This window comes from Dreissena polymorpha, chromosome 4 (genome assembly GCF_020536995.1).
Source record: "Dreissena polymorpha isolate Duluth1 chromosome 4, UMN_Dpol_1.0, whole genome shotgun sequence".
NCBI classification, from domain to species: domain Eukaryota; kingdom Metazoa; phylum Mollusca; class Bivalvia; order Myida; family Dreissenidae; genus Dreissena; species Dreissena polymorpha.
The window spans coordinates 4169739-4241827 of NC_068358.1; the positions used below are offsets into that span (position 1 = coordinate 4169739).

General features: G+C 33.6%; 4 protein-coding genes across 4 annotated transcripts; 2 read left to right on the top strand and 2 right to left on the bottom strand.

The window, feature by feature from the left end:
* The first annotated feature begins 8360 nt into the window (after positions 1 to 8360).
* On the top strand, positions 8361 to 11004 carry LOC127877159 (uncharacterized). The gene is made up of 4 exons (XM_052422817.1): positions 8361 to 9110; positions 9337 to 9428; positions 10235 to 10340; positions 10540 to 11004. The coding sequence occupies exons 1-4, from the start codon at positions 8984 to 8986 to the stop codon at positions 10674 to 10676; spliced, it is 462 nt and encodes a 153-aa protein (XP_052278777.1). The 5' UTR covers positions 8361 to 8983; the 3' UTR covers positions 10677 to 11004.
* An 8999-nt stretch (positions 11005 to 20003) lies between these two features.
* Positions 20004 to 25171, bottom strand: LOC127877153 (uncharacterized). Its single transcript, XM_052422809.1, has 3 exons — positions 24976 to 25171; positions 24612 to 24687; positions 20004 to 24152 (listed from the first exon to the last, which is right to left on the bottom strand). The coding sequence occupies exon 3, from the start codon at positions 24138 to 24140 to the stop codon at positions 20649 to 20651; it is 3492 nt and encodes a 1163-aa protein (XP_052278769.1). The 5' UTR covers positions 24141 to 24152; positions 24612 to 24687; positions 24976 to 25171; the 3' UTR covers positions 20004 to 20648.
* Positions 25172 to 28832: 3661 nt separating this feature from the next.
* Positions 28833 to 32382, top strand: LOC127877158 (uncharacterized). The gene is made up of 4 exons (XM_052422816.1): positions 28833 to 29038; positions 29244 to 29350; positions 30269 to 30380; positions 31328 to 32382. Exons 1-4 carry the CDS (start codon positions 28930 to 28932, stop codon positions 31468 to 31470), a joined length of 471 nt encoding a protein of 156 aa, XP_052278776.1. The 5' UTR covers positions 28833 to 28929; the 3' UTR covers positions 31471 to 32382.
* A 27910-nt stretch (positions 32383 to 60292) lies between these two features.
* Positions 60293 to 68678, bottom strand: LOC127877154 (galactoside alpha-(1,2)-fucosyltransferase 1-like). Its single transcript, XM_052422810.1, has 2 exons — positions 68144 to 68678; positions 60293 to 62427 (listed from the first exon to the last, which is right to left on the bottom strand). Exons 1-2 carry the CDS (start codon positions 68262 to 68264, stop codon positions 61439 to 61441), a joined length of 1110 nt encoding a protein of 369 aa, XP_052278770.1. The 5' UTR covers positions 68265 to 68678; the 3' UTR covers positions 60293 to 61438.
* Between the last annotated feature and the right edge of the window lie 3411 nt (positions 68679 to 72089).

Consider the following 72089-nt stretch of genomic DNA (forward strand, 5'->3'; position numbering starts at 1 on the left):
TAATTAATTTTTTAATCGCCATAAGCTTGAAAATAAACGTAAATAGATACAACAAAGACCAATTCGGAGACTTTAAAAAATTTTAATTCCCTTTTTTTTTTTTTTTTTTTTTTTTTTAAATGAAATTATTCTCGGTTTGATAAATACGCTATAGTATGGTTGAATACGTGTTATTTAGAAGAAAGATTATGGTATTGGTTTAGCGCGTATAATGCACGGGTTTTGTGTGCATGTTTTAGCGCGAAAGCGCACGAGTTTTTCGTTTTGGGGTATATATGATTTGCACATCTAGTGAGACGCCATTCGAGGGTTGTTTTTGACAGGCAAAGTTATGGAGCAAGAAAACGAAAGGGTGATAACCCCGCCTGCCCGCCCTTAATGAACATATGTATGGTTAAATAATTGGTTACATTGCTTTTATGTTTATAATTTTGCTATTATAAAGTCTATATTTAGTATATTTTCAGTTCGGTGTTTAGTCCATGTGAGATGGGATCTTAACACGAACCGATTTCTTTACTGGTAAAGAAGATGGGTGTATTTTCATTTAAGTCTGAAGCAGCTAAGTTTTCTTGATTATTTTGACTCATTTTTTACATAATATTGTGTTTAATGAGGTCTTTTAATTTATGGGTGTCATGTTTTTCGAGACTCTCAATTTCTGGAGATAGTACCTCCAGCATACTTATTGAAATATTGGTATGTTTAAATGTCAGTGTTATAATTTTTTGTTGTCGTTCGTAATGAACGTTTAATTTTAAAGACATTTTTATTTTACGATTACTTAATATTTTCATTTTGGTGTGACTGGTTAGATGTTGAAGTCGGTTTAATATAGCTGTTAAATTCGTCATATGCATTTATATATTTCTCGAAATATTTATGATTTATCAACATTCTTTATAGATGCTTTATGGATTTTATGGTTTGAGTGATTTGTTTGTTTCTTGTTGATGTCCGGGGTGTGTGCGGGATGCTTTTGATGTTTGTTTGTTATGTTAACTTGCGCAATGAAATTGATAATGTTTTAATTACTTTTTTTACTATAAAATACTTAATGTTACAGTATCTTAATAGCTGCTTATTTGTAGATTTCTCTAAATTAGAGGTTTTGGGAGGTGATGAAGGCACCTAGACACCGGTCTCGAGCCATGGGTCCTCATACGTCCCCCTGCCATTAAAAGAAAAAATAAGAAAACAAAAATGGCAGTAGGGTTGCGTATCCCGCTCGCGGTTTTACCTGAATCGTTTATTACTACTGATTATTGTATGGGGTGTACGTGAAGTCATGTACACTTCTCTTGATTGGTGGTGGTAGATGAATCTTGCAGATATTAGCAGCTTCTTTGAACAAATTAATGTTTCACATTTGTTTATTTATAATATTTAAGCAAGTTAGCGTGATTGATGGGCATTGGGGGCGTCCTGTGTGCACTGTGGGCATCGGCGGGGATCAGTTTATTCAAATAGTAACTCTTTTTTTTTAGATATATACTTGACGTCTAATTGTTATGAATACATTTGCACCTTTTCACATGACACACATGTGTATGCGAAGTATTCATAATGACATGCCCTACAGCATTTAAATAGTATCGTTTCAGTTCTTTATACACCTGAACAAAGATGTTACACCGTTTCCAGTCGTCTCGAGATTCCTCAACTGAGCGGTGCCGTTGAGGTCTATATCCATTGCGCATACAACATATACGGGCGTCAGAAGAATTGTTTTTTGCATTTATTTGTTGAAAGTCCTGTCAAATACAAGCACTCACTCCTATTTTGTCTTTGGTTTATTATTTGTTTGATAATGATAATGATGATGATATGGGCTATAAAGATGATGAGATTTTAATAGTATTTTGAGAATAGAGAATAATAAATTTACTCATAACTATGAGTAAATCAGAGTTTATTTACAGGTCCTACCGGCCTCTTCACGAGGTCTTTGAGGTTCGACCTGGGGACCTATAATTACCTCCCCTGCAATAGAAAATATATATGGAGACTCGCATTCTATGGAATATCAAAATCTCAATATCTCTTTCTCCGAAATTTTTTTCTGGTAAAAATCATCTTAAATTTAGCTGTATATTCGTATGTAATTAATTAAACAAGAGTTATAAAAAGGCATTGCAAAAAATATCGCGTTTTACTTGAATAAGTTACCTCCCTTAAGCCTATCGGAATATCAAAAATACGTATATAAACAAAACGCGTTCCTTGCATAAGTGATAATAAAGCGCGTGCCCGTGCCACTCGTCCTCCAAATACTTACTAAATATAGTACAACGTATCTACAATCATTGCGACTAACTCATACCTCAGTAAATAAGTAACCAGGATAAATATACGTTTAGGTAATTAAGATATAAAACATACATATAAAAATTTACATGTTCCCTGTCTGCCGAACCCGATCCATGGACTATAGCCACAAGAGGTTTCTATGTACCTATGTAGCCGGATTGCGCCCTCAGAGCGCCCAACACCGACACAGATCACGCTACTCTCCGGTCAAACACAATACTGCATAGGACTGCTGCCTTTGTCACCATATTATCAGAATCATTAACGTGCAAAATGGAAACTTTCAACTGTCCTTTCACTTCATACATAAGCCATTGCCGATCTTCAATGATCGCTTATTTCCGAGAGATGCATTTTATTTTTTTCAAACTTCGAATTTTGATATATGTTTAGCTTATTCATTTAGATTACATTATTTTCACTATAAATATTGACTTTGATCCAATTGTCATCTGAAAAATACGATTTCGCGATTTCTTCAAAGATCGAGCGAGCCTTTTTACCTGTTTACTTATATATATCTAATTTAAGGTTACACAGATGTAAAGTTTTTTGTGGCCGAGTGGGTAAGGCGATGAAATTGAAATCTTTTGGGATTTTCCCGCGCAGGTTCGATTCCTGCCGACATCGCATACTTTTTGCGACGCGTTTTATTTCTTTTCTAACGTAATTTGATTTAATATAGCACATAAGCTATGTTTATTGTTAAATATGTTGAAAATTGTATGCACATCCTTCAATTTTAAAATTAAAACAACGTTATGGCTAAATTGATTAATTTACTGCTGAAAATACGAATGATGCATGTTGCATTTTTATTTTTATTTCAAAAAGTAAACGGTAAATCTGTCTATTTTTTGGTATTTTTGCTGTATATAGTGTTTCTATAAAAACTTAATTTAAAATATAACTTAAATGATACTATTTTGAATTTTATGACACTTTGTTTTTAACCGACCCAATTTTTACTTGGCTGAAATCACTTACATTTCATGGCGCTATTCCATAGATTAAAATTTGTAAAAAATAAATGTCTGTAAAAGAATACTTATTTCATCTTGTTTAAACTTTAAACACCTTTACTGCATCTGTACACACCAACTGCATGCCCATATTTGGAAATTTGAATGAATTATGGAACTTTTATATACCCCAGGGGTGAAAATAAACTGGACAAAAGCCGAGCGTGAGGGTGGTTTTGAAAAAATCGGTTTATTTTTTTTAAGCATGGAAAGCTACCTACAAATTTGCATGTAGTTTAGTGAAATGATGCTGATTAGGAAAATAATTAATTAAATTATATTTGGATATGTGCCCATTAGAGGTGCGCAAGCTTAAAAAGGTAGAATTACCGAAATTCCCGTTCTTACACGTTGTAGCATGGATCGGGTATTGAACACGATACACGTGTGTATTAGCACCCTACTGTAGTCCCGGCGGGGTTATCAACTGCACCAATACACCGGTAAGCAACCAGGGGAATATCATATGAAAAAAGAACTATCATGCATGTTTGATTTGTTAAAGTGTGTCACAAAATTTCCCTAACTGCCGATGTCGGCTATAATTTCGGTATAAACATGCAAAGAAATTAACATATATATATAATGTTAATGCCGATATGTTATTGGACATTTTGTATGTCAAATGTTCATTATTTGTATTAAAATTAAGACGATTGTATTGAACCCGATACACGTGTGTATTAGCACCCTACTGTAGTCCCGGCGGGGTTATCAACTGCACCAATACACCGGTAAGCAACCAGGGGAATATCATATGAAAAAAGAACTATCATGCATGGTTGATGTGTTAAAGTGTGTCACTAAATTTCCCTAACTGCCGATGTCGGCTATAATTTCGGTATAAACATGCACAGAAATTAACATATATATAATGTTATTGCCGGTATGTTATTGGACATTTTGTATGTCAAATGTTCATTATTTGTATTAAAATTAAGACGATGCTTATTTGCCAGAAAGCGTTTATTTCAAATTCAAAACAAGCAATAATCATTCATAATACCAAAATATAAAACTAACAAAATGACAACACTCTCGCTTAACGCAACGTTCAGAAGCACGCGCACTTAACAAAATTATTGCAACTAATGCAAGCTGTAATTAATATGTGACTACTTGCTATACAACCAGTATCATGCGAAAATTGATCTTATTTAATTGTGGTTCCCTCTTTGAATTTATGTTGCCTGTCGACTTTTAGAATAATGTGTCAGTAAGAAATGTATTGCTTGCTCTACAACCAGCATCATGCGAAAATGGATCTTATTTAATTGTAAATCCCTCTTTGAACTTAAGTTGTCAGTCGACTTTTAGAATAATGTGTCAGTAATAAATGTTTTTCTTCAGTTTCACATGTTTTTTTAAGAAAATTTAGTGAAAGATGCAAATGTGTCTTATTTATTTTTTTCTGTGTCTTCAATGTATCTTATTTATATGTGACTGCGTGCTTATTTTTTTTTCAAGAAATGAAAGATGCAAATGTGTCTTATTTTAATTTTATCCATGTCTTAAATGTGGCTTATTTATATAAGATAAAATGATATACTGCCAGTGTCATGCAAAAAAGGATCTAATTTCTTAATATCCACATTCACGCTTTGTTCTTTATTAGCACCGTCTTTAATTAGGCTATCTATTTAAAGTACAGATTACTGTGAACTTAATAATTGTGCAACGGTGATGTTGATCCATTATCGTTGTTAATTTAAAATGTAGACAACAAGTTAGCAATTAATGAAATCAGTTATTTTGGAAGTAAATCTAATTTTTTCTGTACAGTAGCCAGGTGGATGTGTATTGAGCGGATAAGATAGGGATCACCACAACAAGTTTCTAATACACAGTATAGACTTCCCCTATTATTATTAATTACCTGATTGGAATAAATAAAGTGTTAAAGATCATTTCATGTTAAAAGCAGGATTTCTGACATAATTTCAATCGTTTTGCTTTTATACACAATTTCATGGAACAATGAATATATTGGCGCGATGGAACACAATTTATAAATCAAGCTGACAGTATAGTATCATTTTTTAATTATGTGTAATTTAATTCGCATCTCTCCCTTAACTCGTTCAATGACACGTGAACTTATATCAATTATAAAACATCACGTGCATCATTAAATATATGTTTTTAATTATGAAAACATATATGTTCTACATGGTTTTGTTTAGTTTTCTTTCTCAAGCAGAGAGACATTATAAAACATTGTTATATATAAAGCGCTTTACTTTTCTACATTACATAAAGATATATCGATTTTTTTGTTAAGTGTACGTGCTTGACATATTTATAAAAAGGCAGTGTTTATTTTTGTAATAAAATCGAAAATTGAAATTTAATTTGATGCAATCCACATTGTTTAGCGGCCAAGCGCAGTATTCCGCTCTCGGCGGCCGATGGTGTATTGCAATATATACAATGAAAAGCTGGGTTTCTGACATAATTTCAATCGTTTTGTTGACGCGGAAGTGCTTTTTGGTGGCCAAAAATACTATTGTTCACTTTATTTAAACCTAAATCAGTATTTTTTTACACTTGAAGGTTTGTACAGCGAGGATTTCGGTACCGGCGCGGGTTTATGTGCTTGTTAAGAATTACCGAAATCCCCGCTAAGAGGCAACATATTATCCTGATTTATGCTTTGATTAAACATTGATAACTAAATTGCAAAAGTGTATAGCATATTGTAAATAAGGTAGTACGATATCATTTGTTTCATCAGATTTGTTTGGAAAATACTTTCTGAAGACTTATTATTACTATGTCATGTTATATTTACATATACTTTTGTGTAACCAATGTTTTAAATGTACATTTTACCTTTTTTACATTCGTTTACACATTTTTCACATTAATAAACTATTTAATAATGGAAAAAATATTCTGATAAGAGTGTTTAAATGATTAACACTAATATGATTGTGTACAAATCAACATTAATGCAAAGCCAAAACCCAAACATAATGACATATAGACCCTTTAAGGCGTAATATGGGGGATTGGCGTAAACATGGGTGATTTCGGCTCTGGGCGTACGAATGTAGCAGTACCGAAATCCCCGCTAATTATTTTCCAAAAGAAGTAACCGAATGGGAGATAATACATGTCACTGGTTGCTAATGAAAAAAAACACTATAATAATTTTGTTGACACTTGAAGGTTTGTACAGCAGGATTTCGGTACCGGCGCGCGTTTAAGTTCTAGTGTAGAATTACCGAAATCCCCACTGAGAGGCAACTTAATGCTGTCAAGAGTGCTTAATAATTAAAATTAATATCATTTTTTTGCACCTTAACATTCATGTGAAGTCAAAAACCATTCATACCGATGACCTATTGACCCTTTAAGGCGTAAATATGGGGATTTCGGTACTAGGCGGGCGAATGTAGAATTACCGAAATCCCCTTTTCATCATCGCACATTAGTGTAACATAAATTTTAACACAATATATGTAGGGAAACTCATATGATTCGCGTAATGTGAAAATGATTATTATGCTATAATTCGACCACGAAACTTGACGTGACTTAATACCGGACATTATGGAATGGAGCTACGCTTGCCGTATTTGACATAAGACCCATTTTCGCAAATTATCTTATCAATGCTTATATGAATTTGATTGCTATAATCTAATGCGTATTCGACACGGAATTATTGTCAAGGTTTTTCATTTTGTCAATATTTATCATAGCAGGGGACATTGCTGACATCAATATGGATACTGTTTTCATTTTCTGTCGAGAAATGATATGACTTATTATCAAGATTATTTTATAGTACGGTAGCGTTCTCTTCACAAGTGAGATTTATTTGTACTGGTAAATTGCTCTTATACTCACCATTCGGACTCGACGATCGGCTCGAATAAAAATGTTAGTCGCTTAAAAGTACAAATTCATATTGAGCACGATTATTATTATTATTATTATTATTATTATTATTATTATTATTATTATAATTATTATTATTATTATAATTATTATTATTATATAGCTTTTAGAAACTTATACCTTAAAAAAAATCCCATTGGAAAAAAAAATCCCATGGGAAAAAAAATCCCATGGGAAAAAAATCCCATGGGACAAAAAAATCCCATGGGATTTTTTTATTATTTTAAAACACGATATAACGCGTTGAAATCGCGAGAAATGCTCATCATTTGTTAAAAGGTAGTGTTTCTGAAGGTTACATGAATAAATCTCTAAAAATCAGAAAAAAATCCCATGGGATTTTTTTTTCCCATAAAAAAATGGGATTTTTTTTCTATCAAAGTAAATTGAACGAAAGTAAGCACAAATGTTTTAACAATGCTTAAAATCGATAACTAAGCACAAACGAACGTGTTTTATGTTTTTGAAAAATCCCATGGGATTTTTTCTCCCATAAAAAAAGCTGGAGAAAAATCCCATGGGAGAAACCAAAATTCCCATGGGATAATGAAAAATCCCATGGGATATTACAAAAATCCCATGGGAACCCCAACTTTGCAAATAAAGTTCATAGTGAAGAAAACGCATTTAACAAGCAAAAATAACCAATTATTAATCACAAGTTAGACTTTTATCTTATACTTTATCACAAATAAGCAAACCTTCAAGAAAAAGGGTACTTAAGTTTGCGAAATTTCGGTTTCGCAAAGTTTTTCCGGTGGCCGTTTATATAGTAATTTTCGTCAATTTTTCTTAAAAAATGCCTACTTTCGCTTTCGTTGTGGCACGGAAAGCCTCTCGATTGGCTCATTTTGCTGGCACGGGAAGCCTATTCGTCGATTATATGTAGCCGATAGCGTTAGTCCAAATAATTACGTTAAAAGTCCCCTTTTGCCTTTGATATTTACATCCAATATTCTGACATTTAAGTTTTTACTATCAATACTTCTAACAAGTGTTAAACTCATTTGACTTAGAAAAATAACAATGTTAATCGACGAATAGGCTTCCCGTGCCAGAAAAGTGAGCCGATCGAGAGGCTTTCCGTGCCACAACGAAAGCGAAAGTAGGCATGTTTTAAGTAAAATTGACGACAATTACTATATAGCGCACATTGAACGTAAAGTTTTGATCATAAAGATGATATCAATTACATTAGATATTTGACATATTACGGAAAAGCTATGTTAAAAAGTCATCAAAGTGACATGTATGCACGATTGATCCACCACCATCTTCATCATTCCATCTTCGATAGAGTTTGTGATAAGTGTTTGGACCTGCGGAATACTGTGAACCTGTAGTTGGATATATGATTCAACTCATGGACCACCTCTTTTTATGCAAAAATGTGTTTACGGGTTTTAATTTTAGATTTTCTTATCTGTTTTGTGAATTACGATCATCCATTTTTCATGTTTATAACAGAGAGGCAGCCGAGAATGAACAGAGAGGCAGTATTTTGACAGAGAGGCCACCGATATGCATCTACACCGTGAAATCGTGTTTACGTTGTGAATTTAACATTGACAGATGTGACATATTTATTAAAAAATGTTTTAAGCTCGGGCGGATAAACAGAAATAGTTTAAACCAGCGTAGACTAGTATTCTAGCCGTATATGTATCTATATATACCAGTATTCCTTCGTATGTGATAGTGCGTTATAACGTACAGATAGATGACGTTGAAATTATACCTTAACAATGTTTTCATTATTGGTCGGTACTGTGTTTGCTTGCGTTTTGGGGATGTGTGAAGGTGGGGATGTGTTGGGCTGTACATGCACAGTAAAGTCTACTAACTTGGAATTAGGTTGTAAGTCAGATTTCAGTAAGTATTGATATTGTATTTGTTATGGTTTGTCATTATCATTATTTTGTATCTAAAACTACAGTATAAGTAAGCAATTTCGAATACGATGATCACTTGATTATGTTTGTATAGCCCACTGTTCAATGGTTTCTCATTACAGTTATGCCATGTATATTTGAAATGCAATGCTCTTTTCAAGCCATTTATAATTGATTTAAATGCAAAACTCTGCCGTCTATTTCAGTATTTAAGACCCAAGTCATAAGTGGAATCAAAAACGATTCAATCGGTTTATACTATGACATTAAGAAACCAAGCTATGGAAACATTTACAAGGTAATATTACTTATTTGTGTAATTATTTAAGAACGACTTCCCGGCAAACTTTGAGCTCTGATGTGTATGCATTAAATGATGGGGATGGGCACAAGAAATCTTCGTGAACTAATATACACACATGCGTTTCCATGACGTCAAATGACAAAACAATTCAATGTGTCATCGGCTTTAATCGTTATCATTTAGTGAAGAATCCAATGACGTCATATGTATTGCTATATTGCTATACAGTGTTAAGCTTGTATGCTTATAAATTCTGTTTAAATGCCAAATGAAACAACCGTACTTTTTAAATTAACTTTTATATTCAAATTATACATCTTATGTCGTTTTATTACGAAGCGTAATGCAAACAGTTTTTGCTTGTGAACACATTTCTATATCGCTGGTTTAAGCGTGTACTCCTTACTTAACTCTTTCTTGGAATTTTTGCAACTACTTGCACCACATTATGCTCCGCCTGGGGTTTTGGTTGCGAAAAGACCCACACTTATCTTCATTTTCGTGTAAAGAATACATGTCGCCGTCGTGATAATTTTTAATATTCTGAACTAGTGGTTTTTGCTTTTTTCAATAACCGCATTAATTATAAAGAAAACGTATACATATATGTTGCATGTGTTATAATAGAACTAATTAAATGTGCAATCTTTCGGTGAAACATTCATCATGTGTAAGTTATCAATTCTTAACAGATGAAATGATAAGCCGCATGCTTTTGGTTGTGGATCATGGACGTTCTATCAAATCAATTAGTAGCGCTTCCGATCGAACATCTCAAATTGTATTTTATTTTGTTTCAGTTTAACTTTAAGGCCGACGTATCAAAAGCTAACGAGGAAAAAATATACACGGCTGCAATCAACTCATGTGGCGTCCGTTTAACGAAAGGGACATACGTTCTATCAGGTAATTTCACGTCTTGCATTATGTTTGCCCTGACGGCAAGTTCACTCGACGTTGATATTTATATCAGAAACTTTATATCATTTTTGAGCTTACAATAACTGATGATGATTTTAACATCATGTAACTTTATTTTGTTGACGCTTGTGAATATAATGGTTAGTTTTATTGTTGCTGTTTAGCTGTTTTTTTATTATTGCAGGTAGTGTTGACTACAAACGAAACAAAAACATGGGAATCGGTGAGTGTTCCTCGTGGGTGGAGAGACTTCCAATAAGCAAAGAGTCCAATATATTGCTGAACAAGTTTAAACAAGAAACCGTTGTGTGTCCTGTGTAAATTGAAGCTTCAATAGACGCATACACGTCGTCATAATGCAGTGCATTTTAAATCGCTAAGCACTATTAAACAGCGGAAATACATGTACTAGTAAAACCGTTTGTTGTGACTACTATGTTACTGAAAATAAAACATGAACATCTACTACATAGTCAATGAAATAACATTATTTCTGTAGACACATATGCATAAGTGAACGTATTAAACACTCATATTCTCTCTCACTTTTTGTTCGGGATATGACAAAAATGAGCAGATCATGTTGTTGATTTGTGTATGAATTCCATTATCTTTGACATTGTTTTAAAAATGAATGTAAAATAAATTATTTGCTGCGTATAAACGTTAACTTATGAAGTGTCTTAAAATCGACTCGAATATGTTTCATTTATACAAAGACAATACCGGTTCCAACTATTCTATTAAACATATCATATTTAAATAATGGGTACCTTGTCTGTTAAGCTAATTATTGTTTTTAGAAACTTTTATAATATACTCAAAAGCATTACATTTGCTGAATTTAATGTTGCCTAGCAATATGAAATCTTTTTGTGATGTTTTATCCACGACAACTAGTCCAATTTGATCTTGGTTAAATGTGATGTTTGGTCAGCCCTCAAACCGGTTTTAATTCTCTATGCGTTACATTGACCGTTCTCAGACGGTGATCCAAGTTTTAATCAGTTTACGATCATACTTGGTATGCTTCCTTAAAAGAAGTCTATAAGAACAAGAGTTTCTCTCCTGTCAGTTTGTCTGGAATGAAATTGTTTGGTACGCAATCTAATTAATTCAGCGCACAAGTAGTACAACAACGCAAAATATCGCTATACGCATACATACATTATGATTAAATGCTGCACACTTCAGAAGTAAGAAAAATATTTTATTATAATTAGCGATTCCTGATAAAGAAAACATAGTGACACCCTTTTAAAAACAAAGATCGGCGTTGCATTCGGCTTGTCTTTGCAAAACATCTCCTTTCGTAAACTTATTTTGTACATATTAACAATCTACAAAATATGAGTGAATCCCTGATGTAAATATTGACAAGTTGTTTAAAATAGGAAACCAAAACATTTGAACCAAAAAGCATACTTTAACACACCCTTAAGTTTTAAGATGACTTAAAATCGTGCATCAATAGTCAATTTAATATATAGATGTCGATATGTGTGCTTGTTATTTGCAAAACATAGCTACTTTGTTACAGATTCAGCATATTTAAAATAATCGTGGTAGATGATTTTCTCCACCATTTTTATTATAAGTTCATTGACTATTTATCCACATCTTAAACAACATTCTTTATGTCGCCTATGATTATTTGAATTAACATAAAAAACATGATGTTCGCCGATGAAATACGTATACAATTGGCTTTTAATATAACACACGACGACTAAGAATATGGGTAATGTTACCTCTCGGACTTCTTTCTAAGTATCAATACATCAATATTGCAGACAGTGTTTTCAAGTTACGTAAAGGAAGAAGTGCAATATGTATACAATTTCGATGCGTAAGGGACTTCTTTGACTTCGTACTATGTGCAGACAAAATTTGGAAGAAAAATCAAATGGAGAAGTATAAAAAATAGAGCAAGCATAACAAACTCTTTATAAATTGAAATCCCTTATAAAATCAATCGAATATTAATATCACAATAATAACATTTCATTTTCCTAATTATTTAATTGGTTGATTGCCATTTGGTGCTCGCTAGCACAATCTTACTGCGCGTCATTGTTAGATAGATTTATCAATTTATCATAAGATCACTATCAATTACTATTGTGCAAGGTATATTTATTGATATTATTAACAGAAATTCTAAAATGAACAACTTTAAAAATTGTATTTGTCGAAACTCGTCAACAAAAATCTTCTGACGGACTATTGTTGGCAAATAAGGAAGTTATATACACATGCATATTACATGTACTTTATTTGACCTCTTAATTTAAACACCTGTTTGAATTTTTATCCTCAAAAAGTTGTCAACGGCACTTGTTAATCCTATTATGTAACACCCGCAGTAAGTTAACATTTTCTAAATTAAGAAAATCTGCAAATTTAGATCGGCATTCCATATTGCTGATGTATACAATATCTCAAGAAGCAAATTGAAGAATGAGAGGTTATTCCGCAAACGACACACTAGAGACATTTTGAACTTTATTAATTGATCCTTTAAAAATAAATTGTCCTTTGATTATTTTCTTTAAAATTCGTATATGTTAACGTCTTTTTTTCCATTAAAATAACACGTACACGTAAAATAACGTCCCATTTAAAAATCACTTATTTCATGAAAAAATGATGCAAATGATGCGCATGAGTGGTCCGATAAGCCATTCTTGTCGGATAAAGCAAAAGTTTATCCTATTGGTAGGTTTTGGTTTTTCAAAAATGCGACATTGTTTAAGCGCGCCGTGTCACATGATTCGAGAAACAATTTTCAGAAAATTAGTCTATATACTTAAATATGAATGTCATATATAAATATTGTATCAAAGCATTTTTACGTAGGGATTACATGATGCATTTTGAAGAAACGCATCTTAAATAATTCAGCATGAAATAATAACAAACTCAGCCATGTATTATTTAAAAGATTGATTCAACTTGTTGAAATAAAGATATTGATCTAATGTTACGATGTGTGTTTATTAACGAACGAATCTCATTTCTGTTTTAATTTTAAACTTATGAATTTAATATATAGTGCGTTATGCTTCGCATGGTCTGTGCCTACTTATATGTGGTAAGGAAGCGTAGTATCGTCTCGTGCAATTTGCACGATCAAATGCGTATTTCAAAATAAGGTAATTTATATAATATCAGTGGTGACTAAGAACAGATACAGGGCAACACAAATCTAAGAACAAATATAACAAATACACGGATTGTTTGTGTTGATAAAAGTGGACACGATCGCGACACATTTTCTGGTGTATTCATCATTTCCATAGTAAAAAATTGAAACAACAAGTATATGAATCGTACAGTTTTGACGTCTTATAACATAATGTTGTTATCAAAGTTGACTGTTGACAAAAATGAATGTGTACGTAATGCATTAAGTACATTTTTAACACGTAATGTTATGTATTGTAATACAAAAATAAACGTTACGTGAATGTTATAAGCTCATTATCATCCAAACGTTCCATTGTATATAAAGGACGTTCAAGAGAATCCGAAACAATAAGCTTAATATTGAGTACAAATAACACTTGCTAGACGCCTTGAAAACTTGCATATTATTTTGTGTTGCTTTTTCTCAATTTTGAACGTTATACACATCAAACGATCGCATACTTTGTTCTTGTTTTTGATAGATATCCAATCTGATTGTCAATACTTTTAAAACGTGTTAGTTTCAGTACAATATTATAACCAATATTGAAAATGGCCATATTCGTGTTTGTCGGATCAGAAAGAGTAAATGATGGTAGAAATCAATGTGAAAGTTACTCAACTGTTTCATGCAATCATGGCAAACTGTTGTTGGTATGGACAAACTAACATCATGATTGCTCTAGAGTATTCATTTTTGCACAAATACCCCACGACCTATATAAACGAAACTGGTATATTATGTTTTTAGTCAAAGGAAATATCATTTAACAAAATATACAACAGAACATAAACTGGAATTCATTTTATTTGCAACGTATTGTTGGTATTAGAACGTGCGGAAAAGTACTTAAATATCGAGAAACTAGGATGAACAAATATTAATCGCTACGACAGATTATATAACATTTTCAGTTCAGTGGGGAATGCAGATTAAGTCCATTATCTGTTCAAAAGTTATCATTTTCAAAGAGAGCGGTACCTCAATTTTGAACAATTGCAAACATATCTTTGTTTTACGAAACTATAGATATTATGTGCACATTCATCATATTGACCGCTATCAACATACATATCTACAACAACCAAGTATAAGTACTTTTAAATTATAGAAACAATATTCTTGCAGGACGAGAAATGAAACAAACACCGTGATATTCCCGATATGGCCCTTTATTTGCATAATGGATTTCGTCAAGAAATAATTGATTACATATTTATGATGAATAGCAGAAGTCAAGAATATACCACGCCGTTTTTTTTCACGAATTTAAACGCTTCGTTCAGTGGAATCAATTAGCCACACGTTAAGTTTCGCTATTGTTGTGCTTAATAACATACGTCGTATCATGAATCTTATGCATTTTACGCATATTAAGGCAAACCTGATGCTACATTGAAATAGTTGCACTTACGTATATGCGTGTTGCGGATAGAGAACAAACTACATTAGCATCATCACACGACTTTTGTGGAGCCGTTTGTAGAGAACAATGGGGAATACTCACAAAGAACTTGACCGAAAAATGTATTTTGATTTATAAACAAAAACGAAAACAAGTACATATTATAAAATGCGTTCTCCAACTTTAGCTTATACGGTGGTAAATCGACGTTAATAGCAATACAATCTTTATCATTGTGTTTTTTTCGTTATGATTATTGCAAATACGATCATAGCAAAACAGATTACTCGTAAATGAATTGAATTTTAAAAATAGCAACGTCTGGCAATAAATGTATTGTATAGAAAAAGCAACACGGGTGAATACATTACTTTTTTTCATATAGTTTTATTACTTGTTTGCTACCATCATCTGTAGTATTTACATCATTTTCATAGCTTGATTTCGTACACAAAACAGCAAATTTATATTTTGTACGTAATAAAAATAGGGTTCTCGTCGAACATGAAACCGTTTCCTAAAAGTTTGCTGTTTTCTCGTGATCAGTTTTGTTCGTTATTCATTTCAGTATGCAGCTCAGTAAATCTCGGAGCTTAAATGAACCCAAGCAGCTTCCCGTTTGTCGAACTATATTTATATCATAAGCAGTATAGGAAGTATACATAAACTGAGCAAAGTCGTATAAGCGTTTGTTAACACAGATTATCAAATTCATATTCTCGTAATAAAATATATCATTAAACTACAGTAAATCTGCTCAATTAGGAGAGAAACTTTGCTATAATGTGTGGTACTTAAAAGAACCAAATGCCAATCAGTGTAACACAAAATAGATGTACGAGACGCAATTCACTTATATATATCAAACAGACACAGAAATCTATGGTCGCCGCACGGAAAACAGACGTAAAACATAGTTATATATAGGTGTATTTCTCGTTATAAACATTGAACTACAGCCGATACTTTGTTATTTGCTTGACTGTTTCGACAATTCGTACTTCGGTAATATGTTTTTATGAAAATTATACATGCCTGGTGTTGAGAAAAGATAACTTATTTTTTTAATACGGATTTTAAGGAGTACATACATCTGTGAATTATAGTAAATGAAATTGCATCATAAAGATACACCAACGACCAGGCACCCCATGTCGTTTCGGTGAACAGACTAATTTACTGGTTGATAAGTACATTCATTTGATTAAATGACATGTCCACATAGATCTAGATGTAATTCTTTGTGTTTTTCTGCACGTTCTCAAATGCAAAAACGATTTTATTGTGAAAATCTAATTAACGAATATAAACATGTGCTAGCGTTTTTTTTGTCATTTGAATATGTTGCTTTTTTCGGTGGTAAAGATGTTCGCGTTTTTCAGTTACTACATTATGTTTTGAAAGAAATTGAAGAGTTAAAATACGCTATACGTTATAATAATATGAGTGTGAGGTATTCTAAACAACTAACCGGTCGAGTTGCATTTTGTGAAGTAGCATCGCTCTACGAATACCACACTAGCGTTATATTCTATTTATTATACATCTTTAACAACATGTTACGGTAACAAACGCACACGAACTTATTCTTTTTTTTTCAATAAACAATTTGTATTACACAGGAACATTGTTTCCCACTGCCGGCAAAGCGTTCGTTTTGACAAAAATAAACAAAAATAGAACGCACAATTATTAGAAGAGAAAATGGTTTCTCGCTGCTCGCTTATGAACATATTTCCTTAACGCGTTTCATAGAATATGGTATGAAATTACAATTTTTATTTGTGAGCTTTAGCTCACAAATAATGCAGACGCAATTTTGCAAATCAGTATGGGCTTAGCTACGCTAGGAACCGTAACCCGTGACTGCCTGTGTGGATAACTGCAGTAAAATTAAGCAGACGACGAATGCTAAAAGCGTCTGCGCTAACCACCGCAGCTGGCCCTGTTCTCACTGGTACAGCACATAGTGTGTATTTAACAGCTTGTAAGACAACGTTGGCCAGTCTAGTGATTATCATTGAAATCTGTACATACTGGCTGCTTTCAGTGAAAACGGGGCTTAATGCATGTCAAATAAGATTAGCCTGTGCACACTGATAAGCTGTATCAATGATTTGAAAAAAAAAACACATCTTGACCTGTGTTTTAAGACACACTCTTTATAAATTTGAATGGGTAGTTGTCATTTCAAACTTGCAATATAAAAAGCTATTACATAATTTTGAAAACTGAGTTGCGTCTAAGATTATACAACAGCGAACAAATTCAGTGCCTTCAGCGCTTTGATTAATAATTCTTTGGTATTAGTTCATCTTCGATTTTCCGTTGTATGGCTAAGCCCCAGCTTGATTTGTGTTTGAGATTAAGCTTCTAATAATCATATTTGCATTACATTCGTTCATCCAAGCATAGGGTTCCTTTATCAATCTTTTCCTGGATCAATCACTCATACATTGGTTGTGTCATAAATAGTCAAATCGATTTTGTTAAGATTCAAATAAAAAAACAAATAAGATGTTGTTTAATAAACATAACGGCAATTCCTCTAAATGTGTCAAAGATAGTACTGTATTGTGTTACAATACACACAATGTTTGGTGGAAAAAGAAATGAAACACATTCGCACACTCACAAATGATTCGAAACGATGAATGCTGTGAGGCACTTTTAAAACCATAGTAATGAATCGCTTCATTTGTTTGTATGCTATCCCATCATAAAAATATGATTTGCGAAGAGAAATATTAAATAAACGTTTAGTTTAATAATCCATCCTTTAATATCATTTTCGTTACAGATGAATTCATAAAACCTGTTTACCGGGGATTCGACATGTTCTACGCAATGTATATTGCATTCATCATTAATAATATGTTTGCGTTGGTAGATTCTGATCACACAGCGTGCCATGATATGGACATTTGATACAATAATGCATGAATGAAAGCATTATTATTCGCTGTTGTATTGGGAAGAGTAAGAACAGTGTGGATGTTGTACATGCAGGCCAACTTGATGATCGTCGGATTACACTAAATCTTCGAGTTGTTATATGTTTTCTATGGTTTTATTTTAAACGCTGTATCTCTATTTTGATCTACCTCATAAAAACATACGCTCACAAGACAACGATCTACATATACTGTGAAACCATTCATTTTCGACAGCACAAAATTTCGTCATTTTAATAAAAATGACGATTTCGTCAGCACTTAAATTCGCCGATTTCTGATTTTGAATTTTAAAAAAATGCGTCAGTCAATATCCGATTTGTGTGTAATACATAATCGCGATCAATCGCAGTTGCGAAAAATTGTGGTTCGAATGCGGGAACACACTTGAGAATCACTGCAGGAGGTGGGGCCTGTTTGTCACATGCCAATTAACTAGTCTTTTGTTATCAAGGGACAGTAATGGACCCTCTTAATGTATGCCATTCACACGTTCATTGTTATGATTAGCGGACAAGTGGGATCGAATAACCGTTAACGAGTGTTTGTAACATCAGAGCCAATTGCCAATTAGTCTTATTCTATTATTATAATTAAAAATAAATAAATTGATACATATAAAATAGTAATAAGTGTGGTTAAACGCAAACAATCAAACAACAAACAGCAATTAAAATATTCTTTATTAATTTGTGATAAATACGCATGTTGATCACACATCGTCATCTTTTCATTTGGTTTATTGTCTTTCATCGGCATTCGCTGCATGATGGCTAATATCAGGGACCTATACAAACAAGTTTGTATAGGTCCCTGCTAATATGCAACACCCCTGAAAAACACAATGCACCTAATGGGTAATAAAGTTATAAACAATAAGTGCTAATTCATTACCATTCTACATAAACGAAGTCAACGCATTCGATACAGCTGTACTGCACACGCGTTTTAAAGAAGTGTAACGTGTCAGTTAAGTACCTTGTGTAATCTACATCCCTTTGTGTCAAAACCGGATTAATCTTGATTACGAAACAACAGTGAATGTGTGCATGGATTATGTTGGAATTTAATGCCTGATGTCTACGGTTAAGTTTTAAAATATTGTTCAACTTAGTGTTTGTTTTTGTTCAAACATAGAGCATGATTGTTCGTTAGGATCTTAAATTCGCCGATCGGTCGACTGACGAAATTTATGAAAATTAATGCCTGACGATTAATAATGGTTTCACAGTAATTTTGAAGTAGCGGTAATTGGTGGCTGTTGTTGGGAATCAGTCATTTAATTACGATTTGAAAACATTTGAAAGCGACGTGATTTAGACCAGTTTTCAAGTGGAAAGTTACACGTTTTAACAAATTCCCGTATAATCGAAAAGGTTTGTTGCTGATTCGACACTCGATTTGACATTCACAAATCGAACAATCCAAATACGTACACAGAACGTTAGGTAGTTTTGTCCATTGAATTTTAGTCGGTTTTGTGTGAATATATTTATAATTATTCGTCTTTAGTAAATCTGCGTTTATTGGAATACATTTATTATGGTTGACCCCAGACAGACATGTCGTCACCTTAATGCAAGACAGTGATAAGTCCATATTTCAAAATTTTACAGGAGAGTAAAAAAACTGATTGTTATAAAAGATTGAGCTTTGATGTTAATACTGTTAACATTTTTATACAGTTTTAAAACTAAAAATATATAAGATAAAATGTATTTCAGTATATTGCTACCAAGTAATATTGTATTTGATGAATTTGCACATAACTTCATTTGACACTTAAATATTTTTAGTGCGATACTGTAACAAGTGCACTTATTACTATATTGCACTGGACTTTCTTTGTGCAATAACTGAATAAGGTAAGTTATTATGGTTTTCCCTTAAACAATTTACTGATTTTGTTGTAAAACCAAGAATAAAATGTTTAAGGATATTGAAAACAAAATTATGTTTACACCAATTTTGATGTAGGAAGCAAAATTATGAGTACTGGGGTTCTGCCATGCCTAGCATTATGAATATTTTTATGATGAAATGAATAGTTTTTCATTTTTAAAGAAACATCTTGCATATAAATGAAAAAAAACAACATGTATTGCTTGATAATTTATTAATCAACTTTGAACAATAATATTACACTGGTATTTCATTTAACATAATTATATTTGTAACAACAATCATAAATTCAATTTGTAAACTTCAGAACAAAATAATTTCATTGGAACAGGCACACATTGAGGAGTATGACAACATAACCATACACTGATACAGTATACTTCGGCTAATATTATTTAATGTGAGTTAAATAAAATTTGTCAAATGACAAAAAGTTTAACCGATGAGACAAACATATTTCACTACATGGCTTTTTCTTTTATATTGATGAATCATTACAATTTCATGGCTACACCTTGGCTAAAATTGACAGTATCATCATCTTGAATTTTACTGTCACACTCCCAGTATTAAAGTATTGATATATAAAAAGGCTTCTGATAAGCCCACATACACTTTTAATATAATAATAAACTGGAGAATTGTGTTGCACTTTTTAACTTGAAGTAGATAGGTCAAATTTTCTTTTTAAATTTTGTTGCAAAATATATATACCATGATATCTTACAAAACACTACAGGAAAAATATAAAGCATAACTTTGAGCATAATTGTAGCTGAGAGTACAAAGAACATGGAACTACCGGTACCTTCAACCAAAGAACAACAGTTACAACTAGGTTATCATTCACAGGGCAAATCTTTGTAGAATGCATGATATGCAGATGGTATTGTGTTGTTTTCACACAATTTCACTAAACTGTAATATTTAACATGAGGAATGGTCTGCTTGTTACAACCAGGCCTGAAAAGTTGTTTTAGGCAAGGCAATTGTTTTCCTTTGTTTCTGAGATTAGGCTGCATGTTCAGATACACACATGGTTTATTGAAGTCATATTGTATTTGTGCAGTGTCAGGATTCTCACTGTGGAAGGAAATGGTTTTTATTTTCATCCATTTTATTTTAAAACCTTGGGTGTCCTTATCTAAATTTCGTACCTTGGTACTGAGATGTTTAAAATCAAAAAAATTGTCAGAGCCCATCTCAGTAACAGAATATGGTTTCATGCGTCTCGCCATTTGCATGCAAGTACACCACTGTGAAGTGGTATATATTTTTATGTTTTTACATGATTTTTCAATACTGGAATGAACCGAGTCATTCTCATTTTGCGTGTGCCCTCTTTCCAAATACTTATGGGACATGCAATCAAATTTCAGAGTTTTCATGCTGTACCACAGCATTGTGAGGAAAAAACGATTGCGATTCTGACCCCCACAATTATCAGAAAATGTTTCAACTGATTTTATACTCTTAGAAGCCATTGTCTGCAGAAAGTTGTAAACACAAGAAGCTATCTCACAAGACCCACGTCCAGCAATACCCTCATGCCATACATAACAATATGCCTCCCCAGTTCCTAGTGAATAAAAAGACAGATTGTAATTGCACAACTTTCTTGAATAGTAAAGACAAGACTGGTTGCCCTTTGGAAGGAGCATTACTTGCTGTAAATCAAAACATGCAGCACATACATACTGGTCAGTTTGAGAGGCCTCTTTTGCCTTCTCTTTTTCAGCACGGGCAGCTACCTTGTTTTGAATATGTTTTTCATATTTTTCATGAATGGCTTTTTGTTCATCTGGGTTCATATTGTCATACTGAGAACAGAAATCACACCTGTCTTTCGCGGGTGAATTGAAAGCAATATTAAAAGAATTGTTGAAGATGTACCTGTACATAGATTCTTTTGCAGGGCAAACATTATTCTCATGGCATTGTTCGGAATAAAGACTATACATCTTTGAAAGATTTAAACCCCCTTCCAAATATTCCTTAGATGTTGATTGACGACAATAATGAGACTCTACCCGAGGAAATCTTTCAATGTGGTCTTTAATGTCTTGTATAATGACATCAGGAATTTTGTTTGGACGGTTTGCATGGGTACCCCTTCTATCAGGAAAGCTTGTGTGAATGTGTGGGGCAGCTCTATGCAAAGCTGTAGAAATGGTTGTTGTGGATACATCTAGTGTATCTTTATAAAATTGTTGGCATACATCAACATTGAGTCCATTGACCTGAAACAAGTAGTTTCTTGACATCTTTCTATCTTTTATAATTGTGTCCCTTACCCTGACACGCTTTACTTTGGACTCCTTCACTGTGCTGCATAGAAATTCTTTCTGTTTAGGATAAGACCCCAATTTCCAAAATTCATCAAAAATTGCTTCCCTTTGTTCAGGACTTATTTTACTATGACATTTTTTTCTACAGTTTTGGCCGCACCCATTTTTTACCTTTTTGGCCCTCTTGATTTTACCTGAAGATGAAACATAACTCTGGCCAGAGTTCTTTCGTCTCTTTGTAATATTACGTTTCCAATTAACCTCATTTCTTTGCCTCTTGCGAGTTCCTTTTCTTATCGTCTGATCGTCACTACGTAATGTCTGGTCTGTGCAGTCCGTACTGGTCGTCTGAGTGTCACTTGGTAAGGTCTGGTCAGTAAAGTCCGTCTGATTGACACTACGTAAAGTATGGTCAGTATGGTCTGTACTGATGGTCTGCAAGTTGCTACCTACAATCTGGTCAGTGCGGTCTGTACTGGTCAAGGTACTACTAAAATGACCCACCTCATCGTTCCCTAATGTATTGACCTCAATTTCATTATTCCCATGACCATCTACCTCACCACACCCTTGATTACTGACTACAACTTCACAATTCCCTCGACTAGCTGCCTCACTGTTCTCTAGACTACTGACCCCATCTTGACTTTTATTATGACTACCTTCCTCTCTATTCCCTACAGAACTGACCTCAACTTCATTATTCGCTTTAATACTTGCCTCGCCATTCCCTAAAATACCAACCTCAACTTCACTACTCTTTGCCCTATCTACCACACTATTCTCTTGACTACCGGTCCCTTCTCCACTATTCCCTAATCTGCTGACCTCACCTTCACTGTTCCCTAGACTATAAGCGACCCCAATTGCATTTGTCTTATTACTGCCAATCTCCACTTCACTATCCCCTTGTCTGCCTACATTAACTGCTTTGATATTTGGTCTACCTTTGCCTTTGAATTTCAGATTTATCAAAGGAACATCATCATCATCATTATCATCATCATCATCATCATCATTATCATTATCATCACTGTCCAACACATAATCTGGATCTTTTGAACCATCATAATCAAAACTATCATCCTGTTCATCATCCTCATCATCAGCAGCATTAGCATTATCATTATTTTTTTCCATGTTAGCATCATTGGTTTCAACAACCCTATCATCCTTGGCATCATCAGAAAAGCTAAATTCTTGGAAAATTTCAAGATTAATTTTGTTTAAAAACACATCACTCTCATTTAAGTTCTCTACGTCTGAATCCTGAATTATTGAAATTGAATCTAAGTCTGTTTCTTCAACACAATACATTTCTGATACATCAGAAACATCTGACATGTCTGATAAAAAGTGACTTGCGTCATGTGCCAAATAAAGTTTACAGGTGTATTCACCCTCACTTATGGCTGAAAAACCTGAAAACTCAGAGTCTGTGTCAGAATCTGATACACCGCACTGATTTAAAAGCTTAGCCACTTCAAATGGTGTTTCGGCCAGTTTGAGACTGGCAGCGAGATGCTGTAAAAACAACTTTACAGCAAGTATGTCTTTATGTATTGTCATTGTTGCAGCACCGGAACTTGAAAGCATTCCGACTTCATTGCGGCTGTGCGGATCGAACACAAAGTATGAATTAGCATCTTTAATAATGGCCATTGAATAAGCCGGCATACTTTGGCCAATTGTTATTAGACACCCACATTTGTGTTCATCCATCAAGATTTGTAGTGCATCTTCAAGGACGTACATAGGCCCTTCTGTCTGACGTGAATTCAATGAGCCATGTAATGGGGATGACAATTTACAAACATATTTGGAAATATCATCAGAACAAAAATATTCAATATCATGTTTCTCTGACAGAGACATGTAAAGTGCATCGCCTTCAAGCAAAATATGGTTAAGAGTGTCAGAAGTCCAATTGGATGGTGAAGTCAGCTTGTACAGGCACTGAATTGCCACAGCTGAGTTGGCACAACACTGTTTGCCACTTCCTCTGAACCGTTCATCACCTTGGTGGTATGAAGCTTGTACTGCCATCACGTCTGAGTCCTGAAAGTTGCATATTTGGGGCTTTACTCTGATCAGTAAATTAAAGAGTTTTCTGTTTTGTTTTGTTTAAAGTAAAAACAAGTATTTTTGCACTATTGGGAACATGCGTGTTAAGTCCCAAAGTCAGGAAAATATGTCATATAATTATCAAGATAAATAAACTTGAGTTAAGTAACAATTAGTGCTGCTCCTGTATTTTTTAATTTTAAAAGGCAGACATGGTTATAAAAAAACAATGCAAAGAAATTAATAAATTATTTAAAATATTAATATTTCATATTTTTCATCCACTAATGCATAAAGTTTTGTGAATTTAGTTTTAAAGATGCAAAAAAAAAGTTACATGGAAAAAAACACAACACTGTACTCGGTAAATAAATAAAGCTATTGAGTCCAAAAAGTCATAAATTATTAAATTAAAATGATAGTCCAATTAATACAAAATAAAAAAGATCTTACACAAAATTTCAGTACAATTGTGCATTCCGTGTATACACCCAGCGCATTTTGTCAGCAATCACAAGTTGATTTCAATCTAGAAAAGTGAGAATTTTCAATCTTGTAAATTTATGAGTCGCAATATGTAAATAATTTATTATAAATTTTAATATATTTTTTTTACTATTGATAAAAAAAATGTTTTATTTTAGCAAATTAATAGTACTTTCTAAAATAATAACATTTTATACAATAAGTCCATAGAACCTCTTTAATATAAGTAAATATTTAATGAAAAAAAAATTATCCTTCTATTTATTGATATAGAATCTGAATTACAACGAGATACAATACCATTATTACAATAATGGAAAAAAAGATTTACCTTATGATTGGGATATTGAACATCAAACATCATCATGAAAAATGATGCTTCACTCAGCTTCCATCAAGAGTTTTTTCAAGCTTGATGATTTCACAGGAATAATGTTGTCATAAATGTTGATTTAATATGATGTCATAGAAATTATGATGTCATAACTGTTAAAAACCAAGGGCGTATAAAATAGCGGTGGTGGCGGCACATGTACCCCTCTCTGATCCCATCAAAATGAGGTTTTCAACATGAATTTTATTTATTAACAAAAAAAAACGGATATCAAATACACTTGGTTGACTTAAGAGGAAATCCTTTACTTCAACCATGCTTAAAATAAGAAAAAATTATTGTGAGTATTAAGTTTTAACACCTCCTGTAATGAAACATCTTAGATCTGCCCCTGAATACTCAATATTGTCATCATTTGGCCTTGATATATAACACTTATCACTATATTACACCAAATAACTTTGCTGGAAATCAATACTATTTTGGTGCAATAAGTGAACATGTGCACTTGTTACTTTCTTGCACAATGGAAAGCAGTTTAAATGAAAATAACATTGGTGCAGTAAGTAGATAAGTGCACTTATTTACTTACTGCACCAAACAAAATTATGTGTGTAAATATTACAGTATGACATTTTCTAAAAAAGTACCATTTAAACTGGAATACCATTCTGATATTTATTTAGGACATGTATGGCATCATTTTAGATCATTTTATGCAAAAAAGTCATTTTTGAAAAAAATGTCACTTATCACTGTTTTGCACTAAGGTGACGATGTGCATGTTGTATTGCTGGTTTTAAATCGATTTCGTCTCGGTTCCATGTCAATATACTGAAAATCTTGACTGGACATTTTAAAGTTGTTTTGTTGTTGTAGAAAACGACTCCAGCTGGGTTTGTCCAAAAAGATAAACACATTCAAAAATACACAACACAATACGCAGGGCGATGTTTGCTAGGGTATTTTAAGACCTGTAAGTTATAATACTTGCAACTGATTGCCAGTCACTTCTCAGTCCAATCATTTATAGTACCGTACGACATGTGGGGAGAATTTGAATAAAGGTAATATCATGTTTTGGTTCATTAATATGACGCGTGCTGTTGTCAGATATTTGATTAAGAGAAACAGAATTGTTGGTGAAACGCCAAGCGCTATCTGATTGTCATAATTTCTGTGGGAGAAATTGTTCTTTCTTGTATAACATATGTATTATAAGACAATATGCTGATTTATTAACGTTGGTACGTGCCCATTTGATATGCTGTTTTTAATATGTTTTATACATCATGTCAGGTATTGTACTCAGCCGTCAATTTTCTGTGAAAAGAATTTATTCAATAATATGTTTATATATAGCCAAGTATTTTTAATTTAATGAATTGATTGGTAATTCAAACCAAATATCAAGTGAAAATCATAAGCAGATGTATATGCAGTGCTTAAAAATTACTTATAAATGTGAATAAACGTAATGGTCTTGATAAAATCGATAGTCCTGTGGGACTAATTGAAAATAATTGGATAACAAATGCACATGCTGCCCATAATGTTGTCTATATGCCCTTAAATGCCTATAAATAAACAACGTGGTTTCATGGATAAACTGAACATGTTTGTTTATCACAACTGTAATCTTACAAGTGTTTGTCTTTTTTTCAAACAACCGTTTATATATAATCTTGATATGTATGTTTTTTTATTAAGTAAATATTAAACCCCATATGACCCTCTATCCACAGACTCATTTCAGCAACCTAGCTTCAGTACTTTTTTAATTATCGCAGGATTAAGATTTTTTGGTCGAACAAACAGACGGAAGGACAAACGGACATGCAGACAGAGCTAAAATAATGTGCCTATTTCATATACACTGATTTCCACTTTATCTACAAAGTTTCATCAACCTAGCTTACGTTGTTTTTTATATATTTTTCGCAGAATCCAGATGCTAGTTTTAAATTATATATGTAGACAAATAATCTGTAACAATAGCATCCGCAATATTTGCCCCCGGGCAGTGTTTTTCGGACGCACCGGCGGCCGGCGATTTCGCCGGTTACTAACAATCTAGGCGCCGGCTACTTTTCCAAAAAATATCTTTACGTTACAGTTTTTTGACCCGTTTTTTAAACGCTCGTTTATGACGAAGATTGCCGTCACATGGGTATTTTTAGCTTACTACGGAAAGTTTACGGCTGGCTTATTTAACCTCCGACCAGTCATCATAACAAGAACGCACTGTACTAAAAGTGTTTGTTTGAATTAGATAAAATTATGCTGAGAAGCAGACGTCACAATGCCTCCACACAAAAAAAAGACTGAAAGTGATACAGTGCCCAGTCAACGAACCCTAGCCGATTTATGTAGGCCAATTCAAGGAAGAATGAACAATCCGTTAATAGGCCTATTATATATTAGATCGAAACTTATTCTTTCAATTTCATGTACAAAATCATGTATCAGCGAGTGCCCTATTTTGACGCCTCTAATTAGTCTGTTGAAGTTTTGTTCCTCTAAATAGGGATTTAGGTAATACATATTTTATTCAATAACACATTTACCTTTTATTTACACATTTTAAATGTAATTCCTTGTGTTACTAACCAAAATATAACTCAGCACCTTGCATACAACCGGTAGACTGTGTAAACAATGCTCTTCTGCATTTATAAACGGCTGCAACATGGGCTGCAAGGGTCTGTGGAATTGTGTTGTTTTTACCGGTGCAAACTCTATCAACTTTCTAAAGATTTTTGGAAGAGATACGTGTGTTTGACGTGTTTGATATATCACATGGTTTGTTTAATACTCTGCACAGCCGTGGATACGTTAACAGGTCTTTAACCACATTTAAACGATGTGGCAGTTCCTTATGTTCAAACAAATGCCACTACAGGGAAAATCCGTAGAAGATGAGGACCTGCAACTGCTGCGGAATAGCCTGAACAGCAATGTGCAATTGCATCCAGCCCTGCAATCTGGAGTGACTGAATATCAGCTTGCCTTCAAGTCCATGAGTTAGAGCTAGACTCTGATTTAGATTATTAAAATTTAAAAACAGTTGTAATTAAAATGTTTGTTTTTTGTTTAGTTTGAAAGACTTCAAATAAATATTTTATTTTCTATGAAAAATGTTGTATTACCTCAATCGTGAAAGCTTTCTTGAATGCGCCAAATAGTATCTTTTCACTCCTTCAATTTGAAAATGTTCTAGGGGAAGGTCCCCTCAACCCCCCTGACAGGAGGGGGTACCCCTCCCGAAGCTACCCAACTCGCCGCTCGCGGCTCGAGCACGCGAAAACGCGCTTGATCGCGCTTGATCGCCGGCTACCCAAATAATAAAGCTGGCTACTCCATTTTTATGGAGAACACTGAATACATGGGCATGCCATTTTATACATTTCCGCTCAGTACCATATCAGAGAGATAAATAATTCTTCTGCTGACAAGATAATCGATTTGTTCGCTGTGAACAGAAACTAAAATCAAACGATTTGTGTTCTTGAAATCACCAAAGTTAATCTAAGATGAACAAAATCGCACAAATCTTTAATAATTTATTAAAACAAAATAGGCATGCTTTAAATTTGCTAAAACAATGCACAAATTAAATATGTCTACCTGATTTTAATAATATTATGATCAATGTGACTATAATATTCAGATAATAAATATTTCGAGCAACAATTAATCGGATTGCGATACTGGTAAAAATAACAGACAAGCCACAGTCCTAATTATTCATAACAGGACATCGAAATAGACGTGATTATCAACAGGGTTACATGCGTGTTTACATCCGTGTAAACTGGGAGTGTTTACCTAACCAGTCAGATGCTGATCTTTCTTGAAAAGTTTGATGTATTTTCACTCGGAATGTTACGCATTCATTTGCAAACAACGTATCGTTAGGGGTACACGTTTAAGGAAATTTATTTCTTGACAATGAAAGCATTCGTGTTTAGTGTTCTGTTTGTAAGTGTTCTAGGTCGGTGCGAATGCTGTACGTGCGTGGTAAGGCCCATTTTGGTTCAGGGCTGTGCATCAGATTTTAGTAAGTATGCATGTTATTGCATAATTTTTCATCGACATGTGATGGTCATAATATTGTGTAGACAATCTTTTATACATTGACATACTAAAACACGTGTACGTATTGGTATTATTTATCGCTATTTCTGTAAAATATTTTTTAAAACGTTTCATATATTATACACCAATCATTTAGAGAATAAGTTCAATAGTATACTTTATTTCAGTAATCAAGACAAAAGTAAAAAGTGAACTTCGAGATCCGGCGGATCCCGAAGATTTTAACGGTTTCTACTATAAGATTAACAAACCAAGCTATTCAAATATATACAAGGTAATTCACTATAATATTAAGATATATGTACGCTAATTTAGGTAATTATTATGTTTATTAAATATACTTCTGTACTATTCATATGATTTATATCGTAAATAAACAAGTCACATCATCAACTTCGGTTGAAATAATACATACTAAAACATATTGTATCCTAATCATATCTGTCTGGCACGGAAAATGTACATTATATTTATGTTAAAAGAATATTTGTATCCGTCTTAAAATACAATCATAATCAATGACTGATAATCTATATCTACACATACTGAGTAAGAAATGTTAAAATTGAATAATATTCGTTATTCTAACAATCAATATTCAAATCATGGGCGGCTTTACAAGATGCAAGCTGAATTTGTTGTTGCGTTTACATCTCATTATATTTTTCTACGTGTACACGGACGTAGGTAAACCGCATTTTCAGAGGGGGTAATCACGTGATAGTCAAGATGGCGACGTCCACACCGAGACAGTTATTTTTCGCCGTTTTAAACCCTTTATTACTTCTGTTTATTTTTAAAATGACGCTCACTTTTCAGCCATATCAGTAAAAAGGTGATTAGCGTTTATTTCGTATTTAACTTCGCTTTATATCTCGACTTTACACCCCGCAAATTTTCTGAGTGGAGCCCTAATTAGGTCATCCCGCTAAGAAATTTCGCACCGAGTAAGTCGAGATATACAGCGAATATTACTATGAAATAAAAGCGAGTAACTTTCTTCCTAATATGGCCGGAAAGTGAGCGGAATAAAAAATAATAATACAAGTAATAAAACGACGAAAAATACCTGCCTCGGCATGAACGTCGCCATCTTGTCTGTCACGTGATTACCCCCTCTGATTTTAAACACTATGAAACACGTTATGTAGTGTTGATATCAGAACTATAAGCGCATGTCAATTTGTTGCAGTTCAATTATCTGTCTGACGTTTCATCGGCGAACAAAGCGAGAGTATACACAAGTGGGAGTACCGCAGCGTGCGGCGTCTATTTAGAAGAGGGAAAGACATACATCCTGTCAGGTACGACGTTGCACTAGGATAACGGTTTACATGCCCTATTCATCAAGTTATATAATAAGATGGAAGACGTTTAAATACATTTGTATACCAGTAGGGAATGATCGGTATAGCGCTGTTAATGCTTGTTAATGCTTTATACACGAACATCGCGTCAGCTTTTAATTATGATCGATGGTGTGTTTGTGTTCCATTATCTCAGATATCGTCATTTATGAATATATTGTTCTGATAATTGTTATTGTTATTTATGTATTGTTATAATAAGTATTATACTACTAATAATGATTATTTTTGTTACTATGTATTATAATAATAATTATTATTATTATAATTATTATAATTTTTATTACTATTATTATTATTATTTATTTTATTATTATTAGCTCGGCTGTTTTCGGAGAAAACCCGAGGTATTCTCATAGCCAGCTCGTCGTCCGCCGTCCGGCGTCTGCCGTCCGCCGTCTGCTGTCCACCGTCCGCGTCGTGCTAAAACCTTAACATTTGTCTCTTAAATCAAAGTGCTTCCACCTACAACTTTGAAACTTCAAATGTATATGCACCTTGATGAGTTCTACACGCACACCCCATTTTTTGGTTACTAGGTCAAAGGTTAAGGTCACTGTGACCTAAAAGAAAATAATATTTCTGACAAGCTTTTCATTTATTCAAAACTGCACCCGCAGCCGAGCGTTGGCACCCATTTTGCGGTGCTCTTGTTATTATTATTATTATTATTATTATTATTATTACTATTATTATTATTATTATTATTATTATTATTATTATTATTATTATTATTATTATTATAATTATTATTAGTATTGTTATTATTATTATTATTATTATTATTATTATTATTATTATTATTATTATCAGTATTATTATTATTATTATTTTCCGTGTTAGTTATGGCATTATTAGTATTATTATAATTGTTATTTGAACAGGGAGTGTAAATAAAGAAAAGCAGCGCATGGAAACCAACTCGTGTTCATCTTGGGTGGAGGAGACGAGTCAAATCAGTCCAGAATCGCAGCAACTGTTGATGCAGTTTCAACAAGAAACCGTTGAATGTCCGCAGGAAAATTAAGCGGAAACGAGGACATACATAAGGACATGCTTTGCTAACTTAATTGTACATTGCTGAACCGTGTAAAAGGCACAGTAAACGAAAGAAAACACCATTTTGTCTTTTCGTTAACCATTTTATGAATCGCGGTTTAATAACGGTATGACGGGTTGATTCATAATTTAACTAGAAATGGCGCGGCAGAGGCCGACGCGTATCCCCACGCCGCATAGATGTTATAATAAAAGGTAATTTTGGGTGGGCAAGGCCTATGTTTGATGGGGCCCCGGGGTGTGTAATGTAGACATGGATGGTCGAGATAGACCCTGTTGTCATAAGAGATGCTCAGTATTAAGTTGAATTCAATTGGTGAATAAATGAAGAAGTTCTGTTAAAACAAAAATTTTGGGTGGGCGTGGTCTATGTGGGCGGGGCGCCCATGGGTTGGTATTGGGGCTATGCATAGTTGAGATTGACCGTATGGTCATAAGAGAAGTTTAGTATCAATTAGAAGTGAATCGGTGAAGAAATGAAGAAGTTAATATAAAATGACGTAAAAAATGAATGAAAATCTCTGACCTGGCCCCATCCCAACCCCCATAACTTTTGATCCAGGGGTCAGATCAAAATTCAAAATAGTGCACTGTCGCACATATTCTCAAAGCTACCATGCGTTTAAGTTTCAAGGTTCTAGTGCTAATAGTGTAGGAGAAGATAGTGGCCAGGACGGACGGACAGACGGCGGAGATAACCACATAATCCCCCCGCTCCAATTTGGAGCGTGGGGATAATCAATGAATAATAAGAATCAAAGTACTGACAGTACTGGTGTGACGATGCTTTTGAAGAGGATGGATATAAAAGCATCAATTTAAGTTTATCTACATCACCACAATCGTGTATGTGGGTACGAACAAAAATTGGGAACGAAAATTTTGGGTACGAAAAAATTATGCAAAAAAGAAAATTTGGGTACAAAAAAATGGGGGTACAGGGAAGAAGTACCCGTGGACCTCTCGATAAATTTGAAAGAGGACGATAATCAAGCTGCCTTTACCTTTATCAATGGCCCTGTGGTGAGTAATGTAGACATGGATGGTCGAGATAGCCCGTGTTGTCATAAGAGATGTTCAGTATTAATTTGAAGTCAATTTTTGAATAAATGAAGAAGTTATGTTAAAACAAAATTTTGGGTTTGCGTAGTCTATGTGGGCGGGGCACCCCAGGTAGGGTTATGAGGCCACGCACAGTTGAGATTGATCGTATTGTAATAAGAGATGTTCATTATCAATCTGAAGTAAATCGGTGTAGAAATAAAGAAGTAAATGTAAAATAACATAAAAAATGAGTAAAAATCTTTGACCCGGCCGCACCCCAACCCCCATCGGCCACTATCTCCTCCTACACTATTAACACTAGAACGTTTAAATTTACACACATGGTAGCTATGAGCATATGTGCGACGGTGCACTATTTGGAATTTTGATATGACCTCTGGGTAAAAAATTATTATCATGTGCGTCGCACGTTGTTAGTAAAATTAATTATTTTTTACCCCTTTAACCCATTTTACCCATTTTTTTTTACCCATAACGTTTGACCTAGGGGTCAGATCAAAATTCCAAATAGTGCACCGTCGCACATATGCTCATAGCTACCATGTGTGTAAGTTTCACGGTTCTAGTGCTAATAGTGTAGGAGGAGTAAGTGTCCAGGACGGACGGACAAAACGCGGAGATCAAAACAATATCCCCACGCTTTTAAAAGTATCACCAGGCTTTTAAAAGTCACTCATGTATTAAAAAATACACATGTATAAAAAATACACACGTAAATCAGAATGAATAATTAGATGCGGTTATATATGTAATCATAGTGAATTTCTTGTTGCATTCTTTTCTTTGATCATGCATACTTCGTACTAAATTTCATCGTATTAGATTGGTAATGATATGTGATCAATTATAATATACAGGTATTTTTATCCACGACGCAGAAAACGGCATGTTTTAGCAGAGGGAAACTTATATAAATCTGCCAGCAGCTGGTGTTGCAAGTGGTGCGAATAAAACATTCGCAATCGGATTACTATTGCCTCTCTTTTGTGACATTTTACATGTACCACCGTTTGGGTCAGTAGTTCTCATACGCTGGCAGCTATAATAGATGTCACTGTAAACTGTTCATACAATGTTCAATATTATTTCTTAAAAACCTTGGTTCACTATTGAATATCACTGCGGTTGGTAATTGACATCAATATTGATGAAATACGATGTTTTATTATATGAACATGTAAGGTCATATTGATATATAAAGCTGCTTTGCATCAGTAAACATCCAAACCAATCGACATGTCATATGTTTGTCGCGTCTCGTTTTTCTATCTTTCAGAATTACACCAACATGATATTTAACGGGAAAAATAACGCGTCACAACAAAGTGTCTGCTAACACGTATACGTGAAATAAGTTGTATAACATAACGCATTTTTGAGTGGAAAGATTGATGCCTTGATTGATTGAAGTTGTGTCATGTTGTCGTTTTTGCGCCCTTGAAAACATGAAAGAAAACCATTTCAATGTCGTATCGGCGTGGACATTTGTCTATAATGTTTTCGTCTTGGCGTCCTTCATTCCCCAAAACACACCAGACAGATCAGGAAGAAATCACATTACGATATTTTCATTTGCAGACTTCAGGGGCATTCCTATATCACAATTAAATAAAAGCAAATGTTAAGGTACATGTATAAAGCGTGTATTTATTTAGCGGTCGGAACTTGACTGAAAAGTTTTGTGATGTAATGTATCATAATACACTGTGAAACACCTTGAAGCTTTTAAACTTTAACTGAACATCTACAGCTAGATAGATAGCATCCCTAAGTGAAGTTTCATCACTTTACATAAATAGTTGTAACGTAAGGAAAAGGTGACCTGTATATGCAAATGCGAACTATCAGTTTGATGACTTTTAAGCCGGAACATTCTTCTATAGGTAGGTGATTGTTTTAGACGTGGGTTTGAATCCCAATTGAGGCGTGTATCGAAAAAAACGTTAAACACTGTACTTTGTTTTTATTAACAATATCATATATATAACAGTGTTTTTATTTTAATATTTTTAAAATAGTAAATACGTTTTTTGAAATACATGTCTACAATTAGGTAACGGGCAAAACAAACACATCAATATGAATTCAGTAGCAAGCACTTTTCGTCAAACAAATCATGCATGCTAGAGGCCACGGTGAGATGTTTTCATTAAATGTTAGAAAACAGTATTAGTTAACCTATGCTTCATACATATACATTCGAAAAACAAAAGTAACCCAAAGGTTAACGTTTCAAACTATGTGTTGCCACTACCATTACATGAAAAGTTCCAAGAACGAATACATTTATAAAGTATATATGCTTTTTTAGAAAATGTTTTCTAGAATATATTAATTATATTAAAACAATAAACGTTATAGAATTTCCGATGAATCATATTTTGCTGTATTCTGAAGTCGAATACGAAGTTTTCAGAGCCGACACTGCTATTCATCGATATGCACTTGAAACCTAAATACAGTTTGCGGCAATCCCGTATGTAAAAATAATCTCAGTTACTCAAGCGCAAAATCAAACAAAGTTGAACACGTGCATGACATTTAATTCAAAGGTTATGAATCATGTCGAAATATGTTACCACTCCGAAGCAGCTTGCTGTTTACCTATTAGTGCATAAACATGTAATAATAAGTATAAAATGAATATTTTCTTTCGTCAATATGTGACAGCATGTTTTTGGATTTTGTTTAAACATTGGCTTTACTATGAATGGAAATGATAAGCCTATGGTCTTTATTAAAAGAAATTGTATGCACATGAATATACCATTACACACGGCCAATCTTTAAACATTATCAACTTCACAATCATTCATTTTTGGTCTCTAAAGTACTCAAGTTCTCCAATTTTATGTTGTTTTGTTCATCGATATTTTAAAAAGACTAACTTGGAAAAATTCCATAATCATGCCTGATGTTTGTGGCCAGACCAGTCTTCACCATGGCACTAGAGAGATACAGATTGTGCCCGAGAGCCATGTATAATCATGGACTAAACAATCATGGTCTAACCATGGTTGTGCATGAAACGAAGGCCAATACTTGCTCATTTTATGGCCATGGAATACCTTTGTGTACGTTGTTTGTAAAGTAAAAAGAGTTTTTAGATAAATCATGAATGCGGTGGCATGTATTTCATACGGTCACATGTCTATTTTAAACAGGAATTGAAGTGCTATCAATACATATAATACAAAAGATTAGTTCGTTACATTACAGTGTGTTAAATCACATTGTCAAAGAACACTCTTATTGCCGACTGTCTGGCAGTCTACTGTGCTGTTATAAAACTGCTTGAGCAGCAGTTCGGAATCCTTGCTTATCTGCGCCATATCTATCCATAATCCGCATGCTGTGACCACAAGCCTCCCTTCCTCTATGTTTATTGTTTTAAGGTGTTTTTTTGCGTTGTTAAAACATACATCGGACACAGTTTCAAGAATATTCTGAGTTTGTTTTTGCTTTACTCCAAATATGAATTTTTTTTGCGATGAATGTAAGATACCCTTAAGAAATACCTTTTAGTAAACATTATTATAAAAGCAGTTTGCATTTATATTTAAACTAATTAAAATGTATCTTCGTGTTTAAAAAAAATAGAGATTGTGACAAACTATTATCAGTATTGCTTATTTATTTATTCGTGAAGTAAATAATTATAAGTTTGTTATCAAATACAATTCATACTCAAACCAAATACGAATAGTCGTTTGCAAACGTCAAGTCACAAGTTCTTAAATTAGTTTCTTTAAAAGGTTTTTAATTAACGTTTTAATACATATAACGTTTTATACGTAAGTTTTATGTTTCTTACAATACACTCTTAACATATTTACACCTTTTGGCGCTACCGTGTAAAGGGTCTTTAAACCAAGTTTGCGAATCTTGTAAGGAAGATTCATGTTGCTGTGTTCATCTAGTATGTGGATGTAAAGTGGACCGCACACGAGTCGTCTTGACTGTAAACGGCAACGGAAATATCTGTCCTAAATCTGTAATGAAATTCATCTGTTACAACTACATTTCATATCTGATATCATATTGCACAGATCATCTAATGAAAATAATGGTACATAACAAGTAATGCTTTTTAATCTTACTTTTTGGATAATACACGGAGTAAATGTAAATTTGAATCTTACTAAAGTTACTACTGCATCCTTTTCGCACATTGGCAAGATGGCTTTAAAAGAAGAAATACGAATTTCAGACAAAGTATATTTTTTACTGCATATTTATCATGAACGTGACCATAATCTTCTTTTTTTTCACGACACATATTATTTCGAAATTGTAAACTAGTACACGGACAATATGAACTTGAACAAGTTTTGACCATAACCTTCTATGGTCATTTTAACAAGGGTGGAATATCGAAGATCATGAGACATCGCCACACATTTTCTAACCATCTCATAGTTGTAGAATCAAGGAAAGTAAATAGTGCCTACAAACAATGGTACTATTCATACAATAAGACATCGGGAACAAATACTGATTAAAAGTGGTCTCACCACATTTTTGCGGCCAAGGCAATTAATGCAAGGTCATACTTGCAATGAATTATTGACCAGGTCCATAAAGATTAATATGCAATATCCAAATTTAAGCGAATTACAATGAAGGAGAATATCATATCGTCCCATTGATGCAAAAAGGTACCATGTGCAATCTTATTTCAATATCACATGGTACCTTTTTGCACAAAGGGGGCAATTCTAATTCAATTTGATAACAATAGATTAACTCATTGGTTTAATATCTTTCTACAAGATATATAACACAGTTTCTCCTGCTGGTGAAAACGAATATGCAAAAAAAGACACTTAACATCCACTGCGCAATATATATATATATATATATATATATATATATATATATATATATATACATATAAATAATGTATTGATTACAGTCAGTTTCAATTCAAACTCTTTGTGTACTTATTTGTTTAATTAAATGGTCAGTTCAAAAGCTGTTTATTGCAACAAAATATTCATATGGATGCAAATAATCAACTTTTATATGTCTTTAAACAATACGAATGTTATCCTACATAATAGTTAATGACACATATGTAATGTTCGCGGCTAGGAACATCTAGTACGCCATAAATAGTATTTGCATTTCTTTGTATTGTGTTCAGCGAAACCGCTAGCTTGATGACTACTTTTTTGAAAATTGTATTCGCATTGTAGATGAATTACTTGTAAGTATTCCTCATTCACCATTCTTTATTGTTATGGCGCTGAAATGTTCAACGCCCATTCTATAATAACATGATACAATTCCATGTTATTTCAGGTTCGTTACCGCGTTTATCAAAATACATGCAAATACGCCATATTTGGAAGCATGAGAATTTGTTTTGCATGTTATCGTAATACGTCATCAATGAGAACTATATATTTGTAATTCCAATTTTCGGAACTGGACATACCGATTGTTAAACTGGTACTAGATTTGCACACTCTAAAATAAAGAAAAGGCAAGAAAATTCCCCTACAAGCTGGCTATTATTTACGTTATTGATAATGCACTTAACTTTTTTTAGATGTGTATTTATATTCTTTTCCTACTAGACATGCTTTACTGACATACACGTAACATGATGAGTTTTTTATTAAGTGCGTTGATTTTTCATTTCCTGTTTGAAACAAGCCTAATTCAATCGAGTAATTGTATAATACAAACACATGACATTTTTTAATGATTTTTTTTATTTATGGTTTTGAATTCATGTTGCATTTTATTATGTTGTTTTTTTTTCATAAAAAAGTGTCGATCCTATGTACTGCAAATGACATTAAGTCTCGTCTTTTTATCTACCATGTTAAACTGTATAATATGATCGTTTTTTCCATATACTCATTATAAGTATTATGAATGTGTGAATAATAAAGCACAGACATGTAGTACCACATGTATATGGGGGAACACACCTTCATATATTGGCAATAAACCTCATTCGTTTTCTTACTTCATTCAAATGTGTAAGCTCCCTTTAACAGGCCTAGTTTTTTTCTCCGCGGATCATATTACAAGCTTCATGTTTACAGCACGCAGCAGTTACATGTTATGAAACTGCAACTAAATCGCATGTTAAACCCCACTTAAAAATCCAATAATTTATGTCAAGGCCTCAATTTCATTGTGGAAAAGTATATCGTACTTAAGCATGGCCTACGTGCATGTTAGCGCTGAAAACATGACATTGCGCCCTTAGTTTTCGAACAAACAGTTGAATACCCATTGCATCTTAAAATTCTGATACAACGCCCGGGAATCGCGGTCTGATCAAATCAATATCTCAGCCAAGCCTGCTGGTTTAAACACTATTTATTTAGTTCATTGAAAGTACATATACGCAATACAATACAAGCATACATATTATTTTCGAACAACATACTATGCAGGTAGAATTTCAGTATTGCTTAACACAAAGGCTGTTAAATGCAATTGGACAGAATTGAGAAGGAAGCCTGAAGCATATACTATGTATAAGCCTGCTCTTCATTCATATATTTTGCATACCAGCAGGCTGAATACAGTTTCTTATTTGTCCATGACAGCAGGAAGATAATTATCGAATGTGTAGAATTTCCAACGACTAACCAAGACTGGCAAGCGAGTATTGACAGTTAAGGACAAACAGTTGCATGCCATGGTGGTCTGAAGTGTTATTATACAAGGATATGTAATACGTATTTCTTCCGATCATATTATTTTCCTGCCATTGTAAATGTTTTGCAATATGCATTGTATTATACATCAAGCCTTTTCGGAAAAATATTTGTATGATGAAGAATACATGTAAAGAACATTCATGAACAACAGGCTTTACATTGTAGTTAAGATCTTGTATCCTGTCACTTGTAAGCGCCTATCCGTCATAGTGTGTTTTTCAGTAGCTATGTGAATCACATTATATACATGTTAACTTGCAATCTCCACGCAGAGTTATCGTTCCTTGCTCTCACATACACCTCTGCGATGTATATATCGAACAAATAAGGGGACCTTATTTTGCTAGTTTTATACGGGAAAATAATAGTTTACCATTTTGCATTTTTTAATTCATGTTTAAAATGTGATCAAATCTGAATTCTGATAGTAATTTTTGTAGATGGTCTAACATTATCTGGATCTGGATGGTTACGACGAAGAAACCAATTCTGGCTTTAACTCGACGATGGTGGAATGCGCGATTGTTACACTATTGCTGTTTTAATGCGCTGTCGTTGAAAATGTCAATCGTTGAAGAATTCACAATGTCATCACTTAATTTGTTCCGATCAATCACAGTTTTAACAAAGAATGAATTGTTAAGAAGGACAGTTTTTGCTCGCATAGTATCAAAGCACTTGGAGTTATTGTTCACAAGGTTACACACTATGTTTTAATGGATATAGTCTCGTATTGTTTAGCCCGTATGGTACGTTTTGGCCTTAGTGGCTTAAGGTATCGTTCAATGGAAATGGCCGGTACGTGCCCTTTCACACCTTGTGCATTAGCGTCAACATTTGGGCGCGCCGTCTGTCTTGGAGTTGTGGGAGGTCCAACTTGTGTTGCATTTCTGTTACACAACCAGGCTGTCTAAAGCGGTAGTCTCTGGTGATGAACCTTGTGGCTGATCGCTGGACACCTTCTAGGCGGTCAATGTCTCTTTGGTGGAATGGGTCCTATACAACACTGGCATATTCTAGTTTTGAGCGGAAGGCATTTTTGCGGCATTCTAAAGGGCAGTGACTGAGGTTTCTTCTTAGGAATACAAGGGTGGAGTTAGCTCGCTTTGTTATGTTGGTGATATAAGTTTTCGATTCCATGTCTTCAGATAAGGTGATCCCAAGGTAGAGATTTTCTTGTACTCTTTTGAGGATTTCTTTGTTAATATTTTAGAAGTAGCTAGATTTGTGTTTTGAACTTAGAAGGTAACATTTCTTTCCGTTTAATTCCATCCCCCATTCGTTGGTCCATTTGTGAAGCTTATCTAGGACATTTTGCAGAATTTCACGATGATTAGTACTTAGTAGTAGAAAGCTCTTGAACATTATTCATACGGAACAGTTGGTTTGTGTTAAAAATCAAAATATTTCAGCATGAAGACTTTATAATTATAACTGTATTACCCATGCATACTTTTTCCACCCTTTAAACTTAACAATGACATCCATACACACCCGATTTTTTCCTCTGACAAAATAAATGTGAACCAATTGGACAAAAAGCAAAAAGTGCTCTCAGGCTAGTGAGACAAATATATGACAGTAAAGACTGTCTGTGAAGAACGGCATATTTTAGATGATCAAATATCCTCCTTGTTACAATATGATCGGGCTCCGGTTGTTGTTGATTCAGGTGCTACATGTACTTCACTTGAAAGTACCCCGGGTACTCTAAAGTATACTACATTTTACCCGGCTTAGGAAAATACAGTTAAAGGCAACTTGCCATACTCGGGGTTACTTTTTAGTATATTTTCCATACCCCGGGTCCTTTGTAGTATACATGTACTTAAGAGTACTTGGGGTATAAACATGTTGTTCCTGAGCCGAAAACTACCAAATGAGCATTAGTGGTTACTGTCCTTTCGCAACACTCCAGTTTCAGACGAGCTTTACTGAAATTATAAAGATGAGTTCAAACATTACTACCACCTGTGATTGTAGCGAACAGTCAACCTTTGACCCTTTCATTTATAGTCATCTGATCTACATGTAACAACAAATTCCACACTTCAATTATTTAATTATGTTGTACTTGTACTGATAGGTTTGATACTAGCAAATGTATATTTTTAATCAGAACTGTTCGCAGACTGATATCAAAAAACTATTTTTTTCTTATTCCTGGGATTATATTGGTGTTTCAGTATTTTAATATTTCAATTGTGGTAGTCAAACAAAATTGACATTATTAACAAAAAAAAACAACACATAAAAACAAGTCCCTTAAAAGTGTGGCATATTTCTGGGATATTAACAGAGAAAAACAAAACCATACTATCTTGTTAGATTGTAATACCAGTATTAAAAACCTGTGTTTTGGAGATTCCATTCAATAGGGATAAACACAATACTTGAAAATACCGGTACATGAACAATTATAAAAATTGAAGTTAGCTGAAATGATTGACAGATTCACAGATGTTTGTTATGTAAGAAAGATCCAGTTAATAAAATTATCTTAAGAAAAGTTTAACATTATACCACATATAATTTTTTTTAAGGTTTATAGTCTTAAAAATGCTAATTTTCCTCTAACATGCCCTTGTATTTCAAGATAGAATACTTTCCTTGCCAGAGGAAGGAGATCTGGTTTCAAATCCCAGCAGGGCTTCGGGGGAGATGCATTTGGGACAAATGACAAATAAAAAGAGGCAAAAACAATTATGGGTTTACAACTGACTTCTGGATATTTCTCACTGAACTAATGAAGTATGTGGCTTGGAACTGGATTACCATGTTGTTGAAGGGGACGATTTCCGGTTCCGGTATAAACAGTAGAAAACAAAATGTAAAAGTTAATTTCAAAATAGTGTATGCAATCAGTTTTGATCGAACTCTAATTTTGTCAAAGCAAATATGTTGGGTGGGGAATTTGTTTTCGTTCAAATAATGCTATGTTTTGAGCGGTTGTCAAGTACCGTTCATTCGTCACGCTCTGCTTACGCGGATCATCGTTACGCTTGAAGGGGTAACAAGTGTAAATCAACAGAGTACTTGTATTTGTGCATTTGTTCATTGGCATAAGCTGCGCATTTACCGTAAAATCAATTTTCACGCCTAAAAAGACGCTAATGCCAGCGAAATGAACGCAGGCAAGCGGACGCTGTCGTCTACCGCAAGTGAAACTTCTGCCAACAACAGCATGCTAGAAACGTCCGTGTTTGAAAAAAAGCGAACATAAACAGAGCAAATTAAAATTGAAACTAAATCAACCTGACCCCAACAAACAGAAAACTATGACTACTTTTGTTACTAACGCGCCAAAGGAAAATTGTGACATAAGTGGATTATCGATCGAGAAACGATAAGATGAAATATGCAATAAGTTATCACACGTACTAACAAAAGATGATTCAGCATGTATTAAAGATATTATAAAATAAACTGTAGAACAATTACAAGATAAGCTTCTGGGAAATGTAATCCGACGAATATAAATTTGAGAGTGATGTGTTTGAACACAAACGTGAAATTGACTTACTGAAACAGGAAAGTGCTACCAAAAACAAACAAATCGAGGTGCTCAAAACAGAAAATAAAACTCTACAACGCACGAAAAACGACGATACAATAAGCCACGACGAGTTCGCTAACAACACCGAACAATATAGTAGACGGAATAACCTCAGAATAGCCGGTGTTCCGGAGGATCAGGATCGTCAATCCTCGGTGTCTGAGACAAACAAAATCGTCTCGCTCGTCAACACGCATCAAGGAATCTCGATTGAGCATCATGATATTGACATAGCCCACAGGCTAGAAAAATTCAGTTCTAACAAAAATCGGCCTGTAATAGTGAGATTCGTAAGACGCCAGATAAAAATTGACATCCTTCGCAAAGCGGGGCTATTCAAAGGATCCAGCATCTTCGTGAACGAGGACCTCGAGAAACTAAATGCCGAGCTGCTAGCGTCCGTGCGCCTGAAGCAGCCCAGTGCAGTTGAAAAGACATGGTCCTTCGAAGGGAAAATTTTCGCTTTGTTTAAAGGAAACGAACATGCTACCCCAAAAAAATTCTCTGACTTCAAGAACTGGCTTGAGAAGCCTCGGCCCAAAAAGTCATATTCAGAGTCTGTTGAAACCCCATCTAGTGCAACAAACCGAGTATCATCAAACAAGTCATGAAACGTTTGTGAGAACCTTTTGTTTTGCTGTTATGAATAGCTTAAATACGTCATCTTTGTTTCAATAAAAAATACTTCATCTTTGTTTCAATAATAGCACTCCATCAGGCTACGCAAATGCATTATAGTTGTTCTTTAGGCATAATTATCTCCCTGTTAAGAAAAATATAACGAATGAACATTTAGGCGCACGTGTGTAACTAGGCGCAAATGTGAATTGTTTAATTCCTATATTTTTCATGGGAATATAAAACACATATAAACACGGCGTCATGTATAATGCTACGTTAAATTCAACTTTCTTAGCGGAACTTTTTTTTTCTTTTCAACAAAAATTGTCTATTTAGTTCAGGAAAGATATATTTGATCTTATAAAAACATATTCAAGACATGTTTCAATTTACTTAAATTGATTTCGCATAATTACATTTTTGTGTATTATTAAAAGTTTTTTTTTAATAATAACACATTATGCTGCCTGTCTACTGTTGGACAATTTGTCAGAAAACAAAACATTAAACCTGGATATATCTTATTTAAGCTTGTATAAATTGAATGTCTGTTTGTAACAGGTATTGTGCGTGTTAATCTTCTTTGCTTTTCTTAACCTATTTGACTTACGGATACTTCATGTACATGTATGTGTTGTGTTTATATCTTATTTTTGCTTGTATAGATTGTCTGTCGGTTTGTTTATATCTTATTTGTTGCTTGTATATACTGTCTGTTTGTATGTTAACTGTATTGTTCTTATTAAGCAATTTGTCATCCCTGTCACTCGACAAAAATTACTTACTAATATTTATATACATGATTGTTGAATTTGATTTTTTGTCAGCAGCTTTAAGATAGTTTCATATATTTTATAATGCTCATAATGAGACATAAGTTTTAACACTTAAATAAAATAGTGTAAATTGAGAATTATTTTTTACTTGTATAGACTGTCTGTTTGTATGTTCAATGTATTGTTCTTATTACCCAATTTGTAATCCCTGTCACTCGATAAAAATAACTTACTAATATTCATATACATGAATGTTGAATTTGATTTTTTGTCAGCAGCTTTAAGATAGTTTCATATAATTTATAATGCTCATAATAAGACATAAGCTTTAACACTTAAATTAAATAGTGTAAATTGAGAACTTAAATTAGCACATAAATAACAATCTTTTGCCTTTTAGCTTTATGTACTAGAAGAAAAAAGAAACGATTTAAAAAACTGTGACCAATATATAATGATATTTTTTTCTTCAATACAAAATATTTTTACGTTCATGCCTTCTGTCTATGTTGATACCTGTTCGTGTTGATGTAATTAAATATGAACTATTGTTACCACTTTAGTCTGTTTGATTTCTTGCATAAACTTTTTTCTCCAGTGTGTGTTAAATATTGAAAATTGTTTTTTTTCTGTATGCATATACACAAATATATACTTCTATTTATAAGGCATGGTGACTTTAAGATTTTATATCCAAACCTCTTCTAATGCATGTTTTGCAAACAATGCAGTTTAACTGCTTAAATAAAATCAAATAAACATAATTTAATAAACACAAGTGTATTCTATATGTTATTCAAGATGACCTTATTATTTAATACAAATTTTATGTCTCTGTACATGCTGAACAATATGATAAAAAATTTGGTTATTTTGAACCTTATTTCAATATTGATCTTTCAATATTACCACTTACGTAATCATGTTTGCACATAGGCACCTTCAATGCCAATTATTACATTTAAATTGTATCTGTGAAAATTAAAAATGGTTTGAAAGTACTAAGATACTAATCTTTCAGTATTACAACTTACTTAATTTATGCACTTATGTACATTCAATGCGAATTAATACATTACATTTTAACTGTGAAAATTAAAAATGTATTGAAGGTACAAGAAGTGATGAACATACGATCATCTGCTTGTTTTCATTTAAAACTTATAGTTAAGCATTCATGCTATACAGTTGTAAACCTCGCTTCATTTTCGCTTTCATATGAAGCTTGTTTCAAGTGTTAAGTGAACTTAAGATGTTAAATTATATAACACTATCTGATTTTAATATTAATTGCCTCCTTAATAATTATACATTTTTTCCTTATTTACAACATAACATGCTGGACACACTTTAGTTTGTGTTTTTTTCTGATGCTTATTAGCAACCGCATTACATGCTTGACAATTTTTAGTCTTTATGCCTGTAGTTGTAGTTTTTGTTTAGTTGTTTATAACATTATAACAACACTTATACTACATAACCAAAATCAACGTGTCTGTACATGTTGTCATAATTCTGTTTCTTGTTGGTTATTCATTTCTTAATAACATAGTTTAAGCATCATAAAAAGGGGGGAATGAGACAACAAAAGTGTAAATGTTGTAAGTAAAAATTAAATTAAGTTAAAATTTACATCCACAGAATCATAGCTACAAATAAACATCTTTTTAAGGTTCATGTAAAGGCTTCAGTTTGAAAAATGTGGAGCCCCTAGCATTGAACTCAAATTTGACTAAACGAAGAGTGCCACATTGAAAATGTTTACATATTTGCTTAAAAGGGTGGTTTTCCTTCAAACTGCTACCAAATTTGTGCAGCAAAATCTCATACCATCGACAAAATCAATCAAAATACAAAGCGATTTTAACACAAAAATAGATATTATTTTAAAAAATCTGAATGATGTTTATTCAACGTATTTCGGCGGAAAATTATATAACTAGTTAATAATATCGATATTGATGAGGGCGAGTTACGCTAATAGTAAAAAAAAAATACATATCAAGAAAAATCAAAACTCGCACACATATCATTTCATGACGATGGGGGCAGCCATTTTTAGATTAATAAAATTGAAAGAAACATGCTAAAAACTCACTCATCGCCTAATTGACATTCCAAACGGTTGACAATGACAAATGCATTGGATTGTAATCTGTCCGTTGATGTGTGCAAACTGCATGATCAGACCTCATAAACATTCCAAAAAACAACTTTGTAAGAAGCATTTCGCCAATGTTTACAATTGTTGTCGAATCACATGTACTTGTATTATTGCGCACAAAATAGTACGCTTATGGACTGACAGAAAGATCGATACGAAACTCCGTTCAATTCATCACGGTATACTATTTAATTGATAATATGTAATAATAATTCGCTTCAACAACCTAAATGTAAAAATAATTCTTATAAACGACGTTTTTAATAACGAAAGTGAAAACAACGGAAGTCGGATGGATATTATGTGTGATGCACTTCGGCTCCAGAAAAACAATACAAATACACTAAAAAAAGACGTGTGGGGGAAAATTTTCAGCTATTTTAAATGGGGTAAGTGATCATATCTCTGTGTGATCATTTCTGTTATTAAGCGCGGTCTCTTCCTGATAAATGTTAACAGTTGTTTTACTAGTCGCGACCAACTGTCAAAATAATGATGCGTTTTCTCAGGTATGTGTATACACATACCAGGTTTTCTTACTACTTCACGTGATTTCGACCGATTTGTAATGCACGTTTTTTTCTACGGAGCACAGCGAGTGCCACGCTTTCAAAATTGGTAGAAGGAATCAATTTACAAATGTATAAAAAGATTCGGCTTGTCAAAAGGAACACATTATTCAAACGGTACAAGGACAGTAGTTGTTCAGGAAGGAAGAAAGAAAAAACTATGATACCTAGCTGTGTATTTCTATGTAAAACTATGATTTCTATAGTCGTCTGCACACAACTCATAAAATCGTGTTATTGATGAGCAATATCTCCTTTTATCACAATGATTTTTACCCAGCCAAACATATTTCTGTATATTTATTTACAATTTTATATGTCGTCTGCAATTTCTTTCAATTTGAGATGGTTTAAAATTTTTAATTTGGTTATAGCAAAATTGTTAAGCCCTTGAAATAGAATGGGGACTCTTATATCCACCATACCTGGATTTTTTAAAAGTAGTTCAGTTTAGTTATTTTTAGCATTTTGTTTAGGAAAATTATCTAAAAAATGCAGTTGAATAATAACTCATTTGATGTTTTCTGACAATAACTTTCTGTGAAATGTTGCTTACTTTACCTTGTATATGTATACAGCTTTGTATTTATTCAACTTACGGTAGTGCATATCCTTCCTAACTTTGGATTGAGTTTTTGTAGATAAGTGTACAAATGTATTGGTTTTAAACAAACATATGAATAAAGCAAACAAATATTGAATGTCAACAACGTGTTTATGTTATTCTATCAGTCTTTACCTTTAAAATGATATATAATTTGACCATATTGTACCACATTCAATGAAGAAAAACCAAATCAAAGTTTTAATGAATTTTATCCCTCCCATGAACCTTAAGTGAAACCTATCCAACACAAATCTATGTGATATGTGTAATTAACATATTGAAACAATAGAACACATTTTCTGGGAGTGTAAAAATATTCAATCTCTATGGAATCAATCGACAACCTTTCTAGAGAAACAACAATTAAATATTAAACTATCTCTTTTAGACATCAGTTTAGGGGTAAAAACCTTCACAATACAAGAGGTTAATAACGCTGTGAATTACATAATTATATTAATGAAATATTTTATATTTAGCATGAAATACAGATTACAAAAACCTACAATGGATTGTTTTATCAATTATTTAAAACTGAAGATTCAAATAGAAAAAGAAATTGCCCTAAGCAATAATACACTTCATATATTTGAACAAAAATGAAAAAACACATTAAACTTTCATAAACAAGTCCAGTATGCTTTCTACCCAATTTATGCAACTCATCCTTATTCATAACTATTCTGATTTTTTTACAACCAACCCAAAGTAAATAATACATATTAACTTTTTTTTTAATCAAAAGGAAACCACAAAAACAAAAAAGTGTATTTAAGCATTTCTTGTATAACATGTTTGAACATTATTCCTGCTACATGGTATCACTTTGTTTTATGATCGTACACATGTATACATTGTATGTCTTTTATTGAATAAAAAAAAATGATGTTGAAAAGCCATTTATATTTTATGTCCTGGGTTTTGTAAAAGCAAATCGGTGAAATAATGCAGCTACAAAGTATTTAACTTTTTCTGTACAATGTTTCTTCATAATCACTTATCCCCTTTTGAGCTCACCTAAAATTTTTTTTGAACAATTGTCATCACCTGAGCGTCAGCCTCTGGTTAAGTTTTGTGTTAAGGTTAAGTTTTGTGCTACGGTCCACTTTTCTTATAAAGCATCAAAGCTTTTGCATTCAAACATGGCACACTTACTTACTATCATGAGGGGACTTGTCAGGCAAAGTTATGTAACTCCCACAGGCATTTTGACATAATAATTGCCCCTTTTAAACTAAAAATTTGAGTAAGTTTTGTGTTTAGGTCCACTTTAAACCTAAAGGACTGTATAGGACAACTCCGACAAGTTGCATAACTCTGGTTGGCATTTTGATGGAATTATGGTCTTTTCTTGACTTAGTAAGTTTGAATATTTTGTTAAATTGTGTGTTTGGATCCTATCTTCTTCTGCAGTATCAAAGCTTTTGCTATCAAACTTTAAATATTTTCTTACTATCATGAGGGTACTGAACCTGGCATGTTGAATTTGACCTTGACCTTTGAACGACATTGACTCTCAACATCAGATTATAAAATTTTGCTAAAATTGCCATAACTTCTTTATTTATGATCAGATTTGATTCATACTTTGAGAAAACAACACTTACCTGACAAACCACAATGGACTTCACCCAAACCATCCCAGAAACAACCTCATCCCCCCAAAAAATAAAATTAAATACATTTGTATTGAAAAAATGGTAACAAAAAACACAAATATTTATTGTTATTATTTAATTTTTAAAATACTTCCAACGATCCCACCCAAGAATCCCCCCACCAAAAAAAATTATGTTGTTCTTTTTTTTTCATTTTTGAAAGATAAGGTAATTAATAAACACATCCCCACACTATACCTCCCACTCCACCCTTACCCCCCTTTTTGATAGAAGTATTTAGATAGGTCCCTTCACCTTTAAAAAGTAAATAGATGAGCGGTCTGCACCCGCTAGACGGTGCTCTTGTTCACATTTGAACTCTTCAGCATTTTACAAGGGGGACTGAATTTCTCATGTCTGATTTTGACACTTTTCTAATGATTATGTTACTGGTGAACAAATGCCTTTCTATTTATACGGAAATGTTTATGTTATTTTCCCATAAAATCCATGCAGTGTATTTCCTGAAAACAGACATAATTTCATATTTATACAAATTTTAAGCTTTTCATTAATGATGGTGACTTTATGTGTTTCATTATGTATATATTTTGCAGACGAAAACATAATACCAACCCTTGTCATTAGAGTTGTCAAATGGAAAATTGACAGTATACATGTTTCACTCGAATATTGCCTCATTTTGAAACAAGGCAATACAATTTGATTCAATGTTTATCGTTTAAGATGTGCCCAAACTGTTTAGATCAAGCGGAAAACTGTGATTTGAAGTGTATGAGAAAAACTACATGTACAGTGACCCATATGACGACAGTACCTGCGTTATTCCAGAAAAAACGTGTACCGGTATTCATATTTGGTGAACAGGTGTTATCCAGGTATCCTCCTTTGGAAAAACTTATTAACACCTTCGGCACAAATAAGGCTGACTGATTGAATCAACCGGTGATCGATTCATTAAAATAATAAGAATTTATATGGTTAGTGATTTTGAAAGCTTTGTACCCACAGATAAGTAGGTTTTGCAAAAATCTAGCCATTATGGAGTAAGTCTGTACTTAAAGGGATCTTTTCACGCTTTGGTAAATTGACAAAATTGAAAAAAATTGTTTCAGATTCGTAAGTTTTCGTTTTAGTTATGATATTTGTGAGGAAACAGTAATACTGAACATTAACCATGCTCTAATATAGCCATTATATGCATCTTTTGACGATTTTAAAACCTAAAAAATATATAGCGTTGCAACGCGAAACGATTGAATAATTTGGAGAGTTCTGTTTTTGTCGTTAAATTTTGTGAAACTACGAAGATTGCTAATATATTGTATAAAATATGTCAAGAAGGAGTACTCGGCGGAATAGCTCAGTAGGCTAAAGCGTTTTTACTTCAGGACTCTGGCAGGACACCAAGGGTCACTGGTTCGAAACCTGCTCCGGGCAATGTTCTTTTCCTTTTTTAAATTTTTTTCTTGATTTTTTACTGGAGCTTTTACGATCCAATGTTTACATTTATCAATATAAAGCATTTAATGAATAAGTTTAAAAAATGCCAAAATCTGTGAAAAGGCCCCTTTAAATAGCTCCAAGAAGCTGCCAAACAAGTAATTTGTTTCGACTAAGATATAAGCACTTCCAATATTCATCGTTGAGAATGGTGATTTTCTCTGATAATCATTAACTGCATAGATTGAACATTGTGAATTTGCTGTTTTGTCTCTTATACTTACTTTTTATATTGTATATATTGCCCTTTTAAGATTTTACTTTCAAATATATACCCAGTAATTGTTGATCTTAAATATTCTTTGAGACAAAAATGTAGGTTTGTTAACATGAAACAACCATATCCATATTATAATAAAGAATAAAGGCTGTTGTAAGATATTATGGTATGAGATGGTTTTCTTTAATGCAGTGACTGTAATGCAGCCGTCGTGCGAGAGATTGTTTAGTATACTGTCACCTTCATGATGAAAGCTTGGAATGATCATGACATGAATGAGACGCTCTCTTAAAAATACTCCGTCCATTCTGAGCCCATCCCAGAGCAGAATGTAATGTAACCATCGTGTAAGAGATTGGTTAACTTGTATTCAAGTAGGTCATACTTGAATTGATTGCTGAATATTTGCTTGGAGAGGCTTCGAAGATTACAGGCGCGAGTATGTCAACTGATTATTTAAGTTAATAATAGTGTCCAGGGGATCATTTTCGTCGTCATTTTAAAGCTTTCAGGTAATGCGATCATTTTAAGTGTGGCAGTTAGAGCAGGTAAAAATGCCAAATTTTGCAATGCACTGAAAACTTCATGTATCATTGCCTTCGATACGTATATGTAAGGCAAACGTATTATGGTGTTACGACTTCAACGTTCTGGTAATTCATGACACGTAAGAAATATTGTAAGAATAACGTAAGGACTGTGTTCTTTTTTTCTTAACGTAATGTTCAACACATGTATTTGTGAGGTACAGAATTCGCGCTATTTCGATTGCCGATATGCTTGTTCGGTCTTTATCTAGCCCATTCTTTGTGAAAAAAGCTAATGACTTTTAACCAGAACACTCGTTTAAATTGAAGCCTATTATGCTTGTTCGTTGTACATGTATACACGTCAGTTCTAATGTGTAGCGGTCCACTTCTCCAACTATGTTAAATTGCGGTCGTGATATTGAACATAATCATCATCAGCATCAACAGCATCAGCAGCAGCAGGACCATCATCAGAACCATCAGCAGCAGCAGCATCGTCGTCGTCTCAATCATCATCATTATCATTTTCATATGATACTTCACGTCTCGGAGATATATGTTGTTCCAGTAGCTGAAATACAATATTGTTCTGCGAACAGCAGTATTTGGCATACGTACGCGGTTTTTCAGTTGTTCGCTTGCGACCAACTAAGGTAAAGAGAAAGTTTTGCAAGTCGGTCTGCTCTTAACTACGCTAAGAACGATAACCACAGCATCTGCCTGTGCACACTGATTAGCCTGTTTATACTTCACCACTGTTACACTGCAGACAGTGAGTGTCTGTATGTAATCAATAGTGTTTAACCGCTTGTGCGACGACATTGGCCAGTTTGTCATTGAAATCTGTACATATTGGCCGCGTTCAGGGAAAACGGGACTTAATGCATGTCAAATAATAGTGAAAAACTTCATTATATTTGACCGTAAGATTATTAAACATTTAACATAACATATTTTTCTTAATCTCAAACTTGTAAAAATTCCAAAGTATGTATATAATGTATATAATGTTCAAATACTTTTATGATATAAAAATGAAGCTTGCACTCTGGTATATATTGTTGGGACGCATTGGCCAAGGCATGTTTTAATATTATGTAGTTGTCTATTGTTTCAGATCGAGTACCTTTAACATGATGAACGGGAGGGCGTGTGCGCGTGATATATCGTTTATGTAAATACACACAATATTTATAAGAACTTGTGGTTAACATGCCGTTTCCAAGACGAAAGGCGGGAGCAAGAATTCGAGTAACGAAGGCTCTTGAAAAGAAGAGACAGGAGTGTAAAAAGTTGCAGGAAAAACACCATGAACTGAAAAAGAAATACAATACCAAAATGAGAGCAATTAAGAGAATGAACAAGAGCACCGCCTTGCGGGTGCAGACCGCTCATCTATTTTCTTTTTAAAGGTGAAGGGACTCTCATTTTCAATCACAAAGGAGGGAGGGGTGGAGTGAAGAGGGGTGTATAGTGTGGGGGTGTGGACATTTATTACATTATTTTCCAAAAATGCGAAAAACAAAATCGGGGGGGGGGGTGGGGGGTGGGTGGTGGGGATTCTTGGGTGCGATGGTTAGACGGTATTTCAAACATAAAATAATAAAAATTTGTGTTTTTTAACCGTTTCAAAAAAAAGAAATTTGGGAGGGTGGGGTGGGGGTGGGGTATAGTGTGAGGGTGTGGTGGTCATTTGTGAGATGATCTGAAAAAAATATAAAAAAAAATAGGGGGGTGGTGGGATTCGGGTGGGGGATTCTACAGTGCGATGGTTGGACGGTATTTCAAACATAAAATAATAAAAATCAATATTTGTGTTTTTTAACAGTTTCAAAAAAAATAATTTGGGGGGGGGGGGGTGGGGTGGGGGGGGTATAGTGTGAGGGTTTGGTGGTCATTTGTGAGATGATCTTAAAAAAAAATAGGGGGGGGGGATTCGGGGGGGGGGGAGGGGGGGGAGGGCACGGGGGATGGTTTGGGTAGAGTCTATTGTGGTATGTCAGGTAAGAGTAGTTTTGTCAAAGTATCAATCAAATCTAATCATAAATAAAGAAGTTATGGCAATTTTAGCAATATTTAATAATTTTACCTTGAGAGTCAAGGTCATTCAAAGATCAAGGTAAAATACAACTTGCCAGGTACAGGAACCTCATGATAGCATGAAAGTATTTGAAGTTTGAAAGCAATAGCTTTAATAGTTAAAAAGTAAAGTGGATCGAAACACAAAATTAACTATATATTCAAAGTTACTAAGTCAAAAAAGGGCCATAATTCCGTAAAAATGACAACCAGAGTTATGCAACTTGTCCTTTTACTGTACCCTTATGATAATTTGCGAGTGTTCCAAGTATGAAAGCAATATATATGATACTTTAGGGGTAAAGTGGACCAAAACACAAAACTTAACCAAATTTTCTAAGTATAAAGGGACCATAATTGACCTTTCGACAGCCGATTGATTGACAGGCTTATTAACCAATCAGATTACTGCATAGATTAGGCCCGTTTCTATCCGCCATTTTGTCCGTCAAACTCGCCGTTGTTCGTCACATAAGCTTATACGTAATGCTGTGTTTTAAACAAAGAAAATGGTTAAAAGGTGCTGTTATGGCACTTGTTATTCAGACACAATGTATCCAGAACGGTTAAAAGATGGAACTACGTTTTTTCCGTTCCATTAACCGGGTACTAATCTTAAAAAATGCAAACGTTGGATTCGTCTTTGTAGTCGTCTCAACGAACAGCTTAATCTCAACATATTAAGCTATCGCCCGAAAGCAAAACACCTCGACGTTTGTTCTAAGGTCGTCATAATAAGATACTACGCGAAAATAGAATATGTAAGTTTTGCACCGGACACGCTATAGAAAACGAGTATCACTTTTTACTTGTTTTTCCTCTATATAGAGAAATTAGAAAGGAACATTTAAAACCATATTTTCAAAGGTGGCTAACGTTAAATAAATTTGACATTCTAATGCAGTCGGCTAATAAAAAAATATTCTAAACTTTGCTAACTAGATTATTAATGCTAATGAAATGCGTAATAATAAAGACAATCAGTTATAATTTTTAATAATATCACATAAAATAGAGCATTTTTATTTCTTTCGGTTTAAATCTTCCGAATTTAATGTAGCTAGTTGTATATCGTTAAAAGTTAAGAAACTATTTTAAAATGCGCATGTAATTATCAATAGTTGCCAATAAATGTCATTTTACACCATATGTGGGCTTTCTACTAATCCGTTATCAAAACAGATGCCGCAAACTGTGAATGACCCTTGACACTTTGATAGCCAGTCTGATTAGCGAGGTTTTTTTTGTACATGAAAATTCTTTCAACTTCTTATATTTAAACATTGCAAAAAATAGTTTAAGAGGAAATTAATAATATATTGTGTATGTTACTTTTTTGACGACATTGACTATGTTACACGATTATAACAATGCTCATGGGTCATTTTGACCAAACGCATTATAGATATGTGTTATATCGGATTTCAATATAACGTTCTTTGTCTTCTTATATAATAAATTTACTTACCTTTGCCACATTTGCAATATTGCCATCGGTTGCAAAATTAACGGCTTTTAATTAAAAAACTGAAACATCTATTACTCAATGAAAAGTATTGTGACAAACGACAATGCATACTGTATGTGATAATTTGCGATAATTGGCCGACTTTGACTATAGATTAACGACTTTTAAGTAGACTTATAAAAAAGTTATGACTATTTCATAGATATGATAATTATATTCAGCATAACTATTCAATGATAATAAAAATATTGTATGGCCTTTCTGGTATACCATGAGGCGTTTTTGGTTCACTGATGCGGACTTTTTGGGAAGCCTTTTTGGTAAACGGCCTTTCTGGTACTATATCTTTGAGGGGAGCTAAACACCTATTTGATACATTACATTTAACACATTTTAAATAAAACATGATAGCAATAGAAACATTTCATGTAATTTGGACCGAAATCTTTGTGAATATCTTCCAACGTACCGATTCGCGTAGCCAGTTTTATGACGGACTTCGGCGAAGTGACCTCCCTTGAAATCGGGGGGCGTGGCTTCACTCTCGCTGTCGAAAGGTCAATTCCGTCCAAATGCCAGTCAGAGTTACATAACTTTGCCTGCACAGTCCCCTTATGATAGTTTATAAGTGTTGCAAGTATGAAAGCAATAGCTTTGATACTGTAAGAATAAAGTGGACCTAAACACAAAACTTAACCAAATTTTCAATTCTCTAAGTATAAAAAGGGCACATAATTCTGTCAAAATGCCAGTCAGAGTTACATTACTTTGCCTGCACAGTCCGCTTATGATAGTTAGTAAGTGTTGCAAGTATGAAAGCAATAGCTTTGATACTTACGGAAAAAAATGGACCTAAACACAAAACTTAACCAAAATTTTTAATTTTCTAAGTATAAAAAGGGCACATAATTCTGTCAAAATGCACGCCAGAGTTATCTAACTTTGCCTGCCCAGTTCCCTTATGATAGTTAGTAAGTGTACCAAGTTTGAATGCAATAGCATTGATACTTTCTGAGAAAAGTGGACCTAAACGCAAAACTTAACCAAAATTTTCAATTTTCTAAGTATAAAAAGGGCACATAATTCTGTCAAATTGCATGCCAGAGTTATCTAACTTTGCCTGCCCAGTCCTCTCATGATAATAAGTAAGTGTACCAAGTTTGAATGCAATAGCATTGATACTTTCTGAGAAAAGTGGACCTAAACGCAAAACTTAACCGGACGCCAACGCCGACGCCGACGCAGACGCCGACGCCAAGGTGATGACAATAGCTCATATTTTTTTTTTCAAAAAATAGATGAGCTAAAAAACGAGTGCAACGTTCAGCGCTATCTATCGATACCCAGACCACCACAATGTCACCAAAAACTTAAAAAATGAATAAACTCAAAGATATGAGTTCTGCTTCTAAGATACCGCAAAATGTTAAACGTCAGCTATTCCTTGGAAAAACAGTATTAAGCGAAATTAGAGCAAGCAGAAAAGATAAGTCCAAGTAGATCGCAGTCGATTAGACTTCTGAAAAAATACCGACTCATAAAAAAATATCAGTCAGAACACAAGGCATAAGCCGCAAACGTTTAAAATGTACCTCAGCATGTAAGGTAAGAAAGCGACGAGAAATTGAAAAGTACCGAACATCGGTGATATAATTCATGTCCCGAGATGACGACTCTAGACAGAACCCGGGAAAGAAAGACAAAATCAAGTGCAAAGGTGAAATCCATCAGACAATAACTCCCAACGACTACCTGAAAAACCTATATAGAAAATATATCGGTGGAAATCCAGATGTAAAACTATCTTTGGCTTCGTTTTGTCGAATAAGACCAAACTGCATTAAACTTACGTATTTTACATCTCGAAGTAGTTGTCTTTGTACAAAACACCAAAATGTTGCTTTATGTTAAAAAGCACTGAAGTCTTCATGATAAGATATTCCATTAAATCCTGAAACATTTCTCAAATAGGAAAGTCATATGGGAACCGTGAGAATGAACATGCCAGGGAAAATGAAGTATGGTCAGTGGAAACGCGTTACGGTGGACGATAAATCCAGAACAAGGATGGTGATAAAAATCGTTGAGATTGAACTGTCAAAAGAATCTTTTGTCCCAACATTTGAAAAACAAAATAAAGAGTTTGTTGCTCATGTAGAAAGAGTGCGTAAACAGTATAATGAAATAAGAACACTAAAAAAAATCTGGTAGCCAATGATGTACTACTTCAATGGACTTTGCAGAAAATTATACATGTAGAAGTGTTGACGACGTTCGGACTGCATATTGGTCTCAGTCTGCAGTAACGCTGCATCCTGTTGTTTATTATTACAGGGGAAAAGAAGACTACCAGTTTAACCACAAAAGTATAGTCTTGGTTTCGGATAAAATGGGCCATAATACAACAACGGTTCATTATTTCATGGAAAGAATTGTACCCCAGATCAAATCCAATGTTCCTGGTGTCCAAACATTTCACTATTGGACAGAGAGTCCTACAAGTCAATACCGAAATAAGGCATTTTTCCAAACAGTAGCCAACAATGAAGCTTTGTACGGCGTAAAAGCTGTTTGGAATTTTTTCGAGGCAGGTCATGGAAAGGGGCCTTGCGATGGTCTCGGTGGAACTACTAAATGGCTAGCTGACGAGGCTGTCCGAACCGGGAAGACCGTTATTAAAAATGCACACGACTTTTATGCCTGGACTCAGTCGCCTTATTGCACAATGGCAAATGCCATATTTTTGTTTGTGTCATCTCAAGAATGCCATATAGTAACAAAACAGCAAATTCAATTGGAAACTATAAAAGGCTCCATGAAAATACACGCAATAGTTGGCCAAGGTAATAACAAAGTCTTAGTAGACGTTAAGAGTTGTTACTGCGAAAATTGTATTGGCGGTATCTTTAACTGCCGTCATTGGCAACCACAAATTAAAGTTGTGATCTCTACCAGCCAACAAATCTCTACCAGAGCAAAAAACTTCAATTCCAGTGTTTGATACCCCCATTCCAGAGCCAAGCACTCTCATTCCAGAGCCAGAAACTCACATCCAAGAGCTAGAAACTCCAATTCCAGAGTCAGACAAACAAATTCCTAGACCAGAAGCTCAGACATGTCGATTTGAAGTTGGAAACTTTGTAACGGCTAAGTATGGATATAGATGGTACGTTGGCAAAACATTTTGCTTTTCGTTTTCGATTTACGTTAAACTTGAATTGCAAATAAATAACACGTGCACATTGACCACGTAAAGAATGTACTAATGTTGGCTACAGAAAGTTATCAAAATTTTGACACTTTGACACGAAGCTGAATGAAATCCCGGCCTCCCTTAAAGGGACCATTTCACGTTTTGGTAAATTGACACAAGAAAAAAAAAAATGTTTCAGAATCGCAAATTTTTTGTTGTAGTCATTATATTTGTGAGGAAACAGTAATACTGAACATTTATCATGCCCTAAAATGTCCATTATGTGCATCTTTTGACGATTTAAAACCTGAAAATTATAAAGCGTAGCAACGCGAAACGATTGAATAATTTGGAGAAACCTGTTGTTGTCGTTATATTTTGTGATACTACGAGGATTGCTTATAAAAAGAAAAAATACATCAATCATGGTATGAACACGGATGGCCGATTGGTCTAAGCGTTAAAATTTTACTCTAGGGCTCTAGGGATCAGTGGTTCGAGCCCCGTTAAGGTTTTTTTTTTAAATTCTATTCTCGATTTTTACTAGAGCTTTTTAGAAACAATGCTTACATTCATCAATATATAGTATTTAATGACAAACTTCAATACATGCCAAAATCAGTGAAATGGCCCCTTTAATTGTGTTTAAGATAACAAAGAAAAATAAAATAAAAACATTCAGTCTTCTCAAAGACGTTTACTTAAATGAGGACGAATACATTAACAGCATACATTTTAAGCGCTTGAAATGTATGAAAGTAGGTTTTCGTAACAATTGCAAAAAAACAACATAACAGAAGCTCTAATACACTGAATAGATGCGGACGCTAACAGCTATGAATATATGATCTTCCTGTTAATTGCGTTTCGGGATAAAACGTACTTTAAATCTATAAAATGTGTATTTTTCATATCATGCCATGTTGTGTCTGTTAAATTAGTCTTATTTACTAATGTTTCATGGATATGTTATCACTGATTTGTTTAGACTAAACAATAAAACTGTTACCGTTGAACATTTTTATGGTGCCTTATACCTATACCATCAAGAAATTCAGTTACAAGTTTATACACTTATTATAATGGCAATTAGCTTACATACTGAATTTCATGACTTGATTACATTTATTGAGAATAATTTTCTCTTCAAACCATGTGTGTGTGTGTGTGTTTTATATTCTCAGACTGCAAATGTTGGTAATTTGCTTGTCGGACTGGACACTTAAAAATTGTTCTGTTCATCTGTTTTTGAATATTGGAATATGGTTGGGATTAAGGGGATTCATGTTTTGTGTGACAAATTTGTTTTCTGTGTCGTATTTGATTTTCAACAATAACAAAACCATACGTTGATAGTTTGCTTTTTTCAAGGTATTGAAATTAGTAGTTTTAATTGTAATCTTCCATGTTGAAGGGGTAAACCGTATGCGCTCAATCACATCCCCATAATGAGATGAAGATTGGCCAATATGACATAGTAGTAACGCCAAATCATATACTCGTACTTACCATAAAATTGTTTAGTATTAATACTATTTTGTCCTATTATTTTTCTTATTAAGAACACTATTATGTTGAGAACACGTATAAAAATATTACGGCATAAACGCACAATTTCGGTTGTAAAAGAAAAGGTATTATGTTACAGGATAGAAAACATTTTAACATTTTACGCTCTTGACGAAGAAATCATGCCGGTGAAGACATAGCTGTGTAACCAGCATAGTTCATCCTTGTTTTCAACATTATGGTACCGGTAATGAAAAACATCATGATCAAGTAATAATTTAGCATCAGACATAATAGTATGGTTTTAATATAAAATCAAACAGCCATGGTCTTACGATTGTATATATATTTTGTAAGTTATAGTTATTTTTATTAAACGATCTTGTAATATCGGTTTTTCCTTTTTATTCCTTTAGAATTCAAATGCATTACTGTACACACCTGGAACGTTTAGAGGAAATAAGGTACAAAACAGTAATATTTGTTCACCTTTATAATGTTCATCTTTATAATACAATTTTATAAATGATATGTTTTGAAAATTTCAAAAAGATTAACTTAATAAGGAAATAAAAAATATGTAGAAAATGTAACGTCTTAGATTGATTTAATTTTCAATAAAATGTTGACAAGTCTGTGGACACCACTGTATTTATTAATGTTTGATGTGTTTGTAGATGATTATATGTTTGTTAAATAGTTTGTTTGATAATTGTAAGTGGTCACAAATTAATTTGTCCGCTCCGTGTGCCACCTGAGCGTACTAAGTTTAAATCATACTGATAGTTCGACTGCTTGTGGATAATAATACATACAATATATTGTGATGTGATAGACATTTTGTATAACATATAACGTTTATTGCAGACTTAACATGGCAATCTTCGTCAAAAAATTGCAAAATTAATTTTTATTAACAAACGTAAATTTGTTGTACCTAATGGCAAAGACGTTTTTCTTGATTATTTTTTAATTAGTAATTCTTGTTTCACCAAAACAACAAAAGGCGGCCTTAAGTACGAATTTATATGCGATTTATTTCTTCAAATAATGTTATCAATAGCCTGTAAAGCATTTATCATAGACATAAACAAAAGTCGTTCGGTAAAATGTTCTTTCAATACTTTAATTAACAATAACAACTAAGAATCTAGTTTTATCTTGCTCTTTTCACCAGAGATTTACAAAACGGCGTAAATATAGTTATATGGGATAACCACCGATTCCCAGTCGTAGACATTTTAGGAGAGTAATGCAATTTTAAATAAAGAATATGTACACCCGTGTTTTAACTGTTTGATTAGATTTAGATTGTTTTATTCAGGCACATATTATTATTATTATATGAGTTCATTTATCTGATATTTAACTATGTTTATCTATTATTGTTAAAAGTTAAACGTTAAAAGAAAGAAGGATGTAAATGTGCCTCACTAGCGTATATAAAACTTTAATTTTCTTTTAACATTTTACGTTTTTATTTGCGCATCAAACACCACAGAAATATAATATTAAGTGATCAAAATTATTAAAGAACTAATAATAAATGAACAGCGTGAACCTATGTTTAAGTAATTTTTATTGACACGATTAAACTCGTTTAAAATTGAATTCATATCAGTTCATTCAAGCAAGCATGTTTTCAAACTAACACGTATGATTGGTGATTAAGGATCGCAAACTTACACTTCGTTCGTTTAAATGAAAGGTCTTGTAGTAAACGTATGTGCTTCTTGGCGTTGGATAGTATTAACAATCAACTGGGTTTATACTATTCTAGTAATATCCAATGTGGATAAAAGAAATCGTCATAGTTGAATTTTTGTCTATACTCGGAACCCTGTCTGGCTTGGTGTTTATAAAAAATGGTTGTCCCACCTGCGAGCCAGGCAGCCCACCAACTAAACGTCCCAGTTGTAGCGATGGTTTGGTTGCACAGACTGAGTACCGCCAGGTCAACATTTGGTGGATTATTCTCCATGAAAACATAGGTGTAATCTGAAATATGTCCTTGGTCAGAGATAGCTTTCTTCACCCACGGGATGTCGTCTGAACAAATTATGAAAATTATATCGGGACCATATAAAATATGCATAATTCTCATCGCTTTTAAAATGTATTCCATTGGTGCGACCATTAATCCTTTCTGCACTGCCGCCACATTAAGAAAATCCCCTCGTCGTACATGAACACCTACGTACGTGACATTTGTAAATGATATGTTGATCGCCTGTTTGACAATGGTTGCGTTCAATAACTTTTGCGCATTTGACATAACAGTCGATTTGAATGTAAAATCTTTTTTGACTGTACTTTCAATCATTTGAAAATATTTCCACGATTCTAAGAAAGCTTCAATTTGTAATTCACTATTATTATTAAGCTGGGTTAAAGTTTCGTCAAACATTCCACTTTGTGTCGATTTGACTACTTTCCAGTATGCCGGGACCTTCCCGAACTCTACCCTGTCGTTTTCAAACTTGAATGTGTCCCTCAGTTCATGACCTCCTTCAATGATAACTCTTTCAAACTTCATCATAGATGCCAGACCCAATATGGATGCATATTGAAACATCTGATTACCAAGGCGACCTCTGAGTTGCAATCCAAGAGCCCCGCCGTATTGTTTAGGGGATGGCATGTATTGGCCCTTCTGGTGCTGTCGGTCATCAATCACAAATACGTTCTTGTGGAACATATAAAAGAATATCAGCAAAACAGTAGTTATACAGCACACTATTTTTGCTGGTTTGCTTGAGCCTGAAACGACACAGTGTGGAGTATTAAATGTGTTATATACATGTACTCATAAATCAGCGGATTTGCGATTACTCCGCCTGCATTAGGGTTAAGCTACTGCGGCAAGGTACATCTTACAGAGGTTATCGGATAATTGGAAGTACCGACAGGTAGTAACTATATTATCTAGATAAACAAATGCTAAGCCTGTCAAACTCGTGTTGATCCCGTTCTGTGACTATATCGTGTGTCATCGCTTTGGCGGTATATTCTAAATTAGTATGGTTCATAAATATTCATTAGACTCGGAGAAGAGAACAATTCACATGGTTTAGTCAAATTTAAACTTCTAAAGTTATTAAATATAAACAAACCCATGAACAAACGAACGAACCAATGAACAAACGCACGAACGCACAAACGCACAAACGAACGAAGAACGAACGGATGGCGGGATGGACAGATGAATGAATGAATGAATGAAGAAATAAATTAATAAATAAATTAATGAATGAATGAATAAATTTATTAATTAAACCCTGTTCTGTTCACACTTCTTGTGTGTTATAATTGAACACATCACTACTGTTTCCAAAATTATGAAATTATTTTACATATGAAAGACCGTAAACCACATATAACTGTGTATCAATTATTAAACCAAACATAACTTACATTCCGTATAGCGAGAGGCTAGCATTGTAACAACCCGTTGTGCATTAAACCCGTTTTGCAATACATTTATTGCAAAACGGGTTGGAGTGTCTTATTGCAATTTGAAATTTTTATAACAATCCGTTTTGCAATAAACTCATCGCACATTTATTTGCAATAATTTTATTGCAAAACGGTTTGTGGTATCTTATTGCAATGTGAACATTTTATAACAACCCGTTTGGCAATAAACCCGTTTTGCAATAAAATCATCACTCTGGTATTAATTTATTCAAATGGAATGGAAGAGTTAAAAGCGAGTTTGAAGGGTTGTTTTTAAATAAAATTATTTAAAAAAATAAAAATTTGAAACGGTTTAAAGGAAGTTTGAAATAACGTCTCTACGGTTAATATGACAAAACAAGGCTAACAACCAGTTTTGCACTAAACTCTTTTTGCAATAAACTCATTACACATGAATTTATTGATTCAAATTGATTTGAAACGCTGAAAAGAAAGATTCAACTGTCTTATTTAAAGGGATCTTTTCACGCTTTGGTAAATTGACAAAATTGAAAAAAGTTGTTTCAGATTCGCAAATTTTCGTTTTAGTTATGATATTTGTGAGGAAACAGTAATACTGAACATTTACCATGGTCTAATATAGCCATTATATGCATCTTTTGACGATTTTAAAACCTAAAAATTATAAAGCGTTGCAACGCGAAACGATTGAATAATTTGGAGAGTTCTGTTTTTGTCGTTAAATTTTGTGAAACTACGAAGATTGCTTATATAAGGTATAAAATACGTCAAGTATGTGTACACGGCGGAATAGCTCAGTAGGCTAAAGCGTTTTTACTTCATGACTCTGGCAGGACTCCAGGGGTCACTGGTTCGAAACCTGCTCCGGGCAATGTTCTTTTCCTTTTTGTAATTTTATTCTTGATTTTTTACTGGAGCTTTTACGATCCAATGTTTACAATTATCAATATAAAGCATTTAATGAATAAGTTAAAAAATGCCAAAATTTGTGAAAAGGCCCCTTTAAGGAGTTGGTATATAATAAGACAGAGGTGAAAGATTCGACCAACAATTAACAGACATTGAAAGTGACCAATTTCATGAGTAAATGTGATAAACAAACACACACAGAATGTATATAAACAGTGATCTTAACACTTTCATGATTAAGCGAATTTAACCCGGAAATCCAATAATGTTGTTGCCAAACGGATTGCAGTGTCATAAACACTCGAACACGATTTGCAATAAATTTATTGCAAAACGAGTTTATTGCACCACGGGTTGTTACATAGCATGCATGCTGACTGATAAGAGACTTATTTATAAATCTGCATTGTTCATTCAAGATTGCTATATGAAACGATCGGAAGCATTATATGTATCAGACATAAATTAAAACAAATCAATATGTGAATTATATTACCATGTAAATAATAATAGTTATTTCTACATGACCTTGCAATACTATGATTGTAAGTCCACTTGTTAATAATTAACAGAAGTTATTGATCTAAACTATCCATGTTTAGACTTTAAACAATTTAACTCTTTTTATTATCTTGATCTTTCCTGCAATATTTTGATGTGATTTTATGACTACACCGATAGCATGTCATCTCAGTCCTCGTAAGTCATTTATATGGCTGGGTAGTACAATGTTTTGTACAAACATGTGTATATAATAATATTAATAGTATTATTGCTGTATATACCAATGATTATTTATGTACTATGCGTCACTCTTATAATATATACAACTACTACCACCCGGTAACAAGATCCACTTTAGTATGTATTTTTGTTTAATCTTAAAATGTTCCAAATTCCTTGAATAAAATATATATGTATAATTAATATTTCACTTCTTCAATGAGTTCAAGACTTAACAAGATATGTGTTTGTAAGAAACAAAATGCCCCCTAATGCGCCGCTTTGATTTTTTTACCTTTCACCAGGAAGGATGACCTTGACCTTTCACCACTCAAAATGTGCAGCTCCGTGAGATACACATGCATGCCAAATATCAAGTTCAATATTTCAAACGTTATCTCAAAACTTTAACCAAGTTTAACGTTTTGGGACAGAATGACAGACAGACAGACTGACCAAAAACAATATGCCCCCGATCATTTGATCCGGGGGCATAAAAAGGCATTTTCTGTCATTATTTTAAATAAATTATCGAGAAGATCGAGATACCGTATCCTAATCCATTTTCCTTCTTTATCTATAAATTAACTATTTATTTATAGATCTTTGAGCCTGATTATCTAGAGACTAACTCTATACCAAATGGTATGATGGTTATACCATTGCCTGTCCATACAGCGTAAATCCGATAACCTAAGGCCTCTTGAACAGTCTAACCAGAGTCGTTTCGGAAGGATTATTTGCTTTTATTTATGCAATCAATATGATATCGTGTTTGCTTTCAAATATAAAAAACAGAAGAACAACAATTTTATTGACTGTTAGTAAATACATCTTATGAAATTTTCTTTAAAAGCAAAAATGTGTTAAAACACCCATGTAGTCTAAGTAAATTCCGCACATAATGGAAGCGTGGAATGTGGTTTACTTTAAGTAAAATTCTGCCCCAAAATTAGGTTCGTGCTTCAATACTACAGTGCTGTGTTTACAGCAATTTAATGTGCCCGTGTCTGCCTACATAAATCAAATCATTCTCGCTCTTACCTTATCTGCCCGTGAACTGTACTTAAACAATGTGCACATATTTCAAAAATGATGTGTTTTTTATATGAATTAAAATGGGTCTTTTTATAGTCGATGGTATTTAAGTACTGTTTTATACCGGTATATTGCAATTATATGTTAAAGTCTTACGCTTGTATTTCAAGAAGGTCTGTTTAACAGCTAAAACTATTGCTTAATATAGGTTTTCTACTTTACATAGGTTAAAATAGTGTCATTCAACCTGTTATTCGAAGTTTCTTCCAATAACTTTAGGATTTGTTTAAGAAATTTCCTGGACACATTTAGTTTTAAACAAAACACATTAACAGTAACTATATTTCTCGTTAAATAAAGACGCAAATATTAATCAAGAGGCGTTGGTACTATGAAATATGACATATTTATTTTCTAAACATTAACGAAGTATCAATTGAAGTCTTTTATTTAACACATAGGCTAGGCGTATGGGTCTTGTGCGCTACCGGAAGACCGGAAGGAGGCTTAAATGGCGGACGCAAAAAAAAAACCGCGCGAATTTTCCTTAAATGTATTTAATTTTAACAGAATAATTGAATCAGCTAGCTTCGCTTATTCGCGCCTAGGAAGTGATATATGTGCCAATAAGTGTTAATCGTCAAAGTAAATCATGAACGGATACATAAGACAATCAAAATGTCAAAAAAATCAAAACAAGGACAAAGACAAGAACAAACAAAAGAACAAGAAAAAGAAGAAACATCCAGAAAGTATCAGTGGGCCATTGACGGGAGCCCAAATGAACATACCGATGTCAGCATGCTCAGTAAGTACAAAATAAAACAGTGAAACTCCAGCTGCTGGAGCAGTATTGAATTCTCATTATAAACAATTAGTTGGTCCTTTTTTAAGGCAAGTGACCGATTGCCCAAACAGTATAAAACAGCACAGTACAGCACAATACAAACCAACATAAACACGAAATATGAATAAAGCTGGGGTCACCGCCTTGGAACGGTCAATGCAAAGCATTGGGGGTTTAAACCGGTTATAGAGCGCTCAACCTCACACTTGGCCAAGCAATGTTCATAATACATTTAAGTGTAAATAAAATTTAACGTCATAGCATTGTAACTCAAATTAAACAATAATAAAAGGGAATTAAAACGCATTCAATTTAACTACAATTTAATTACTCAATGGTATTGAAGATACCAGAGCAACAGAGTTACAACATTTTGACGAACGATCAAATAATACTACAAACAAGTGTCAACTACATTCCTTCTTTATAGAAAAAAGATTTGAGAATATAGCGTCATTAAGTTAATATTTCAGATAATCATCGCGCAAATACAGGAAGAAGCAGCAATAATTGGTGTAAACATTCCATATTACATTGCTTGGTTGTTTATGCGACTGCTTAAAAAAAATAAATAAATAATCAAATCAAACAAGAAACGCCTATCAGAGAAAAAATATAAATAAAATTGAACGTTATAAACCGAATGACCTATGCATGTAGATTACAACTGGAAAGTTGATCGTATGACGTCAAAAATATATGTACCCAGGAACAAATAAAGAGTTATGACGTAATTGACAAGCGAAGACACAATGACGTGAACAAAATCCAGGGACAGTACTGTAAAGTAATAATAAAACTATAAATGGGGGGCTACTGCAAAATTGAGCTACTAATAAAACAAGTTTAGTTGATTAAATATTAAGAATCAAATGTATAAAAATGGTTATTCCATTAAAGCGACATTATTGGAATCAAACAGTATATAGGTGTTTTGACAACTGACGACAGAAAAGATTTGATGTACGATGTGAGTCAAAATGTAGTTTTCATGCAGCTTTGTGCATACGACACAAAGATACATTTTGGTTCAATAGTGAAAAATGCCGATAATATCACTAATGATTCCAAATATTAAGAGAAGAAGGATATAGTGAATCGAAAACCATCAAGCACGTGTTTTTAAGTACATAAGCATCGTATCCTTTTGAAAAAACAAGTTAATTAAATTGAAAAGTTTAATAAGAACATTTGTTTAACATATTTTAATTTGCGGACACGCTTCAAAACATCTCCATAAAATGATGGATGGGAAATTCCATTATTTAAATGCCATTTTAAAGAAACATTATATTTTGAAATTAAATCACCATACTTAGAGTAAAATTTAGCGAATTTACTTCTTAGGTTATGATACAAAAAACCTTGTTTTAGCATTTTTGTTTTAATATAAGAAGACATGCAAGCAATACACCGCTAAAAACACAGTTGAATGTTCCAATGCAAAACACGGAATTGCGATACCAACCCCAACCTTGCCAACATAATCAAAACTATGCGACGGAACAAATGTTCACGTACCTTGCACATAAGCCACAGCGACCGAACCATACAAATATGTACGCCCCGCACATGATCCAGCAGCAGTATAGCCCAGCACCCCAAAGCTCCCAGGGGCCGCGAGTTTTTTCCCCACCCACATACCAGCAGTTCACACAGGGTAATCCGCAAGTGCGCACAAACCAACAGGACAATGGCGCTTTTATTTCACTGATCGAAAGATTGGATACTCGTCTCCAGTCCATTGAGAAACATGTGTCCAAACTTGACATAATACAAAACGAACTTTCACACGTAAAAGCTGATGTGGCTGCCTTGCGAGGAGAAAATGCATCCATGAACTCCCGCCTGAACGAAATAGAAGCAAGTTGTCAGTCATTTAGTGATATTGCGGACGATTTCCATTCAAACAAACTTAGCACATCAAAAACACTATCTGAACTCAAATTTAAAACAAATAAAATCGAACAGCAAATGTCAACATTCGAAAATGTAAACACACAGATCCAGAAGAATATAACTGACTTACGGTGGCGTAGCATGAGGGACAACCTTATCTTCGTTGGATTGCCAGAAAGCACAGGAAATATGGAGCCACACGACTCTTGTGAAACCATTTTGCGACGATTCCTCTCAAAACGTATAGAATACGAAAAAAGTATTAGCAAGGATGATGACATACATATTAATAACATTCAATTTGCACGTGTCCATCGGATTGCTGATCGCCCCGATCCCCTCTGGACGAAACAGAACTGAAAAGGCCTCGGGAGCAAGATAGCGAGTCAACGTCTTCCACCGCCCCTGCACAACTGCCCGAGATCCCTAAGCAACTCGAGCCAAGTAACAAACAATGTTCTCAGCTCAACTCAACTGTGCAATAGGATACACAGGGAGAGAACCGATGTACTTTACACAACAATGAACACGATGTGAGAGGATTACAATTTCTCTTGTTGAACGTTTGCAGACTGAGATCGAAACAGCTTTATCCAGAGTTTTGTTCATTTCTATGCAATTACGATATTATTGGTTTACAGGAAACCAAAACTGACGATTATGATGATTTAGAATTAAATGGATTTAAAATGCATGATAAAAACAGAAAAGAATTCTCTGTACGTAAATCAGGCGGGATATGTCTCGCTGTTAAAAACACAATCTGTAAACATGTTACAATTATTCAGTCAAGCAGTAAATTTGTATTGTGGTTTAAAACTGTGTGTATGTAAACGATGATCCGTTTTCCGATATCCAGATAGAAATTGATAATTTAAGAGATAAATACAGTTATATATGCATGTTTGGTGATTGGAATAGTCGTACAAAACAGCTAGCAGATTATGTTAAACCTGATCATGGCATTTTTTGCGAATTACACTTAGATGACATGTACAATGATTTAATATGCGATAAGAAACTATTTTTAGAATCAAGTATGACTATTACTCGAAATAACCAAGATAAAACGAAAAATGGGTTTTGATACAAGTTAATACATTTCTTACAACGAAACCGACTGTTCATATTAAATGGTAGAACAAAAGGTGACTTTATGGGTAAATTCACTTGTAAAAATTCAAGCAGCATAGACTATTTTGTCAGGTCTCCTACGTTATTTAAGCATATAATCAATATAGAAGTTTTAGATTTTTGCCCATTACTTTCAGATGTGCACAACCCCGTTACTATGGTGTTCGAATTTCCAAATTATCATAACAGGGATATTGTCATTGTTAACAATACATGAATATGTTTAAATGTCTGTGAAATTGTTGATGTTTGTGAGAATTGTATTGTTGATGATGCAAATGTCGGTGATGTTTATAATGCTATTAGCAATAATGATAATGATAATGATAATAACAATAACAATAATAATAATAATAATAATAATAATAATAATAATATGAATGAAAACGTGAAATTGTGGGATCATGATAAATGTAATGCATTTGTAGAAAATATAAGTTCTTTAAATGTCAATGACATCTTCCTGGATCTCGAAGCTTTTGAAAACGCGGATACTTATTCAATTAATGACATGGACCATATAGTCTCCAAAATTGATTCTGTTTATCAAAACAGTTGTTAAAACAGCTTCGGCACTCATAAACATGTAAATAAATCAACGTATAGCAACGAGCCCAAATTGTACGACCGAAATTGTAAAGAAGCCCGGACAAATTTTCACCGTGCCAAATATGTATACAAGACTAGGAAATCTGAAGCGCATCGCCTTTATATTAAAAGCACAAGTAAAATATACAAGAAAACCATTAAACAATGTTATTACACATTAAAAAAGAAAAATGCTCAAAAAATCAAATCCCTGAAAAACACAAACCCCAGAGTATTCTGGAAACTATTTCAGGCAAAAAACGCAATACGGTCAAAGCAAATATTGCCTTGCTGGAAAACCATTTTAAAACTGTTAATGCCGACGACACTGTCTTTGATTTCACTAACGATGAATCACAACCAACTACCGTTTATAATAACGATTTACTTAATGCCGAGATAACATGCGAAGAAATCGAGCACTGTATAAATCTGCTAAAAAATAACAAAGCATGTGACATTGATAATATTTTGAATTAGCACATTAAAGCATCCTGTCCAATAATGAAAGATGTATATGTAAAATTATTTAACTTAGTATTTAAATCTGGTATTGTACCTAGCAATTGGATCATAGGGCTTATTAATCCAATTTTTAAAAATAAAGGTTCTGAAAACGATCCTTCTAACTATAGTGTTACAATACACAAACTGTTTGGTGGAAAAAGAAATGAAACAATTTCGCACACTCACAAATGATTCGAAACGATGAATACTGTGAGGCACTTTTAAAATCATAGTAAAGAATCGCTTCATTTGTGTTTATGCTATCCAATCATAAAAATATGATTGCGAAGAGAGATATTAAATAAACGTTTAGTTTAATAATCCATCCTTTAATATCAATTTCGTTACAGATGAATTCATAAAACCTGTTTACCGGGGATTCGACATGTTCTACGCAATGTATATTGCATTCATCATTCATAGATTCTGATCACACAGCGTGCCATGGTATGAACATCTGTTACAATAATGCATGAATGAAAGCATTATTATTCGCTGTTGTTTAGGGAAGAATAAGAAAACAGTGGATGTTGTACCTGCAGGCCAACTTGTTTATGGGATGATCGTCGCATAACACTAAATCTTCACGTTGGTACATGTTTTCTATGGTTTTATTTTAAACGCTGTATCTCTATTTTGATCTACGTCATAAAATACATACGCTAAAATGATAACGATCAACATACAATTTTGAAGTTGCGGTCACTTGTGGTTGTGAATCAGTAATTTTATTACGATTTGAAAACATTTGAAAGCGACGTGATATAGACCAGTTTTCAAGAGGAAAGTTACACGTTTCAGCAAATTTCCGTATAATCGAAAAGGTTTGCTCTTTCGACATTCGATTTGACATTCACAAATCAATCAATCCAAATACGTACACGGAACGTTATGTTGTTGTATCCATTGAATTTTAGTCGGTTTTGTGTCTATATTTATATATATTCGTCTGATGTGAATCTGCATTTATTGGAAGAATTTTAATGGTTGACCCCAGACAAACATGTGCATGTTGTATTGCTGGTTTTGAGCCGCTTTCGTCTCGATTCCATTAAAATCTACCTCGTGTCAATATTATGAAAATCTTGACTCGAAAGTTTTTATTGTTGTAGAAAACGACGCAAGCTGGGTTTTTCCAAAAAGACAAACACATTTAAAAATACACAACACAACACGCAGGGCGATGTTTACTAGGGTATTTTAAGACCTGTAAGTCATAATACTTGGAGCTGATTGCCAGTGTCTTCTTAGTCCAATTAGTGATAGTACCGTACGTCATGTGGGGAGATAGATAGATAGATAGATAGCTAGCTAGCTAGCTAGATAGATAGATAGATAG

Coding starts and splice junctions, on each gene's coding strand:
- LOC127877154 (XM_052422810.1), bottom strand. CDS start 68,264: ATGTGGGTGGGGAAAAAACTCGCGGCCCCTGGGAGCTTTGGGGTGCTG. Junction 62,428..68,143: donor CGCTGTGGCTTATGTGCAAG/GTACGTGAACAT, acceptor GTGTCGTTTCAG/GCTCAAGCAAACCAGCAAAA.
- LOC127877158 (XM_052422816.1), top strand. CDS start 28,930: ATGAAAGCATTCGTGTTTAGTGTTCTGTTTGTAAGTGTTCTAGGTCGG. Junction 29,351..30,268: donor GCTATTCAAATATATACAAG/GTAATTCACTAT, acceptor AATTTGTTGCAG/TTCAATTATCTGTCTGACGT. Junction 30,381..31,327: donor AAAGACATACATCCTGTCAG/GTACGACGTTGC, acceptor TTATTTGAACAG/GGAGTGTAAATAAAGAAAAG.
- LOC127877153 (XM_052422809.1), bottom strand. CDS start 24,140: ATGGCAGTACAAGCTTCATACCACCAAGGTGATGAACGGTTCAGAGGA.
- LOC127877159 (XM_052422817.1), top strand. CDS start 8,984: ATGTTTTCATTATTGGTCGGTACTGTGTTTGCTTGCGTTTTGGGGATG. Junction 9,111..9,336: donor AGGTTGTAAGTCAGATTTCA/GTAAGTATTGAT, acceptor CGTCTATTTCAG/TATTTAAGACCCAAGTCATA. Junction 9,429..10,234: donor GCTATGGAAACATTTACAAG/GTAATATTACTT, acceptor ATTTTGTTTCAG/TTTAACTTTAAGGCCGACGT.